The sequence below is a fragment of the Notolepis coatsorum genome (genome assembly GCF_963971535.1).
Source record: "Notolepis coatsorum genome assembly, chromosome: 9".
NCBI classification, from domain to species: domain Eukaryota; kingdom Metazoa; phylum Chordata; class Actinopteri; order Aulopiformes; family Paralepididae; genus Notolepis; species Notolepis coatsorum.
In genome coordinates, this window is record NC_140173.1 from 85521344 (window position 1) to 85593432 (window position 72089).

The following is a 72089-nucleotide window of genomic DNA, read 5'->3' on the forward strand; positions in this document are numbered from 1 at the left end:
AATTAACAAAAGAAAGCACAGTCTCGACGGAGCGATCAGAAAGGCAGCCATCAGAGCAGCGCCAGTTAATCATAACATTGTTACGGGGATGCAGTATATGTTATTATGCACGCCTGGTGATACTATATCCAAATTGAACTCGGCCATTTGAAAGATACTATATGTATATATATATATATAAATGTGCGAATTGGCTATAATAAGGTAATGTATAAGCATATATTCTATATTCTATAATAATATTTCAAATTGCATTGGTCCGGATGGGAGAATTCAGTACTGTATATACAAAACCTTCAATTTGATCATCTTCCCTTTATTAATTTCCTTAGATCTTTTGTACACATGATCTCAAGAGGGTACTGAATGAGCTCAGTGGCAGTTTTTTTTAAGTTTGGTCATTATTATCATGGTTTTATTCACTGTCAAAGATGAAAAGAAAAATCATAATTCATATTTTCCTTTGTTTCATCAGAATTTAAGCAAGCCTAGTAATAGACACAATATTTCTGACACTGAGAATACATTCATTGAGGTCCATAGATGTTCCTAGATACCAAGAATATGCAAATAGCCCTTGTAGAAGTGGAGCAATATTCCATTTAGAGGCCCCAAATTATTATTATTTCTTTTTTTACTTTTATTTAAAAGAAATTGGAGGCCCCTCGTCACTAGAGGCCCCACATTTTATTTTAATTTTTTTTCTTATTTTGGAGATCTATATCATACTGTGACACTGAAATGAAAACATATTTCATCAACTAAAATATTTAGTCAACAAAAATATTTCATCAACTAAAATATACAGTACGTCACACCCTGCCATCTGCAAGTGGCTAATCTTGAGTATTTTTTCTCCTCTTCATAAGAGTTTGAGGTTTTCCGTTTGAGGTAAAAACAGCAATAGGCCATCAGGCTGCTAAACGAACAATAATCGCTAAACGAACAATAATCACTATGCAACAACCATCAAATGCACACAGCACACACACCCACACGCACACACTCACTCAAACAAACAACACACTGCAGCACCCACTCTCCACACTTTAGATCACACAAACACACTTACACTTTATATTTATTGATAAAGGATTTGCACTACAACTCGTACACCTACTGTGAATTGTACCTAAATTGCACCTCGTCCCATTTCTCCATTTCTGCCTTGCACTATATAGTATTGTATATTAGTACACTGCACAGTATTGTATATTGTATGGTAACTACGTCTATTCTGCATCGAACATTGTACATATGTCTAAACTGAACACTGTGACCTCTTTTTTTACTTCTAATTTTACTATGTTTTTATTTCATACTTATCTTGTCTTGCACAGTCTCTGGAGCGCAACAGTAAGAAGCATTTTGTACAAAAGTATTCTGTACTTCTGTATGACAACTATTAAAGAAACTTGATACTGATATTTAATGTAATCGACTGTACTTTTTTATTTCCCCCACAGTGTAACCATTTTGTAACTCATTTCAGATCTAATTCTTCCTACATGATTACAATAGTGTGAAGAAACTGACTGCGTTTCAATATTTGTCAAAAACCTTACCTTTTGTAGCTTATTATCGCGAATCATAACAATTATTGATATGATTCATTCAGAACGCTGAACTTTGAAACACCATAATGGACCACAGGAAGTGTATAACGGAGAAATTCCACCACTGAACGATAGCCAGCGATCTCCTCTTCAAAATGGCAGCAAAAAGATCCCAATTCCAAATACACTTTTAACCTATTGCTAATCTATTGCCAACCTAACGTTTTACATTCTACATGTATTTGTGACATAGTAGTGATAATAATACTTGAAAACGTTTGATTTTAAAAACGCTAATTTATTGCATCACTCTATAATAAGTGGAATTTCGAAGTTATGTAAGCAGAATACAAGTCATATCACCCACACAATATATGCTACCTGTATATCCAGAGCATACATGCGTTTCATTCATTTAAGACACATTTATTGCAAGGTTTTTGTAATACACATAAACTCAACAAATAACCTCTGTTCTCGTTGCAATGCGTTTTTAATTCTTTCTTATACAGTAAGAAGGGGGAAGAACACTATATTGTGCGTGTTCATATGACTTGTATTCTGCTTACAGCTTTGAAATTCCACTTATTTCGTTTAACAATGGCAAAGCCTTTTAAATATAATCAAAACGTTCCCGTATTTCTGCAATCCATGCGCAAAATAATAACGAGTTACGCGGAGCGCAGTCAGTACACCCCGTATATTCCGATAACGCTATATATAAACCATGCTGCATTCATTCAGAAGGAAAGACCTATTATTCCAAATGCTATTTATAGGGTTTTGACCATAATTACACTACTGTTGCTATTTTACAATTAACTATAATGAATTACGGGGGTCATACCGAACACGTCAGTCAAACTAATGAACAAAAGCTTATTTCCGCGTTGAAACTAATGCATGAAACTGATGAAAGCATATGCCGTCCGTCTGCAGTATCCATATTCTACCGCCGGGCGCCAGCTAGGTACGCACGGTCAGAGCTGAGCGTAGATATACGCACAAAGTCAAGCACACGTTCAAATTGATAAGTCCCACACTTTGCTTAGAAATGATTGTACGCACGGGTTACGCACATATCTGTGCGTACGCAACGTTGATAAATGAGGGCCCTGGCTAATAAATTACCTTATTATGGCCAAGTCACACATCTATGCCAAATCTCCCCTTTCCAATGTCAGAGTTAAATCTGGATTTAGTATCACCAGGTGTGATTCACAAACTTTCAATGAAATGTACTGTAAGTACAGTTACTTTTTTATAATTTTTTTGCTAGACGTTCACAGAAAGGTAGAGAAACTAACTGTGTTCTGTTTTATGGCAATAACGTTCAGGTTTGTGGGATATGATCCCGAAAAATAAGATAAATAAAAAAGTCACGCTAGAAGTCAGATGATTGATAGGGACTGGCGTGAGCTGGGAAGTGTAGTTTTTTTTTTTATTCGAAAGCCCTGGGTCTCTTCTCTCAAAAGACTACACTCAAGTTAGGTTGTGCCAAATCCTCATGTCTATAAGCGCTTTTTTCCAACTCGATGCCCTGAGATTTCTATAAACTCATATTTCACTAATAACATTTAAAATCATTGGTAAACAAACTGAAAATATACACTTTGAATATTGTTTTGACTGGGTTAGGGTCTTTACTCTTGGCTACATTTGAAAAAAATGCAACATTAATTGTTACATTCTGTAGAGAAGCATTTAAGGCGTGATATCAATCTCGTACCGGTCCCGGACCACTCAGGTTTAAGAGGTTAAGAACACACACACACCAGTCTGTCCGACTTACGACTGCTCTTCAGTGCTCCTAAATCCTGCTCTTAGCTACAAGCAAATCCCTGAAAAGGGACTGTTTGTGAATCCCCGAATCGGACCCGAAAAGGTCTTAAGTGGAGCTACAATGAAATTTGGTCTTAACTTTTGTCTTAAAGGAACACGCCAACTTTTTGGGAAATTTGCTTATTTGCCATTGTGGTAGATTTCCACCAAACTGTATTATTGTACTGCACACCATGGATCGCAGAATGGCGAAAATAGGACAGGTAATTTACACCCACTCCTCTTCCCTTTTCCCCCTCTCCTCACACTACAAGATTAGAAAATGCAGACAAAGCAACTAGAGAATGCAGCTGGCTGTCTCAAATCTCCTGGTGAGGGGAATGAGATAAGCAGTAAGCTAATTCAACCAGAAGACAGTCGCTGTTTTATCTCCTAAGAAGGTGATAAAATCAGCGACTGTGTGGTTTCACAGTTTTAAGATCAAACAACATCTAAGGGGACATCTGGTCTGTGAGGTTGAATATACAGGATATAATCAAACGGCCTTAGGAGCCAGACACAAGCTCACAGGAAGCCTTTTGTGGAAGGGTAGAGAATAAACACCAGGTGTGGTGCCTGCTATCTCGTTAAACAAAAGGCAGCAGAAATAGAGTAAGATCAAAGAGTTCCCCTTTTGGCCTTCGGCCCCCCCTCTTTTGCCCAGTAAGGGTATCTTGAAACTGTTGGAAGAACGCCCACTACTAAATTCACTGTAGTGGATTAGCCTATGGACAGCCAGAGATATTGTTTCTCCAATCAGGGAGCTCGGTATGAGTTTGGAAAAACGCCCGCTTTCTGTAGAATTAGAGGCGGAGCCTAAATTGGATATTAGCAAAAACTCTGTGCTCGGAGGGACAGAAGAACATACACAATCCCACGAACGAGACAAGGACACAGCTCATTCTACACACACCCTTTTTCTCCACTAGAAACCCAGCCAGGAGAAGAACCGACGCAGCAGATCGAAGACGAGACGAGACATGTTTTTAGACAGATCTTTTTATTGAGAATTTAGACTGAATTCTACTGACCTTCGGCATAGCGACTGCTCCCAGTAGAATTCATTGCACACCTTTCTTTCAAATATTTGATTTGTAAACTGATTGAAATCCTTTTTCATTAAAAACGGGTTCTTTTCAAACTGCTCAGATCTCGCTTCATTTCAACGGCCGCGCCGTATTTTCTCTCTGGGTAAGCAATAACCAGGTTAAAACAGTGGTTATCTGCATTTGGCAAGAGTGGCAATTCCAAGAGCTTGTAAAAAGGTTTAAATCACAACGCAGAGTAGTAGGGAAATTAAGCTAGGAATCCACTTCACCATCTACCCTGTAGTTAGACAAGGAGATAAATAGTCATATTTACCACATTCTCCATGTGGTAAATACCAGTGGAGGTTTCTCTATGACAACACGTGAAACACAAATTCACTCATAATTCATAATTATTATTAATTTACATATATATATACATTTATTTTATTTATATATATATAAAAAAATTATTTTTTTAATTATTATTATTTTATATTTTTTTATTAGAAAAGTTTTCCTCTGTAAAAAAAATTTCAGTGAATTTTTTCTTTTTAAAAAATTGCCAAAATTGCCAGCTCTGAGCAGGCCTGCACTGCAGTAATGACTGCAGTAATTATTCGTGAAGAAAACTTCACAGGTGTGACCCAATGTTATATAAATAATAAATAACAGCCAATCGAAATAGGCTATTAACTTCGTCTAAGCACGGTCTGTGCAGTTAAACTCTCACCATTGAATGGAGGATTGAATGATTGACAGCCCTTGCCATCCAATACATGGAGGTTGAATATGATTGGCAGCCTTGCAAATCCAATCAGAGATTGCTGCATTGCAAAGTCAAAACGGGTCCATCTGCAGGGTAGGTTTAGCTCTGGCCAATCTCAAGTTTCTCAAGTTTCTTTATTAGTTGTCATACAGAAGTACAGAATACTTTTATACAAAATGTAACTGAAATAAGCATTTTGTATAAAAGTATTCTGTACTTCTGTATGACAACTAATAAAGAAACTTGAGAAACTTGAGATTGGCCAGAGCTAAACCTAACCTCCGACCCTGCAGATGGACCCATTTTGACTGTTTGAAAGAGCAAGGAAGTAGTTTAGTTGTTGTTTAGTAGAAGTAAGCTGTACAGCTATAACAAGTAAAGTCAGGCTAAATTAAACTTTGCGCCAACATTAGGACCGAAGTATAAACCAGCAACTGAGCAACATGAAGAAGTGGATCAGAAAAAACATTGTGGATGAAAAAGTAAGTAGGCTAGTGTTTGTAAAAGCTTGTATGCTAACAGTAGCTAGCCATCTTAGCCTACATCACAATGATAATCACCAAGCTAACTTACTGTACACACTGTAGGGCTGGGCAATTAATCAAAACAGAATCGCGATATCGATTCATAGACCTATGCAATCTCATTTCTAAGTTATGACTATTTTTTTTTATTAATTTTTTTTTATTTTTTTTTACTTTTTAAATTATTTTATCTGGGTTGAACATGATTTGTGGAACTCCCTCTGGTGTTGTGGTCGTGGTATTCACTGACCTTTGGGAAGTATTCCGACATGCACATGGGTATCTTAGTGGTGTAGTGCAGGGGTTCCCAAACTTTTCAGGCCAGGGCCCAGAAAATAAGGCGTCAGAGAGCCGCGGCCCAATGCACATCGTCGGGCTTTTTTAGTTTTTTTTTTTTTTTTTGCCAGGCGACCGATTTTTTAAGCCAAATATCACTTCAATCCTATTAAGTTAGTTCAAGTTAGTTATTCATTTATATGTGCTATTTATGAGAGGGCTAACTTGTTGCAAAATAATAATGATAATAATCATAGCCTCATTAAAATACTATTGTTGCTTCGGTTGTTTTCAGCGTTTTATGTGCATAATCTGTTATTTAGTTTGAAATGTTCGTTGAAATAAGTAGATTTTTCGTTTTTGTTTATTTAAGTTAATATAAAACCATATAGTCACATTTTAGAATACAATAGAATAGAATTTTAGAATACAACTAGAAACACTGTCCTGGCCTGCTTCTAAGTTCAGTGGCCTGACAAAAAAAATAAAAAATAAAAAAATAAAAAATAAAAAAAATATTTTTATTTTATTTTTTTTTAATCATCTCGCGGCCCACCCGTGGCTGCTCGCGGCCCACCTTTGGGTCGCGACCCCGACTTTGGGAACCACTGGTGTAGTGTATCTTGTAGACCAGGCCCATTGCAAGTTGCTGTACTCTGTCGTCTACTCTCTAAGCCATCCTAGGTTGTCAAAGTGGGCAGGGGTGAGGTGGGTTTTAGGAGTAAGGTCAAGCAGTAGTCTGACCAGTTTGTTTTGTGATGTTTGTAATCTTGTTTTTAGTGCCTTTGAGGTGCTTTGGTACCATGAGGTGCAAGCATAGTCGTAGTACCCTTGAATGAGTGCTCCTGTTAGAGTCTTCAAGGTATTCTTGTTTACCAGAGAGGAGATCCGGTACAGGAATCTAGTTTGTTGGTTGACTTAGTTTTATTACATTGGATCCCATTTTGTCACAGGAATGATTTGCCTCTATAGGATGGAACCCAGGTAGGGAATTTCATCTTTCCTTTTAAGATAAGATAAGATATTCCTTTATTGATCCCCTTGGGGAAATTCAGGCATCATAGCAGCATGGGGGAAGGGGGGGGGGGGGGTACAGGTAGTGCAAACAACACAAGCAGTGTAAACAAATAGGTCAATATAATTTACTATCTAACTAACTGAAATATATTTTCACAGTGTCACATAAGGTGCAGTATGCATAAGGTAGTGTTATAATTTACTATCTAACTAACTGAAATATATTTTCACAGTGTCACATAAGGTGCAGTATGCCTAAGGTAGTGTAAGTTGTCCTCCTTGGGTTCCTATAAGTCCCAGGTCGATGTCTGGCAGCAGTTGCTGCCCACTGTTGTGGAGCCTGATGGCCACTGGTATGAAGGACTGTCCGAGGCGGTTAGTTGAGTGTCGGGGGGGTATGAGTCTGTGGCTTCCTTGTCACCTTCACCTAATATGTTTTGATCTGGTCAGGTGCGCTGTCACCTAAAATGTTTTGATCTGATCAGGTGCGCTGTCACCTAAAATGTTTTGATCTGATCAGGTGCGCTGTCACTTAATATGTTTTGATCTGGTCAGGTGGGCTGTCACCTAATATGATTTCATCTGGTCAGGTGCGCTGTCGCCTGATATGATTTCATCTGGTCAGGTGCGCTGTCACCTAATGTTAATATGTTTTCATCTGTGTCCACTGACCACTGACACACAGTGGGGGATGTTTTAAAAATATAATTTAATATATAATATAATATAATAATTTGTGCTTCACCTCAAACATGTTTACAGGAACGTTTTGGAGTTGTATTTGGAGTGTATTTCGTGACTGTTGGGAACTAGGCTACACTGGCACACCTACTCCCAGTGAATGACGCTAAGCTAGGCTAACGGTGCGGCTGTTCCCTAAGCCTAATGCATGCACAGAGAAGAAAAGGGTATGTATCCGCCAGGGTAGATTGCAAATAAGCTCATTTCCCAAAATGTTGGTGTGTTCCTTTAAGTCCGTTGATGAATGAGACCCACTGTGTTTTACACAGGTTAAGGTACTAAGCCTGGTGAGAAGTTCCTCAATACTTAAGGCCATCAGTGAAATGTCATGGTCTCTGCTAGCATAGCAGCAACACGTGGACACACCATGTACACACATGCATACTAGTACATGCACACACACATGCACGCACCCACACATACAAACACACTCATACAAGCTCATACAATGAAAGATATACATGTATAAGAATCAAATGTTTTTAATTAAAGGTTCCATATTATGGAAAATGGGCTTCACCACATCCTTGACAGGGATGTTACCTTTTTAATAAAACAATTTTAGATTTTACCTTTATTTTAACCGGATATTCTCTTAAACTCTTCCAACCGTGATGACATCACGTCATAAATCAAGACTGTATGACATAATGTTGCGTTTTTTTCCCCCAAATGTATCCAAGAGTAAACATCCTAACCATGTCACAACACCAGTCATAGTGTATATTTTCAGAAATATGTTTACCAATAGGTTAAAGTGTTATTAGTGAGATTTTAGTTTTTGAAATGTAATAATATTTTTGCGGAGATCCACCATTTTGAATTAGTGGCCGTCGCCGAATGATGATGATTTGTAGTCATATGAGCACAGGGCATCCAGAGCTCTCAATGAGTGTTGACATTTAGAAAAACTACAGTACCCAGGGAATTCTAGCCTCCTTCAAGCAAATTACTTGTGTATGAATTTCTTTTATTTCTCTTATTTCTCGGTATACAATATCACAAAACTGAACGTTATTGGCATAAATTGGAGCTCAGTTAGTGTGTCTACCTTCTGTGAACATTTAGCAAGAATAAAAAGCTGACTGTACATACAGTAGATTTCATTCTTCATTCTCGATGCACGCCTGGTGATACTAAATCCAAATTGAACTCTGCCATTTGAAAGAGGAGATTTGGCCCGATCCATAGATGTGAGAGTTCGGCTATAATAAGGTAATTTATAGGCTTCATATTCTAGATTCTATAATACTATTTCAAATTGCATGTGTCCGGATGGCAGAATTCAGTACTGTATCTACAAAACATTCTGTTTAATCATCTTGCCTTTATTCATTTCCTTTTTTTTTCTTTTTACTTTTTCTCCTCCTATTTTTCTGTATTTTCCTCCCATCCCAATTTAGTCGTTATGCCAATTCCCCCCTCCCCTTCCTGGTTGTTGCTTGCACGTGTCCCCCACTGGTCGGTCTAGGGAGCCCTGAAGTCTATCAGATGCTTCCTCCGATACATAGGAGACAGCCAGCAGCCTCTTTTCACCTGACAGCGAGGACTCTCACCGGGGAAGTGTAACGCGTGGGAAGATCACACTACCTTACCCAGTTCCTTCCCTCGCTGTGCAGGCGCCCTGACCGACCTGTAGGAGTAGCTGTTTACAACGACCAGAATACCACCCACCGGCTTCCCACCCGCTGCCAATTGTGTCAGTATGACGACCGCCCAAGCCGGAGGGACCGCTGACAGCCGGTTTCTCTGCGGTGGTAGACAGCCGCTTAGTCCACTGCGCTACCCCGCCTTTATTCATTTCCTTAGATTTTTTGTACACGTGATGTCTGGTAATTTTTTGCATGGTGTTATTCACTGTCAAAGATGCAAAGAAAAATCATAATTCATATTCTCCTTTGTTTAATCACAATTTAAGCAAGCCTAGTAATAGACACAATATTTCTGACAGTGGGAATACATTCACTGAGGTCCATAGATGTCCCTAGATACCAAGAACATGCAAATGAACCTTGTGGAGCAATCTTGCATTTATTATGATTATTTACTAGGTATGTATTTTTAGGCGTATTTCAGAGAATTATGGCTAGGGCTTAAGAGGTTAAGGGCTTTATTTGGGAGGAATCTTGGTGATTGCGTTCACGTTGATTCTACAGACATCCTTGGAATTAAATACTCATAATAATAATAATAAATATGACAATATTTGTATGATACAAAACATTTACATTTACAGTTATGCCTCAACGACGCATCGTGATGTCCGAAAATAAATAAAAGCACCACACCAACACTGCAAATGACAGTGGATAAATAAATAAGAACTAAACCCAATCGCGTGGATATAGCTGTAGTGGAATAGACTGTATTAATATTCCATATTTATACCATCTTGTTGCACACTCCTGGCCACCTGCCTCAGTGCACACACACATGCACACATGTGTACTGTATAGCCTATGTGCATAATGAATGAACAGTAGGCTTATATTATTCTAATGACTTGTTTTATTAGGCGATCACAGATACTGTATGTGCTGCCCTTTAGTAGTAAAGGCTGCATTGATAAATGAGGGCCCAGGAATATATCCATGATATCTATAATCCACATGGGGTCAAAGGGTGCACATTAAAATAATTGTTAAATATTTTTAAATGGTTAGTAGGGTTAGATGACGGTAACATCATGTTTCATCTGATGCTCCATTTGTTCCAAATAACAACATTGTAATAATGTGTTGGTGACATGCTGCATGGGAAAAGTGTCACCTTGATTAAATTCTATACACATCAAACATGCAAATGGGACTTGTAGAAGTGGAGCAATCTTCCATTTACATGTAGGTATTTTAGGCGGATTTTCTGAAAATAGGGCTCCAGGCTTAAGAGGTTAAGATCTAAATCAATTTACCATTTTATGGTGGTGTTTTGTAAATTATATATTTTGTTAATAACTCACGATAGAGACAATATAAAAATGAAAACTTAGTGGTGATGTAGCCTAGATCCGTATACAACAGACACACCTGTCCCAACAGTGTGTGTTCACACAGGGGTTCAACACATTCACATTCCACACCTGAAACGTGACTTTATTTTTTTGGTGGGAATTGGCAGCATGTTCTCAAGGCAGTGCTGTTGTTATCAGTGATGTTTGACATAACGGTAAAAGGACAGACTGTACATTGAGAGTATAAAAGGGTCTCCGTTCCGCATACAGTTACACAGTTCTTCGAACCTGTCCGCTATACACTTTGTTGACATGGCCGCCTTGAAGTTCGCCGTGGGTCTGCTGGCCCTGCTCATCATCTCTGCCTGGGCCGAGGAGGACCAGGTGAGTCGTGTCATTTGGGGTTTGATTATGCGGTGACTATTCTACATGTGTTTTTAGACCTTATAGCAGAGGCCTAACTCTGTCCATGTCTCTTCTCTTGTCCCCTCCTTCCATTTTGGCTGCGTGACTTCCGACACATTGCGTGAGTATAAACACATTTTGTTGGCATCACACATGAATCAAAATGAACAGTAGGCGAACATGCTCGCCTCCTGCTCCTGCAGTACTTTTTCAAACCCATATTACTGTCTGAATGAAGCAGTATTATTATTATTATTATTATTATTGTGATTCTAGACTAATATTTGGCTGCCTGCTAGGTTGGTGCTATACTGTTAAGACTACTGTTGCTCTGGATAAATAACAGCATTTACTAAATGCCTTGAAATGGAAATGAATGATCTGATTTCCTCCCCACAGGCCACCTGACCAGGACCTGTCCGTCTCTGAACTGCTGTGGAAGGCCAACAAGGACGTCGGTAAGAGACGGTGCTTTCTCCTTGATTAGTGGGGAAAAGCTCAAATCGTGGGGGTCGGTGTGTGAATGTGTGAGTGAACGGCTGACCGTGAGGCACAAGTTGTAAAGCGCCTTGGATGCAGAGTCCATTTACCATTTTCTGATCCATTTCTGAGAGGATGTTACCGGATATTCACATTCTCATCCTACTCCTCCCCCCCGACACAGTGCACACCGCAGACGAGCCCTACATCGAGGACGACATCGCTTACGACAGCGAGAGCGAGAGGAACGCCGACCCCTGCACATCCCGCGGCTGCATGTGGGGCAAATCCAGTGACGGAAAGGTCTACGTGCCCTACACCATCTCCAACCAGTACTGTAAGTGTCTTCTACATCTACACCATCTCCAACCAGTACTGTAAGTGTCTTCTACATCTACACCATCTATAACCAGTACTGTAAGTGTCTTCTACACCATCTCCAACCAGTACTGTAAGTGTCTTCTACACCATCTCCAACCAGTACTGTAAGTGTCTTCTACACCATCTCCAACCAGTACTGTAAGTGTCTTCTACACCATCTATAACCAGTACTGTAAGTGTCTTCTACATCTACACCATCTATAACCAGTACTGTAAGTGTCTTCTACATCTACACCATCTATAACCAGTACTGTAAGTGTCTTCTACACCATCTATAACCAGTACTGTAAGTGTCTTATACACCATCTATAACCAGTACAATCAAGTATTACACGGTTGCAAGTTCCAGTTGTAATATGTTGTTTATCATTTACAGCTGCTTAATTAAATATGTATCTTTACTTAAAAGGGCAGTTCAGCCAAAACACACAAAGAAAACATAGTTTGTCCCCTTATATGGGTTGCTATCTATTCATCCAGATAGTTTGGGTGTGAATTGCCCAGGTTTGGAGATATCAGCCGTGCGGATGTCAGTCCGTCAGTCCCACTATAATGGAGCTCCATGGGTCTTTCTTTTGTGGCCCAGATAATTATCATGACACAGTTACAATATATCAAAATATCTAAATAAACCAGGGACCTCGTTGTAAACAGTCGCATTGACAATTACGCACCTCGATAGAAAGCACGGGGTCTGTGGATTACAGTCCGTCATGACTTCTGGAAATGGGATTATTTTGGGGTGCTTTGAGCGCCACAAAATAAGGCCCACTGAGCCCCATCACATCGTGAATCTTTTACGGGCGAGATTCTCCTCTTGCGGTTTCTGAGCTGTGGACACTTTAGCAAAGGTGGGAGACAAGAATCAAACAAAACAAAAAAAGAAAAGTACAAATACAATACGGTTTAAGCAGCTTCTTTTTATGGTTAAGCCAATTTTTTTTGTTTTTGCTTCATGAATCGGAAACACTGCATTCATACAATACAATACAATAAAATACCTTTGCCTTGGTGATATCAGTGTAGAGACATGACAATAACTTTGAGTTTGACAGTGCGTGATGTTTTGTTTTCCCCCTAGAGCTGTGTGCTTAACAGGACGGCACACTGATTATTTTAATGATAATAATGATTATAACAGGCTACTCCATATACTAGCAATTTATTATATCATTTCCACATAGCTGCAACACAGTATACACTCAGATGGGCACATGTACAGTAGCCTACAGTATATTATTATTATTATAGCTTTTTCAGTTTTTTTCTGTCTATTCTATTATCTCTGAGCTCAGCACACAGTAAATTCCAATGGTATGTATTTTAGGCGGTTAGGAGGTTAAGAGGTTAACCAAATGTTCTCTGTCTGCTTCCAGCTTCCAGAGAGCGCAGCATCATCGAGCGCGGTCTGGAGTCCTTCTCCTCCTTCTCCTGCATCCGTCTGGTGAGACGCTCCAACCAGAGAGACTACATTAATATCCAGAACCTCGGGGGGTAAGAACTGGAGTGTGTGTGTGTGTGTGTGTGTGTGTGTGTGTGTGTGTGTGTGTGTGTGTGTGTGTGTGTGTGTGTGTGTGTGTGTGTGTGTGTGTGTGTGTGTGTGTGTGTGTGTGTGTGTGTGTGTGTGTGTGTGTGTGTGTGTGTGTGTGTGTGTGTGTGTGTGTGTGTGTGTGTGTGTGTGTGTGTGTGTGTGTGTGTGTGTGTGTGTGTTTGAAGTCTATAAAGTCAGTAGTCCTAGTTACACATACAGTACACAGAGGGCTAGATCCACAAAGAATGGATTGCACGGTGCTTATTGCACCCTTACTTACAATTCATTATGAATTGAAAATGGGGGACCCTGATGTAAACAAGATGAAAGTCTTTCTCTGGTCTGCATCCCCTTAACAATTGTGTGTATTGAGCCGTACTGTATTGTACGCATTCTGCAATCTGTTAATACAATTTTCATTCAATCAATCACCTGCACAGTGATTGGTGACCAAATATTTTCACCCATAAAACATCACCAGGGCGGCTGGGTGGCGCAGCGGACAAGGCGCTCGTCACCTACGCAAGAGACACTGGTATCGAATCCAGCTGTCAGCGTTGCTTCCGGCTTGGCCGGCCGTCATACTGGCTCGATTGGCAGAGTCAGCGTGAGGGAAGCCGGTGGGTGGGTCTGGGTCTTTGGACAGCGACTCCTACAGTTCGGTCGGGGCGCCTGCACAGTGAGGGAAGGATCTAAGAGAGGTAGTGTGACCTTCCACACGTTACACTCTCTCAGTGAGAGTCTGCGCTGCCAGGTGAAAAGAAGCGGTGGGCTGGGTACACATGTGTCGGAGGAATCATGTGATAGTCTCCACCCTCCCGGACCGATGGTAGGGGGTAGAGTGCACAACGACCAGGAAGGGGATTGGGAATTGGCATAACGACTAACATTGGGGGGGAGAAAAACGAAAAAAAAGGAGAAAAAAAAGATACCACAACAACAATAATAATAATAATAATAATAATAATAATAATAATAATAATAATAATAATAATAATAATAATAATAATAATAATAATAATAATAATAATAATAATAATAATAATAATAACTTTAACTTTAATACATAGATTCCAACACGTTATATCTCTAGTTTTGGAACAAAGGTCAGGGGGAAAAAACATTACATTTCAAACATCACCGCAATCACCTTTTTCCCGTCATCATCGCCAGATGCTACTCCTACATTGGTCGCCTTGGCAACGCCCAGACCGTGTCCCTGAGTCGCCAGGGCTGCCTGTACCACAACACCGTTCAGCACGAGCTGCTCCACGCCCTGGGCTTCAACCACGAGCAGACCCGCTCCGACCGGGACCAGCACATCCGGGTCCTGCTGCAGAACGTCGAGACCAGTCAGTCCCCCTCGTCTTCTTCACACTTCGTGCACAAGACGACCTCGTCTTCACGCTTCATGCTAAACAGTGGGGTGGCTTAGCTGAAGAATTGTGCACTTTGTGATAAAAGTGTCAAACTTGGTACACATGTAGCTTCATATGTTTAGAATAAATCTGGATATTTGGCCACTGCAAATCCACCCCCCTACTGGCCATGGTAGGCATCAACGTTAATAGATCACTTTTAGGGCCCCCCCCCCCCCCCCTAAATTTCATACCAGCCATTACGGACAGAGGATAATGTTACCTTTCCAGATATACCAATATTATTATTCTAGTCCAAATAGAACCAGAGATATGCCATTTTACATATTGAATGTCACCAATGCATGTTGAAAAAACTAAAAACTAAGAGATTCAATATGTAAAATGGCATATCTCATACAATAACAATAACATTGGTATCACTGGAAAGGTAACATTCTCCTCTGTCTTCGTTCATAATGGCTGATAACGATCCATAATCAATTAGCGATCATATCGGCCCTGCACATAAGCATTTTACATATCTGTAGATACTATATCTATATATGGTCATATCCCTTACCTACTCTACTAGTTCTGCTGCTGACCAGTGTGATTACTACCATACTGTCTTTATACCTGTATCTGTATCACTGTACATATTATACTACAACTCTGTACATATCTCTGATCAGCACTATTTAATCACCTGTACTTTGTATATTTCTATTGCACTTTACTGCTACATTTGCACTCTCTTTTAGTTGTACTGTACTGTGCTGTATAATAATAACAATACATTTTAATCAACTATAATCTAAACCCTAGGTGTGATATGAAACAGCACACCTTTCAGTTGACATGCTCAAACATTTCAGTAATAATTATGTGGAATTTACTTAATATTAGCTTTTTCCACTTACTGTATGTTTTTGTCTAATAATGTTTCCTCATGCAGGCATGCAGCACAACTTCCATAAGGTCAACACCCTGAACCAGGGAACCCCCTACGACTACAACTCAGTCATGCAGTACCACAGGTAACCACACGTCTGTAACCCACTACACTACAACTCAGTCATGCAGTACCACAGGTAACCACACGTCTGTAAGCCCCTCCTCACCTCTCTCTCCACTGAGCAGCAAATGAACCTGCATCATAATGTAACTAATGGACACCTAACTCAATTCATAATAAAGTCGACTATAAATGAATGGTGAATAAATTGATATTACATCCCCCCAAATGAATGGCATCCGGTGAATAAAGAGTTTTTGATTCTGACGGACACAACGTCGAATCAACAACGTAAATAATTATATAATAGAATATACCCGTAATATTATGATACGTAAGGGATAATGTATGGCTACGAGGTCATTGTCGCAAAATAATTGACCTACACTGAGTTTAAAATACCGAGGCGCCGCGCCGAGGTGTTTTAAACGTAGTGAAGGTCAATTATTTTGCGACAATGACCGAGTAGGCTATACATTATCCCGCTTATTACATGGCTAACTTACTAACAATATACCTAATTCATTTGACAAATCGCAGTTGTTCTGTGGCTCTGTCAGCCCAAATAAAGTGATTATTATTATCGCGGGCAGCAGTGTTCGAATTATGAGGGGGCCAATGGGGGCTCAGCCCCCATAGCTAGAGTCTGAGCCCCCATAGTCAAGACCCCCTGTGGGGGTCTCTCAAAAAAATTATATAATCTTTTTTTTTTTTTTTTTTTTTTATGTACAAATGAGTATTATTTATGTTACCTAAATAAATTGTTAATAGATCATATTTTTCTTTTCAGTTTTTAAAATAACCGAGTAATTAATGTTGTGGAATAGGCTGCATTTCACCTCCAAGCCGCTATGCGTCGCCCATGAGTGTCGCCCATAAGTTTAACGCTACTCCAACCTAGTGAAGAAGAAGCAGCAAGCAGCTGCTGTAAACAGAAAGCTGCCGGTCCGTGTCCTGCAACTGAAAACATAAACACTAAACAGTACGCCACATACCGCCAAAAAAAAGGCTCAACCCGCCGCAAGGCTGTACAGCTTTGGTTTTATAAAAAGGCCAAAGACTGACGCTGTTAGTGCAGCAGCTAGCAGCGCTATACTGTCACTGAAGTTGACACTGCTAGTGCTAGTACTAGTGTTAGCTCTGCTGCTCCTGTGCGCAGTGCACCTGTTATTGTTACCGCGCCGGTTGCCACTGCCAGACCCGAGTCTCCACCACTAGACCTGGACTGCGCTGCTACTCAACCACCACAATGCTGGGGTCCGAGTCAGTGGAACTTTTGGAAAAATAAATATAGCTGGTTATTTGCCAAGGAGGGATGCATTGGCTGCCTTCCATGTAAAAACGCCAAGACATTGTTAAATAAATCATTTGGAGCCCATTTGGCAGAGCAGTGGATGAATGGGACTGTGACTAGCTCTCAGAGCAAGAAGTTGAGGAAGAAAATATACTTGCAGTGATAGCATTGCTCATAAGCAAGCTATAGAAATAGAAAGTCAAAACCAGAAGGAAGTGCTTCCAAAGAAAGTTAGCAAAATCACATCTGCTTTGCTCAAGGAGACAGCCAGTTCATTCAGGGCAGCATATACTGTCGCTAAATAAAGGTTGCCGTTCACCAAACTGAACCCCCTTATGACACTTAATGAGTTGAACGGTGCGACAGTCGGGCCAGCTCACCGATCCCATCATTCTTGTGCACAGATCATAGAGCACATTGCCACAGAGATGAAAAAAAAACATTATTTATTTAGATTTATACAAGTATTTATTTTATGTTAATTTTATTATCAGATGATAATGTTACACTGTATCCTGATAAATGCTGCTGTTGTGCCATACAACTATTTATTTTCCATTCGATTATTTTGTTAGTTTTTGATTTATAAGTGCAGAGACAAATAAATGTTAATTCAAGTTCATAAATGTTGTCTAATTTTTCAAATTAAATTGTTGTATTTTATCAGATGCAAAATGCAAATAAGTAAATATGGCATTATATATCAGAGGTGAGTAAGAAAATGAACAAATATTGATGGTTAAGAATGAGACTGAATAATGACATCACACAATAGTCTAATGATTAGACTGTTGTGTGATGTCATTATTACTTAGTAGACTAATCCTAATGAGATATTCCTCTAAATATGACTTCAAAAACAGCCACAATTTCAGGAAAAAAATAGTAAAAAAAAAAATTCAGGGGGCCCCCATAGCTCTCAGGTGATAATTCAAACCCTGGCGGGCAGCCTCTGTTCTGGGCTGGCTCCGCTGTCAGTGCAGCCGCGGCAGGTGTTCTCTGATTTGCTGCACTGATGTGGGACATTATCCCGCTTATTACATGGCTAACTTACTAACAATATACCTAATTCATTTTACATCGACTCGCAACACTGGTTCAATCTGGCTGCGTTCTGGCTCCGCTCGTCGCTCCGCCCCCTGTCATCGCCGGCAGCAGAACACCAGCAGTGTCTAATTGCACTGAAACAGTGTGTGTCAGTGGGCTTGATTGCGAACAGCTGCGCACTGCGGTCATTATTGAAAAAACAGCGGTCATTATTGAAAAATAATGACCGCTGTCGGGGGGCTATTGAACAATCACAAGCAAGCATTTCGGCGAATGTGAAAACGCCATGTAATAAAATAGTATAATACTCCATGATTGTTTACTGTTACTTCAACGTCACAAACAGAAACACTTCATTCACAAATTAAATGAATGTAATGTAATTGGTCCTGCTGACCGTGAGCCCAGAGACATCCTGTATAGACAGAGTGACAGGGTTCTACGGTCGGCTACGACAGACACACTCGGTGCACGACACAACAGGACGTCCCATAGAGTCCCCCGGGACATTAACACAGACCAGAGACAGGAATGCGTTTAGTTCCATGTGCGTCACTATTAGCCGCGTGGCATAATCCCCCTGGCCGCTTCTCCTGCTGATGACAAAGCGTTCCACAGCGCCCCTAATAGCTCGTCTGAATAAACACACATATCTTGCCTCCATTCATTCCAATTCAATCAGGAGAGACTGGGTTACTCATTTGAAATTCAAGAAGTAAATTCAAACAGTCCAGAAGAGAGTTAATTAATAAACCGCACTAATTGGAGCAGAGATTCTTTTTTTTTATGAAAAAATAAATCTAAGTTATCCTTCCCAGTTGAACTCCTGGTATCAATGGCTTGCAATGCTTCTAATACAACACAGGGGGGGGGGGGGGGGGTGATTAAAGGGACATTTGGGGGCATGATACACTGAACAAATACTATTATCGTTCTAATCTTAGAACAAAAACAAGACAATTTAACCTTTGCACTGAAGAACCATATAAGTCCCTTTTGAATTATTTGGACAGCCTTTGTATCTGCAGTTGTGAAGTTAATCGACATCACTTGGAATGTGAATGTGTTATATCACAAGGTACTATTCAACCTCTACTGTCTTTAACTATAAATTAACACAACATTCTAACTTACCATCTTTAGATAATAAAGTACTCAAGCTCTACTGTCCTTAACTATGAATGAACACAACACTCTCACTCTTACACTTACCGTCTTTGGATAATATAGTTTGAAAACATTGTTCCTCTGAAAACTTCAAATGGACGTATACGGTTTTTAGTCTGAGGTGCTCAATTCATATCGGCACAAAGAAACATAAAGACAGCAGCTATCTGCGATGAGTGAGTGACATTGTGTCAACGCTTCGGCTAAACTGAACCTCCCCGAAGTTTAAACTGACTCGATGATTGTTGTGAGCAAAGGTATAGTCTTCCAGATTGAACTGATTGTTGGTCCGTGTGATAATATCCAGGTACGCCTTCTCCAAGAACAACCAGCCCACCATGGTGCCCATCCCCAACCAGAACGTGGAGATCGGCAAGGCCACACAGATGAGTCAGAATGACATCAGCAGACTCAACAGACTGTACAAGTGCTAAACGCTCAAGTAAGTTCAGCGGCTAGTGGTCCTTCAATTTAAACACTACAATCTGGAACTTTTCATCTCTAATGGTCTTACCCCTCATTTGCAATGCCGACGAGATTATGAAGTAAGTTCAAACAGTTCAGAATAACATACAAGGGAAAAGATATTTGCATAAATAGGACAAAACAAAGTGAAATATGAATGTATTAATTTCTAATTGAGTTAGTTGTCAATTGCTGATTGACTTGATTGTTAAACACTACAATCTGGAACTGTTCACCCTCTAAAACATGAATCTGGAAGCAATAACCGAGCACACTGGTATTTTCGCTACTTCACTTTTTATGAAGGAATACTTTTAACCAACGTTTGGGTCGACAGACCAGCAGTGGTGTTTGGCATCCTATGTATAGCTCTCAGTCCCAGGACTTCATACAGTTGTGCACCGTTGTGCTAATGGGGAGGCTACTCCCTTTCACTTGTCAACGTCCATCACAGTAAATAACAGTAACATCTCAAATGTGGACATTCACATGTGTATCTCGAATGGTTTGAACAGGATATAGGCTTTTTATAACTTCCTTAGCCAGTTATAACTGAAAACAGGTGTTTTACTACCATGTTAACTAAATGTGCTCATTGGCCTCTACTATCCTGTACATTGGGATGGGAGAAAATATAGAAAATGGGAGAAAAAGTGGATAAAGAAAAAAAAAAAATATTGTTTCCAGTCTAGTTCCAGATTAGGGTGTTCCACGGTCACCTGTAAATAATAACATACAGTAAAAAGTGAAAATAGTAATTTTTTCCCCACAATAAAGTCATTATCGCTTTGTCTCCCAGTTTCAAACCACTCCTATAACACTGAGCCAGTCTGAGCTGCATTGGATGGTTTGATAAAGAATAAACAAGTTACACCAGAGTTGTCCTTTCAAAAAACATTGAAAGAGTTTCACTCAAGTTTAAAAACAACACTGCCTTGGTTTCCTTACCTTGAAAGTGCTCTAAAGGAAACCATTTGAGCACAGCAAGCCAAATATGTAATTTATAATATGTTCTTTAGCCTGAGAGGTTTAGCTGTAACCATTTCTATCTCTGTCTCCAAACAGGTGGCCGACACAGCAGCTTGGAATACGGAGCTCATTCAGAATGAATAACAACCCTATTGGTGAAGATTCCCACTACCTCACTTTTCATCTAGTTTAAGAACTTGTCATCAATAAACTCATCTATATGCATTCAAGTCGTGTTCCTTGCTTGTTCACACTCACACATTTACATTGGGTTTACCTGTTTAGGTCCATCAGCTCATACATTGAAAACGGATATACCTGTATAAGGATGTGATTATATATATTTGTATTATTAATTATTATTATAATTATTGTTATTATAATTTTTATAATGATTTGTTTTAATATTATGGACAATGGGCTTCATGAGCTAAACCGGTATGATACAACAGTCCGAGTTGGCTCTGGCCAGGTTGTAAAGACAATGGAGACGTTCGCTATGTGCCAGACAGGCCACAGCACGGCTAAACGCTGGCCAGTGGAGGCAGGGCATTCTTAGTCAGGTGCATTCTTAGTCAGGTGCATTATCAACAGTGTTGGGTAAGTTACTTTTAAAAAGTAACTAGTTAAAGTTACTAGTTACTTCTTCCAAAAAGTAACTAAATTACTTACTCAGTTACTATTTATAAAAGTAACTAGTTACTTCAGAAAGTAACTATTGCGTTACTTTAAAGTATTTTTTTTTACCTAAACAACATACACAAATCTAAACTATTTTAATGTTGCTGTCGGACAAAGTGAGACTAGCCTCCAATAAAATGCCATGTATGTAGATATTATTATAATTGTAAAGTCAACTCTTGCTTTCCACTCCAAAAGGACATAAGGAAACAACTCCAAGTTCCAACTCCAAGTACATTTTATTTTCAACTTTTCAACAGTTTCAGTTGCAGTTGATTCTTGACTGGTTGGTTCTTCATATTAGGTTGAAAACCTTCGAAAACAAAGAAAAAGGTTTTAACAATGCAATAAACATAAACAATAAACAACAATAACCATCTTTTCAAACCAATAAGTTCTTTTTAAACATGGTTGATTTTAAACATTAAATATATATTTTAAATAATCAAACGTCTTTTAACGATAGTGTTTACACAATGAATGCCAAAATGTAAAGTATTAAATTACCTTATAAAGTCGACATTTTAACACAGTCTTAAATTAACTCATAAAGTCGACATTTTAACCCAATTATTAAAGTCATTTTCAATTAATCATTTCTGAATTGTAACCTTTAATAAATGATTCAAGTTAGTAAACATTTGATTCAAGTCAAGTAAACATTTGGTATTTTAAATTGAATAAGTGAAGAAATATAGCTAAACTTTAAGCTTGTAGATCAGCTCTGATTGAACAAGGCATTTTAAACCTTTAAACATGAGTTGTCGACCTTTTTAGTAGTCTTTCAAATTCTTAAATCATTTTAACATTTCTAACTTGGTCTTAATTTGTAAATAGATACTTTTAAACATAAATGAAAACCAACTCTCAAGCAAGTGAATGTGTAGACTGAAACAGTTGGAGCTACTAAACACACAATTGAATTAGCCTGATTTTAACCACATTTAAGCAGAAGTATAAATAAACAGTAGAATAAGTAGAACATAACCGACCATTGGCGTCTTTGGGGGTAGAGCTCCTTGGGTCGACCTTCAGCTTGCTTTGTTTGTTTGTTCTGTGAGTGTCTCCACCACCAGACAGCTGTTCAATCAGCCAACGGCAGCCATCTTGCAGCTGATGCACTCTGGGAGATGTAGTTGGTAGTTGTCTGAGGTGTCTTGACATGCTCCACTCATGAGTTTTACCTCAACAATAATTACTATGTTTATATAGTGGATCATACAAATACAATAGATGTTTTGGAACTTTTGATATCATGTATTGCCCCTCACCAGGCCACAACTGGGCAACATTCAATTATGCTTGTTAAGCACTATACCAAAAATAAATAACAAATATATACTGATTGATTGAACATTTTAATGAACAGATTGCAGAATGGGTACAGCAGTACGGCTCAATACACACAATTGTTAAGGGGATGCAGACCAGAGAAAGACTTTCGTCTTGTTTACATCAGGGTCCCCGATTTTCAATTCATGACATTTATGACATAGACAACATACAGATATAAGAATCTAATCTAATCATCTAAACAAATCATGACATTTAAGACATGCATGACAGATATATATATAGATTAATATATAGATTAATCTAGATTAAAAAAATTAATCTATGCCCACCTCTAATATATATATATATATATTAGAGGTGGGCATAGATACATTTTTTTAATCTAGATTAATCTATCTGTAATCCTGGATTTAATTTAGATTAATCTAGATTAAAATAGCTAAAAAAAAAAAAAAAAAAAACCTGCCGAAGGCATTCAAAATATGTGTGTTCTACCCAAATAATGACCAGAAGTAAGTCCTTACTTTTTCTTTCCTCCTTATGTTTCTCAGGCCAGGTGGCCCATTACACCATGAGCCCATCTCCCGTTTCCAAAATGCATTACAGACTGTTTGAAAAATCTATTTTGCTATGATAATTGGTAATGAAATATCAAAATAATGTTCAATAAGATGTACTTGTGTTTAATAAGTTGTTTTATTCAGAAGTTATCACAAATAAATAATATTACCAGTACAGTACAGTATCTAGCACTCTCAGGAGCAAAACAGAATCATTTCAAACTTGAACTATGTGACATGGCTTGAATCAACTGCTCCAGTGGAGTTGCTCAGTGGCCAATGGTGTCAACTGTGGTTGTACTGGGCAGCTCCCAGGAGTGAATGGAACTGTGTGAATGTGAAGCAGGGCGTTCCTGAAAAAGAGCATCTGTGCTCAGCGAACCTACCCTGGGTAAATAAAGGTAAAAAAAAATGCAAACAAAAAAACAATTTTTTTTTTTTTTTTTTTTTTTATTAATGCGTTAATTATATTATCGCGCGATACTAGTATAGCGTTAACGCAGCACGTTAACGCCGTTAACGGCCCAGCTCTAATATATATATATATCTCTGACTCTGAGCACCTGAAGACTGTGCTATTAAACCAGGAAGTGCAACACTATGTCAGCAGAGTAGAGCCTCCACTACTGCAGTGCAACAGACAACTAACACAAGAGTGAACAAAAAAACATAGATACCCAATGCCATTTGGCCAGGGATGTTACCTGAAAACCATCTTCAGATAAAACAAGCCAATCAGAAGTATTACCCTTTGTGATGTCATACCAAGAAAATGTATTATAAAAATACTAACCACCTCTTTACTAGTACCCTACAACTAGTGCTACTATTATTATACTACTGCCTATCTTGCTAATATGTCTATACTACTATGCACTGAATTTTATTTGACAAGCAATGCCCACTGACCCTTAGCTGCCGGAGATGTACCCCTCCTGGTGACATGTTCACAATCCTCAGATAAATAACAAAATTGTAATTGTAATACCAACGACACACACAGAGGCCTGTGTGAATACGCAATAGTGATTGGTGTGCATTATTTCTACACATACCGGCAATTCAATGTTCTCCTAAATCAGGGGTCGGAAACCTGCGGCTCCGGAGCCGCATGTGGCTCTTTAGCCAATCAGATGCGGCTCCCTGAAAAAAATAATAATAAAATGTTTTAACTTTTCTTTTTTATCTCTTATTTTGGAGATCAATGTCATACTGTGACACTGAAATGAACAAATATTTCATCAACTAAAATATTTCATCAACTAAAATATATACGTCACACCCCGCGCCTCTCCCTGCCGTCTGCAAGTGGCTAATCTTGAGTTTCCGACCCCCCAGTAAGCTAACCATGGATACATCCAAAAAAAGGAAAGTCTGAGGAAAATAGAGGGTTTAATTCAGCGTGGACAGATTAATTTGCTTTCACGACTAACGATGCAGGCTTACCTGTAGGCATATGCCTGATATGTGGTGAGAAATTTGCGAACAACAAAACATTTTCTTTTTATTTGATAGATTTTCCACAAATAAGGGAAGCACTCAAATAGAGCTGCATAGTTCAGGGTTTTATTTCAAAGTAGGTCTACACATGGTAGTCTTTTTTCAAAGTGGACTACTTTTTATTTTATAAATGTTCCACAAATAAGGGAAGGACTCAAATATACCTGAATAGTTCAGGGTTTTATTTCAAAGTCGGTCTACAGACACCCGTGTTTTGTCTCCTCTTCTGGGTTTTATAAAGAAATAGGTCTACAGAGCCAGTCTTTTTTCTCCTCTTCATAAGAGGTAAAAACAGCAAAAAAAAGTCAAAATTTTTATTTGTGTTGCTTTATAATACCATTAATTGTGCATCCCTTGCGCTGGTGGAGCTCATTAGGCTTAGATGATGAAAGTATGGATCAAGTTCAAAATCATATAATTTTTTATTTGTAATATTTTTAAAACATTTCTTTCCCCACGATTAACATTAAGAGCCTAACCTCAATATATTAATGACAGATTACAAATAGTTCCGAATTTTAACAACTTATATTCGTGTTTGTTTGATAGTAAGTCAGTTTTTATGGAAAAGAAAAGCAGAAAAGGGCATATTTATCATATCTCTATATGTTTTAGACCCCATATTGCAGTGCGTGAAAACTGCACAAAGTCCCTGTGAATAAGAAACTGCCCTTATAAAAAAATAAGTTGACCAATTCGGTCATAAATAGCTGAGACGCTAACGTTAGTAAGCACTGATTATTGATTATTATCTCCGCGGGCGAGCACTACTCGATCTCCCGGTAGATTCTGAAGACAGCGCGCTGTCAGCTGGACCACCAGCGCACTTCCGCATACAGGGAGCTCAGCGTAGAGCCGGGACCGGGCTGCACCACCTATCAGGGGCTCGTTATTCAGCGTGTGACACACGATAGAGGGGATAGGAGCGGAGGAGGAGTGTAGTTGGTGTTGTTGCAGGCTGATCTCTCACTCGCAAACCCCCCCCCCCCCTCACGGCAGCAGTCTGCGGAACTCTGCAGCCAGCATAGCAGCATAGTCTCCGCCTCCTGCTGGCTTAGTAGCCGGCAAAGTGGGCCATAGAACAATTGCGCCACCGTGTGTTGTAATTTGTTAACAGCATCAGAGCACAAAAGCTTGATCCATCACAATGTGAAAAAAGAATGCATTTGATAATTCTATCTAGAATTGAATGAATGAGTGCAGATTAAAAAATGCATTTTAAGATGGAAGTGGATGGGATGAAACTGGACACCAGGACCTCTAGAGGTACCCTACACTAATAACTTTTTTTTAGAGCGTTTCAAATCATAATCTTTTGACATAATGAAAATATATGTAAAATGAATATATGGTCCCAATTTCATGAAATAATAATCAACACAGACACCGCTGTGCTCACACACACACACACACACATAAATTCAAGAAAGACAGAATCGGGACCAGGGATGCACAAGGGTTAAGGTACTCAGAAAGACTCAGAAGAAGCTTCTATCCCCAGGCCATCAGGCTGCTAAACGAACAATAATCACTATGCAACAACCATCAAATGCACACAGCACACACACCCACACGCGCACACTCACTCAAACAAACAACACACTGCAGCACCCACTCTCCACACTTTAGATCACACAAACACACTTACACTTTATATTTATTGATAAAGGATTTGCACTACAACTCGTACACCTACTGTGAATTGTACCTAAATTGCACCTCGTCCCATTTCTCCATTTCTGCCTTGCACTATATAGTATTGTATATTAGTACACTGCACAGTATTGTATATTGTATGGTAACTACGTCTATTCTGCATCGAACATTGTACATATGTCTAAACTGAACACTGTGACCTCATTTTTTTTACTTCTAATTTTACTATGTTATTTTATTTCATACTTATCTTGTCTTGCACAGTCTCTGGAGCGCAACAGTAAGAAGCATTTTGTATAAAAGTATTCTGTACTTCTGTATGACAACTATTAAAGAAACTTGAAACTTGAAACTAAGCCTGGTGAGAAGTTCCTCAATACTTAAGGCCATCAGTGAAATGTCATGGTCTCTGCTAGCATAGCAGCAACATGTGGACCAGTACATCATGTGCACACATGCATACTAGTACATGCACACACACATACAAACACACTCATAAAAGCTCATACAGCTCATACAATGAAAGATATACATGTATAAGAATCAAATGTTTTTAATTAAAGGTTCCATATTATGGAAAATGGGCTTCACCACATCCTTGACAGGGATGTTACCTTTTTAATAAAACAATTTTAGATTTTACCTTTATTTTAACAGGATATTCTCTTAACCTCTTCCACCCTCTTCCAAATCAAGACTGTATGACATAATGTTGTGTTTTCTTTTTTCAAATGTATCCAAGAGTAAACATCCTAACCATGTCACAACAGCAGTCATAGTGTATATTTTCAGAAATATGTTTAAATAGGTTAAAGTGTTATTAGTGAGATTTTAGTTTTTGAAATGTAATAATATTTTCGCGGAGATCCACCATTTTGAATTAATGGCCGTCGCCGAATGATGATGATTTGTAGTCATATGAGCACAGGACATCCAGAGCTCTTAATGAGCGTTGACATTTAGAAAAACTACAGTACCCAGGGACTCTTTCAAGCAAATTACTTGTGTATGAATTTCTTTTATTTCTCTTATTTCTCGGGATACAATATCACAAAACTGAACCTTATTGGCATAAATTGGAGCGCAGTTAGTGTGTCTACCTTCTGTGAACATTTAGCAAGAATAAAAAGCTGACTGTACATACAGTAGATTTCATCCTTCATTCTCGATGCACGCCTGGTGATACTAAATCCAAATTGAACTCTGCCATTTGAAAGAGGAGATTTGGCCCGATCCATAGATGTGAGAGTTCGGCTATAATAAGGTCATTTATAGGCTTCATATTCTATATTCTATAATACTATTTCAAATTGCATGGGTCCGTATGGCAGAATTCTGTACTGTATCTACAAAACCTTCTGTTTAATCATCTTGCCTTTATTAATTTCCTTTTTTTTTTTTTTTTTACTTTTTCTCCTCCTATGTTTCTGTATTTTCCTCCCATACCAATTTAGTCGTTATGCCAATTCCCCCATCCCCTTCCTGGTCGTTGCTTGCACATGCCCCCCACTGGTCGGTCTAGGGAGCCCTGAAATCTATCAGATGCTTCCTCCGATACATAGGAGACAGCCAGCAGCCTCTTTTCACCTGACATCGAGGACTCTCACCGGGGAAGTGTAACGCGTGGGAGGATCACACTACCTTACCCAGTTCCTTCCCTCGCAGTGCAGGCGCCCTGACCGACCTGTAGGAGTAGCTGTTTACAACGACCAGAATACCACCCACCGGCTTCCCACCCGCTGACACTGCCAATTGTGTCAGTATGACGACCGCCCAAGCCGGAGGGGCCGCTGACAGCCGGTGTCTCTGCGCTGGTAGACAGACGCTTAGTCCACTGGGCTACCCCGCCTTTATTAATTTCCTTAGATTTTTTGTACACGTGATGTGTGGTTAATTTTTTGCATGGTGTTATTCACTGTCAAAGATGCAAAGAAAAATCATAGTTCATGTTCACCTTTGTGTCATCACAATTTAAGCAAGCCTAGTAATAGACACAATATTTCTGACGGTGGGAATACATTCACTGATGTCCATAGATGTCCCTAGATACCAAGAACATGCAAATGGACCTTGTAGAAGTGGAGCAATCTTCCATTTACTTAGGTATGTATTTTAGGCGGATTTTCTGAAAATAGGGCTCCGGGCTTAAGAGTTTAAGATCTAAATCAATTTACCATTTTATGGTGGTGTTTTGTAAATTATATATTTTGTTAATAACTCATGATAGAGACAATATAAAAAATGAAAACTTAGGGGTGAAGTAGCCTAGATCCGTATACAACACACAAACCTGTCCAAACAGTGTGTGTTCACAAAGGGGTTCAACACATTCACATTCCACACCTGAAACGTGACTTTATTTTTTTGGTGGGAATTGGCAGCATGTTCTCAAGGCAGTGCTGTTGTTATCAGTGATGTTTGTCATCACGGTAAAAGGACAGACTGTACATTGAGAGAATATAAAAGGGTCTCCGTTCCACATACAGTTACACAGTTCTTCGAACCTGTCCGCCTACACTTTGTTGACATGGCCGCCTTGAAGTTCGCCGTGGGTCTGCTGGCCCTGCTCATCGTCTCTGCCTGGGCCGAGGAGGACCAGGTGAGTCGTGTCATTTGGGGTTTGATTATGCGGTGACTATTCTACATGTATTTTTAGACCTTATAGCAGAGGCCTAACTCTGTCCATGTCTCTTCTCTTGTCCCCTCCTTCCATTTTGGCTGCGTGACTTCCGACACATTGCGTGAGTACAAACACATTTTGTTGGCATCACACATTAATCAAAATGAACAGTAGGCGAACATGCTCGCCTCCTGCTCCTGCAGTACTTTGTCAAACCCATATTACTGTCTGAATGAAGCAGTATTATTATTATTATTATTGTGATTCTAGACTAATATTTGGCTGCCTGCTAGGTTGGTGCTATACTGTTAAGACTACTGTTGCTCTGGATAAATAACAGCATTTACTAAATGCCTTGAAATGGAAATGAATGATCTGATTTCCTCCCCACAGGCCACCTGACCAGGACCTGTCCGTCTCTGAACTGCTGTGGAAGGCCAACAAGGACGTCGGTAAGAGATGGCACTTTCTCCTTGATTAGTGGGGAAAAGCTCAAATCGTCGGGGTCGGTGTGTGAATGTGTGAGTGAACGGCTGACCGTGAGGCACAAGTTGTAAAGCGCCTTGGATGCAGAGTCCATTTACCATTTTCTGATGCATTTCTGAGAGGATGTTACCGGATATTCACATTCTCATCCTACTCCTCCCCCCCGACACAGTGCACACCGCAGACGAGCCCTACATCGAGGACGACATCGCTTACGACAGCGAGAGCGAGAGGAACGCCGACCCCTGCACATCCCGCGGCTGCATGTGGGGCAAGTCCAGTGACGGAAAGGTCTACGTGCCCTACACCATCTCCAACCAGTACTGTAAGTGTCTTCTACACCATCTATAACCAGTACTGTAAGTGTCCTCTACACCATCTATAACCAGTACTGTAAGTGTCTTCTACACCATCTATAACCAGTACTGTAAGTGTCCTCTACACCATCTATAACCAGTACTGTACGTGTCCTCTACTACACCATCTATAACCAGTACTGTAAGTGTCCTCTACACCATCTATAACCAGTACTGTACGTGTCCTCTACTACACCATCTATAACCAGTACTGTAAGTGTCTTCTACACCATCTCCAACCAGTACTGTAAGTGTCTTCTACATCTACACCATCTATAACCAGTACTGTAAGTGTCTTCTACACCATCTATAACCAGTACTGTAAGTGTCTTCTACACCATCTATAACCAGTACTGTAAGTGTCTTCTACACTATCTATAACCAGTACTGTAAGTGTCTACTACACCATCTATAACCAGTACTGTAAGTGTCTTCTACACCATCTATAACCAGTACTGTAAGTGTCTTCTACACCATCTATAACCAGTACTGTAAGTGTCCTCTACTACACCATCTATAACCAGTACTGTAAGTGTCTTCTACGCCATCTATAACCAGTACTGTAAGTGTCTTCTACACCATCTATAACCAGTACTGTAAGTGTCTTCTACATTATCTCCAACCAGTACAATCAAGTATTACACGGTTGCAAGTTCCAGTTGTAATATGTTGTTTATCATTTACAGCTGCTTAATTAAATATGTATCTTTACTTAAAAGGGCAGTTCAGCCAAAACACACAAAGAAAACATAGTTTTCCCCCTTATATGGGTTGCTATCTATTCATCCAGATAGTTTGGGTGTGATTTGCCCAGGTTTGGAGATATCAGCCGTGCGGATGTCTGTCCGTCAGTCCCACTATAATGGAGCTCCATGGGTCTTTCTTTTGTGGCCCAGATAATTATCATGACACAGTTACAATATATCAAAATATCTAAATAAACCAGGGACCTCGTTGTAAACAGTCGCGTTGACAATTACGCACCTCGATAGAAAGCACAGGGTCTATCTATCGGGATTTAGGATAAATTGGCCAAAGTCGGCTTTCCTTCCACTTAATGCCCCTGCAAAAAATATACTCCTTCCTGAAGAAATACCAATGGTTAAACACTTTAGATGTTCGGGAGTTGAAGTATTCCCTACTATAAGCCAAACGGTGAAGTACAATTACATAAAAATTCAAAATAAGATCAAATACGACTTTGACAGGTGGTCAAAACTTAAAAACTCAGTACAGGCACGGGTGTAGACTCCTTTACATAAGCCTACTGCGAGGGGCAAGTGGACTGGCTTGGGTTAGACGCGTGCTTGAAGAATTCAAATGTCCAGAGAGCTCTTATCATTTTGGATATGCCAATCCTTTTATTGACTTATCAACCAAAAATATATATACAAAAACTATTTTTTTTTTACTTTTTTACTAATAACACTGACCGCCGACCTATACGGCACATCTACCTGAACACGACAAGACACGGTCAAAAACTGTATGGCTATTCCACTTGCGCACCTGGGGCTCATCACCCTCTCATCAGTATATATGGGTAACCACCCCCTGTGGTGGTTGCCATGGTGACTAATAATGCCACACCTCTGCACCGTGAGTTGAAATAAAACTAAATAAACAGAAGGGCATTTTGGCTCCAACACATCGGCCCCTAATTGAGAATGGCAGGAGGCCAGGAACAATTCAAAATAATATTTACATAATGGAGCCAATAAATGTATACAAAAGAACTCAAAAACCAATTATTTGAATTAGAAGCTTTAAATTGCAGCTTCTTGAAGCAAGCAAAGTTTAGTTACTGGTCTATCCAGTGTGCTCGTTTTTGTCTTCACTCGTGCAGAACGCACCAGTCCTTTCCTGTCAGGATAGGTCTCCAGGACTCTTCCAAGTAACCAGGAACCACGTGGAGCTGTAGCGTCTGCGATCAATACAATGTCTCCAGGGACAAGACTTCGTCTCTCCTTACTCCACCTCTGCCGCTCCTGTAGCAAAGGTAAGTATTCTCTCAGCCAGCGTTTCCAAAAAAGGTCTGAGATGTATTGGACTTGTCTCCATCTCCTTTTGAGGTAGAGGTCAGACTTCTCAAACAATCCAGGTGGCAAGATTGGAATTCTTTTCATTGTGAGAATGTGATTGGGAGTGAGAGCTTCCAGATCGTTGGGATCTCCAGACAACTTAGTTATGGGGCGATCATTAAGAATGGCTTCGACTTCACACAGCACTGTATGAAATCCTTCGTCATTCAAGGTTTGCTGGTGTAGAACTGATGTTAGTATTCGTCGAATCATCCGTATGATGCGCTCCCATGCACCTCCATGATGAGAAGCTGTTGGTGGGTTGAAGCTCCACTGAATTCCTTCTTCCAGAAAAGCTGATTGTATTTTGCTGTGGTTTAAAGCAGCGAGAGCTTCCCTCAACTCTCTTTTAGCACCAACAAAATTGGTTCCATTGTCCGATCTTAAATGAGAGATGGGTCCTCTTCTACAAACAAACCTGCGTAGAGCATTTATACAGGAGTCCGTATCCAATGAATAAGCGACTTCCAAATGGACTGCTCTACTTGCCATACAGGTGAAAATGACTCCATAGCGCTTTTCAAAGGAACGTCCCCTTTTGACCTCAATCGGGCCGAAATAATCAACTCCAACATTGGTAAATGGAGGAAGATCAGCAACGATTCGCTCTAGAGGCAAGTCTGACATCTTCTGCTCACCCAACTTTCCTCTATGGCGTTTGCAGAAGACACAGTCAGACAGGACCTTTCTTGTTGCTGCATTGGCACTAGTGATCCAATATTTTCGGAGCAATCTGGAGAGAACATGGTTTCTTTTACGACTCATCTCCAATAGAGTCTTTCGTAATTTCAGGATCCAAGCAACTGACCTTTTCAACCTTTTCCAGTCAGAAAGGTAGGTGATCAGTTGGTGTGTGGCACTTGGTGCATCGACAATTACTGCGTTGATGGTGAGATCCTTTTTGACCTCAGGGTCATCAGCAGCAATGTTGTACTCCAAGATACTATCTGGCCACTCTTCCTCTGGTTTCCAAAGAAACTCAGGGCCTTCAATCCAACTTCTGTTGGTCAGCAAATCATCCACCGTAACTCCCCTTGAGGCTTTGTCAGCAGGGTTCTGAGTGGTATGAATGTACCTCCACTGCGTGACTTCAGATGTTCTTCGGATGGTAGAAATCCTATTTGCCACAAAGGTGTGAAATCTCTTGTCTTCATTTCTGATGTACTTTAAAACTGAAGTACTGTCAGTCCAGAAACAAGATTTCTCAAGGCAAAGCTGAATTTCGCCTCTGAGCATGGTGTCCACACGAACAGCAAGAACAGCTGCAGTGAGTTCCAAGCGTGGAATGGTGACTTGCTTTAGTGGGCAAACTCTGGCTTTACCTAACAGAAAAGAGACATGACACCTGTTGCCGTTGTTCCATATCTTCAGATAGGTCACAGTGCCATATCCACTTTCGCTGGCATCAGAGAAGTGATGTAGTTGACCACGAATGGTTTCTCCAAAATCTGCCGGCTTGAGGCATCTTTCAACTTTGAATGCCATCACTCTTTCCAGGTCTCTCAACCATTTCGTCCACTGCTGTTGGAGAATTGGGTGAATTTGATCATCCCATCCATAGTTCCTCCTACACATATCTTGCAGTATGAGCTTGGCTGGAAGTGTGAGTGGGGCAAGAAATCCTAAAGGATCATAGATTGAACTGACCATCGATAGAATCCCACGTCGAGTATGAGGCTGTTCTTTGAGTGCCAACTTGAACTTAAAAGTGTCTGTATCAACACACCAATGAAGTCCAAGGGCCCTCTCCACTGGCAGTTGGTCTCTGTCGAGATCCAAGTCAAGCAAATTCTTGGATCGGTCTTCCTCTGGGATGGATAGCAGCACTCCACGGTTATTGCTAATCCATTTTGTCAAATGGAAGCCTCCTTTTTGACAAACATCTGTCAAATCCTTGACCATTTTAACAGCCTCCTCTTCTGATGGCAAGCTCTTAAGACAGTCATCCATGTAGAAGTTGCTGTTGACCGTGTCAAGTACCTCAGCAGGGAAACTGTTGTGGTTATCTTCTGCTGTCTTTCGGAGGGCATGACAAGCACAGCTAGGAGAAGACACTGCCCCAAAGAGATGCACAGTCATCCTATATTCTACCAGTTCTTGGGATACGTCGCCGTCAGGCCACCACAAGAACCGAAGAAAATCTCTGTCTTTCTGTGCCACATTGACCTGATGGAACATCGCTTTAACATCAGTCATTAAGGCTACAGGTTCTTGCCGGAAACGTGTGAGGACTCCTAACAAGGTGCTGGTGAGGTAAGGGCCTTGTAGAAGCTCCTTATTGAGAGATTTTCCTCTATACTCTGCTCCACAGTCAAATACGACATGCAGATTGCCCTTCCTGGGATGGTACACTCCATGGTGTGGAATGTACCATACTTTTCCATCACACCGTTCCACTTGATGTTCAGGAACACGTTCAGCATATCCTTTACTGATTACGTCGTCGAGAAAGTTGGTGTATTCTCGGTGGAACTTCTCATCTCTCCCAAACTTCCTTTTCAGTCCAAGGATGCGTTGCCTAGCAACAAACTGATTGTTTGGCAGAGACACTTCTTTCCTTTTAAAGGGAAGCTCCAAGGTGTAATGTCCATCTTGCAGTTTGCATGAATCAGGCATGATTTCCATGAACTTCATATCATCCCTCGACATTTCCTCTTTGTCTTCTGATGACCTTTCATTAAAATCATGGTTGTACTGATTGTTCAGCAACTCCTCCAGATTTGTTATAGAGATCCTATTAACAATAGCAGCGGGGTTGACATTCTCACTCCGCTGCTCACTGTAGCCTGATAGGGGACCATTAACGACCCACCCCAATAGGGTCTTAATGGCATATGGCCCATTGCCATGACTATTCACAATTTCCCAAGGTTCAAGCAATTTGGAGGCATTGGTACCTATCAATAACTCCACATCAGCTTGAATCCGAGGAAGGGCAACCCCATCTAAGTATGGCCACTTAGCCAACTCCTCTTGGCTAATGATGTTACTCGTGGTTACAGGCATCCTCTTCTGGGTGTAGACCTTGGGCAGGTCATAGAACTGTTTCCCAGTGAGGCTGGAGATCTCCAAGTCTGTCAGTATGTAGCTGGACACAGATGCCTTTGGGCCCATGGTATGTAAGCTGATTTGTGTTTTCCTTCCTGTAAGGTTCAGCCTTCTCATTAGGGATTCTGAACAAAATGTGTCAGTGCTGCCTGGATCTAAAAATGCATATGTTGTGATGATTTTGTCTCCCTTGCTGGACTTCACCTGTACAGGCAAGATTGACAGAGTCCCTTTGCTGCTTCCGGCCCCTGTTTGTCCACATGTTTGCAAAGAGATCTGTGCGTTACTCACCGAAGGTTTCTTTGGCTGGTTTGTGTTGCTTGCTCTCTCCTTCTGATTAATATGAAGAACACTGGGATGGTTTTGGCTGCACACCTTGCAAGTCAAGCGCTTCTCGCAATTCCTGCTAAGATGTCCAATGCAAAGGCAGCCAAAACAGATTCCTTTTTGCCTTATAAAAGTAATCTTGTCCCTGTGTGTCTTCTCCTCCATCTGAGGACATTGATCCAGAGTGTGATTTTTAGAGCAACATACACAAGTGTTGGTGTTGTGAGCAGATGCATTTCTTTGCTTTGCAGGGGTTTCGATGGTAGTAACTGTGGTTGCAAAACTGTCTCCTTTGAATTTGGGTTTAATTTGTGATTTCATTCTGTTCATGTTCATAGGTCTACTTCCTGTATTTGGTGGTGTATTTTGAATGTCTCCGAAGACTGGGTCTGAGACAATCTTTACCTGGCGCTCAATGAATGTGACAATATCCATGAATTGTGGTCTGCGATGGTGTTTTTCCATTATCGAACATACAGAGACTCTCCAATTCTCTCGGAGCTTGTATGGAAGCTTTGAAATCAATACTTTCATGTTCGCTGGCATATCGAGTTCCCTCATGTACTGGACATTCTCCATAGCATTACAGCACTCCCGAAGGAAAAGAGCATAGGCTTGAAGAGATTTTATGTCTTCAGCCTTCACTAGCGGCCAGTTGAGCATCTTCTCCATGTAAGCTGCTGTGATTTTATATTCATCTCCAAAGTGTTGTTCAAGTAGGTACTTAGCCATATCATAGCCTCTGTCTGGAGCCATGTGTTGACAGCTACGCACAAGCTCTTTAGGCTGACCCCTGGTGTACTTCTCCAAGAAGTACAAACAATCACCTCCGTTTCTCGTGTTCTTCTCCACACAATGAACAAAGGCTCTGACAAAGGTTCTGTACTGCAGAGGATCCCCATCAAAATATGGAATCTCTCTTGGTGGCAGTAAGTGAGTTGTTTGCTGCTCCACTAGCATTGCAGTTATCTCATTTTGCCTTTTTAATAGGTTACATACAACTGAGGTTTCATTGCTTTGGGGTGAAATTACAGTTGGGGTCGTTAGCTGCACAGGAGCTTCCATGTAAGTTGTATTGTCCTGTGCTCCATCCCAAGACACATGTTGTCTTTGTAAAGATGGCGGTTGTGTTTGAATGGGAGTTGGCTGTAACAACATCGATTGTTGTCTTTGCCAAAATGGGGGCTGTTGAATGGGTGTTGGCTGCATCAAGTGCATAGGTTGTTGTATTTGCCAGGGTGGTGGTTGTTGAATGGGTGCTTGTTGCTGTTGCATAGCTTGTGGTATTTGCCAGGGTGGTGGTTGTTGCACATATGATTGCTGTGCAGATGGTTGCTGCAGTTCTGGTGGTTGCATAGACGGTTGCTGTGGTAGTGATGTATATTCTTTTGCATGAGGATTGAGAGTGACTGAGGGTTCCTTTAACCTTGTTCCTTTCCTGTAGTAGGAGTCCATTCCATCGGACTGTGTGAGTGAAAGAGCTTGGTGACTGGGGGATTGAAATACTGCTATTCTTGCGTTGGTAGCTGCCAGTTGTGCATCAAGCTCCATCGTTTCCTTTTTCTTTTTCAGGATCTGTTCCTGCTCTTCCAGAGCGTGTTTATCCTTTTTTAGAATTTGTTCCTGCTCCTCCAGAGCGTGTTTATCCTTTAACGCTGCAGCGCGAATCACAAGTGAAGCTCTATCTGCCTCGGCCTGTAAGCGAGCTGCTGAGGTAGAAGATCCGCTGGACCTGCTGGACCTGCTGGTACCAGACCTTGTGTGACCTTTGTGAGCAGATTTTTTACTTCCCACATTAGAAATGCTGTCATTTGGATTAATTAGATGTTGCACGTCCTCCTCATCCTTATTAACACTTTCCACATTAGAAATGCCGTCATTTGGATTAATTAGATTTTGCACATCCTCCTCATCCTCATTAACACTTTCCACAGGTTGTGTCATTTTTGTCCATGCATTCATGTGATCAATAAAGTCATTGACATTGATCATTTTGGCTTTGAACCAAATGTCATGTTTTCCCCTTTCCTCAGGAGGTACTATTGGCAACAGAGCCTCCTGGTTTGCTTCTGCTTCCTTGCATATGTGGAGATATTGCATAAATGCGCATTGCACCTCCTGTTTGCATCCACTTTGCATTAACCCCAAAATCGTTTTTTGCAAGTTAGAAGCCTTGTTAAATTTAGATTTATGTAATTTATGTAATGTGTCAATTTTATCCAATAGGGCTTTTGGTGTTAATTTACTCTTGCGTTTTGTGACCTGCTGATCGGTATCAACATTGTGTGTGATTTGACCTGTGTCCACCTCGGACTGTGTTTTAGCCACTGTGGGTGTGGGCTGTGACTTTTCAACCAATGAAGGTTCTTTACAATGAGTTTCAGCCGTGGCGGGCTGTTCAACCATAACGCTGGTCTCTGTTGGATTCTGAACACCTTTATCAGAATTCATTTCAGCAATATAAGACCAACAGATTCAATATGAAACGGTACCTTTGGTTAAATCACAATAAACAAAACCCACAGTTAATCATCACATGACGTTCAACTTCTAACCAAACCTTGACACACACACGAACGGGTTGCACAATCATATACCACCAATGCATTGGAATTTTCCCTTTTTATATTTTTCTCAATTGACCCAGTGTGCACACATTTGTTTTTTATATGGCCATATAAGATATACCGGTAGCGCGCTACATACCTGTTCGTTGCGCAGCGCTGTCGGGGCCGTTTGACTTTATTCTTTGAACTTCGAAAAGTCTTCAAACAGCGCTCCTTGTCCGAGCGCTATTCAACATCAAACAGCGCTCTTTGTCCGAGCGCTATTCAATAAACTGCTTGCGCGCAGGACAGCTCCCTGGTCCGTTCCCTCGCCCAAATGGTGCTGGGGCAGGTGATGCCGTCCGCTCCTTGACGGTGGTACCGTGGACAGCTCCCTGGTCCGTTCCCTCGCCCAAATGGTGCTGGGGCAGGTAATGCCGTCCGCTCCTTGACGGTGGTGGGCAGCTCCTCCTGGTCCGTACGCTCCCCGACGGTGCTGGGTGGTTCCTCCCGGTCCGTCCGCTCCCCGACGGTGCTGGGCAGCTTGGTCCAGATTGTCCACGTTCCGCGCAATTCCAAGCGAAACGGTGAACCAAACAGTTGTCACTAACGTCTTTCAGCGGCCTCAAAATCAAAACACTGTCCCGCTGATCAGCTGTTGAATCTTGAGCGCAGAGCGCGCTGTCTCGCTGATCAGCTGTTTGAATGAATCTTGAGCGCCGAGCGCGATTATCCTCGTCTTCCAATAAGTAACAAAGGCAATTGTCCTTTTCAAACGAAGAGCCTTAGTTTTTGACTAATGTAGACTCCTTTACATAAGCCTACTGCGAGGGGCAAGTGGACTGGCTTGGGTTAGACGCGTGCTTGAAGAATTCAAATGTCCAGAGAGCTCTTATCATTTTGGATATGCCAATCCTTTTATTGACTTATCAACCAAAAATATATATACAAAAACTCTTTTTACTAATAACACTGACCGCCGACCTATACGGCACATCTACCTGAACACGACAAGACACGGTCAAAAACTGTATGGCTATTCCACTTGCGCACCTGGGGCTCATCACCCTCTCATCAGTATATATGGGTAACCACCCCCTGTGGTGGTTGCCATGGTGACTAATAATGCCACACCTCTGCACCGTGAGTTGAAATAAAACTAAATAAACAGAAGGGCATTTTGGCTCCAACAACGGGTATCAATAGTTAAGATGGATGTCCTACCTAGAATCAACTTCATTAGCTCAATGCTACCGTTACCCCCTCCAGATGGTTACTGGAAAAAATTACACTCTACCGCATACACATTTATTTGGAATAACAAACCACCACGTATAAAAAGATCCACCGCACAGAGAAACAAAGCCGACGGAGGTATGGCATTTACAGATTTTTACCACTATTTTAAGGCATACACTTTAAGACCACTGACAACCTGGTTTGATTCCCAAGCATCAGCATCCTGGAGAAATTTAGAAGTAAATATAGTAGCACCACATAGACTGCAGGACATAGTATACACCAAATTATCAATTAAGCAATGCGAATTGAAATTTGGCCCCATTATTACTCATGCAATCCGGATATGGCGTGAAACACAAAATAAATATTCTAACCCACATAAATGGCATAGTCATACTCCCTATTCAATAACAATGCACTCCTGATTGGAAAACGACCTATAAGATACCCTAAATGGGAAAAGCAGGGCATACACACATTAGGAGATGTTTTCAACAAACAGGGTTTTTGTAGATATTAAGAAATACATAAAAAATTGAATCTCACCAGTTCCACATATTATTTTTACGCACAGTTATTGGTATGTTTGAAGGCTCATGGAGTCCCATTAAGGATACCAATAGAACACCACAGATACCACAAATTATTCTATGAAAGAGAGACATCGAGAGGTTTTGTATCAGATTTTTATCATCAATTACTAACGTCCTCGTATGGAATCCTCCCCCTAGACTCAGTCTGGAGGAGGGATATACCAGACCTGGAAATACATTTTGATTGGCAAGAAGCCTGGGCAAACGTTCGACTTGCGTCACGTAACCCGGACCATCAACAAATCAATCTTAACTATATTCATAGGACATACCTGACTCCTATAAGATTGAACAGAATGGGACTCAAACAAGACTCCAGATGCTCCTTATGTACAAATGGGGATGAGGGTACATTTAGTTTGGATTCTTACATATCTCGATGTGATTTATCTAGAAATATCTACAGCAAGAATTTTAGGTGTCAGTGAATCCAAAATTGCGATGTGGTTAGAAGTGGTGGAGAGAATAAAAGCTAGCATATGAATTGTAGTGCCTGGTTAGGAGTGAATGATAATGGATGGATTATCCAAGTGGGGGTCCGGGGGGGGGGGGAGCGAACGAGAGCATATGTGTGTAGGGTATTAGATAGCAAGTAATAGGTGTATATCTCGTATAATACATTTATTTAAATTGTGATTTCATTGGATGTGTACTGTTAATTAATGCTTGTATATCTAATTTTATGTTGTTATGTTTATGTTTATGTGTATGTTTAAAAAATTAAAAAAAAAATTTAAAAAAAATTTAAAAACACGGGGTCTGTGGATTACAGTCTGTCGTGACTTCTGGAAATACGATTATTTTGGGGTGCTTTGAGCGCCACAAAATAAGGCCCACTGAGCCCCATCACATTGTGAATCTTTTACGGGTGATACTCCTCTCGCGGTTTCTGAGCTGTGGACACTTTAGCAAAGGTGGGAGAGAAGAATCAAACAAAACAAAAAAAGAAAAGTACAAATACAATACGGTTTAAGCTGCTTCTTTTTATGGTTAAGCCAGTTTTTTTTGTTTTTGCTTCATGAATCAGAAACACTGCATTCATCAAGTACAATAAAATACCTTTGCCTTGGTGATATCAGTGTAGAGACATGACAATAACTTTGAGTTTGACAGTGCGTGATGTTTTGTTTTCCCCCTAGAGCTGTGTGCTTAACAGGACGGCACACTGATTATTATAATAATAATGATTATAACAGGCTACTCCATGTACTAGCAATTTATTATATCCTTTCCACATAGCTGCAACACAGTATACACTCAGGTGGGCACATGTACAGTAGCCTATATTATCATTATTATAGCTTTTTCTGTTTTTTTCTGTCTATTCTATTATCTCTGAGCTCAGCACACAGTAAATTCCAATGGTATGTATTTTAGGCGGTTAGGAGGTTAAGAGGTTAACCAAATGTTCTCTGTCTGCTTCCAGCTTCCAGAGAGCGCAGCATCATCGAGCGCGGTCTGGAGTCCTTCTCCTCCTTCTCCTGCATCCGTCTGGTGAGACGCTCCAACCAGAGAGACTACATTAATATCCAGAACCTCGGGGGGTAAGAACTGGAGTGTGTGTGTGTGTGTGTGTGTGTGTGTGTGTGTGTGTGTGTGTGTGTGTGTGTGTGTGTGTGTGTGTGTGTGTGTGTGTGTGTGTGTGTGTGTGTGTTTGAAGTCGACACGTCTATAAAGTCACTAGTCCTAGTTACACATACAGTACACAGAGGGCTAGATCCACAAAGAATGGATTGCACGGTGCTTATTGCACCCTTACTTACAATTCATTATGAATTGAAAATGGGGGACCCTGATGTAAACAAGATGAAAGTCTTTCTCTGGTCTGCATCCCCTTAACAATTGTGTGTATTGAGCCGTTCTGTATTGTACGCATTCTGCAATCTGTTAATACAATTTTCATTCAATCAATCACCTGCACAGTGATTGGTGACCAAATATTTTCACCCATAAAACATCACCAGGGCGGCTGGGTGGCGCAGCGGACAAGGCGCTCGTCACCTACGCAAGAGACACTGGTATCGAATCCAGCTGTCAGCGTTGCTTCCGGCTTGGCCGGCCGTCATACTGGCTCGACTGGCAGAGTCAGCGTGAGGGAAGCCGGTGGGTGGGTCTGGGTCGTTGTGGACAGCGACTCCTACAGTTCGGTCGGGGCGCCTGCACAGCAAGGGAAGGAGAGTCCGCGCTGCCAGGTGAAAAGAAGCGACGGTAGGGGGTAGAGTGCACAACGACCAGGAAGGGGATTGGGAATTGGCATAACGACTAACATTGGGGGGGAGAAAAACGGAAAAAAAGAAGGAGAAAAAAAAGATAAAAAAAAAAATAATAATAAAACATCACCACAACTATAATAATAACTTTAATACTATGTATATATGATATACTATGATCGCTGCGGACGAGTTTTCACGTCATTCCGAGCCATGCTCATTCTGCCGAAGACGCCGTAACTCGTCTTTGATGTCAATATTTCAAAGATCTGTCATCGAAATCATATTTCCTTTCCGGAGCCCTGAGACACAGTGCAAAGTTCCACTCAACTCTCTAGCGGTTCAAGAGCGCCATCTGGTGGCCGATCGGCAGATCGCCAGGCGGAAATTAACCTTTGAACCGGTAGTGCTCATCCATATGTGGTCCGGGTACTCGCTATCGTTAGAGAGACTCCGTATTGACACAGTGAACATCGATCGGTGCAAATAACTTGAAAAAACAACATGATTTGGAAGTATATACTATTATACAACCTGGAAATGGATCGGGCATTTCTCCATCCCATAATAGAAAAAATTCGGTTCCACGCTCATCTGCCAGCGGCGCGAGGAAGCCACGGTAAGATTCAGCGTTATTTTCTAACGTCTTTTATACTAACTGATCTGATGAACATATGACCCACTCTGGATGAATCATCTAACGCTGCCCACGGAATTATAAACGATCCCCCGCCCATCCGGTCATCATCAGATGATGCGTAGAAACTTCTAGAACCACGTCCAGTTGAAACTTTTTATCTCGCACAGATTCCTACCAAACTGTATTTGATCATCAATATAATGCATTTAGGGCTATAAATCACGTTCTGAAGAAAGCTGCAGAAAACGATAAAAACATACTTATACTTTAGACCATATTTTAGTATGAATATGTGAATGAAAAAGTTTAACATTGCTACACCCTGAACAATACATATAGGACATTGAATGGGCCATAATAATGGCAATTTAGCAATAGAATTTAAAAAGTTATAGCCCTGCAAAGAAGGGGAACTTCTCCATAGACAAATAGGGCTGGCGAGGGATGGTAAATTATGAATTTAACCCATGGCGATTAAAGTGTTAATATATATATATATATATATATATATATATATATCATATAAATATTATAATATAATAATAATAATAATAATAATAATAATAATAATAATAATAATAATAATAATAATAATAATAATAATAATAATAATAATAATAATAATAATAATTAATAATAATAATAATAACTTTAACTTTAATACATAGATTCCAACACGTTATATCTCTCGTTTTGGAACAAAAACATTACATTTCAAACATCACCGCAATCACCTTCTTCCCTTCATCATCGCCAGATGCTACTCCTACATTGGTCGCCTTGGCAACGCCCAGACCTTGTCCCTGAGTCGCCAGGGCTGCCTGTACCACAACACCGTTCAGCACGAGCTGCTCCACGCCCTGGGCTTCAAACACGAGCAGGCTCGCTCCGACCGGGACCAGCACATCCGGGTCCTGCTGCAGAACGTCCAGGACGGTCAGTCCCCCTCGTCTTCTTCACACTTTGTGCACAAGACGACCTCGTCTTCACGCTTTATGCTAAACAGTGGGGCGACTTAGCTGAATTGTGCACTTTGTGATAAAAGTGTCAGGTAGCACTTTATAATAACACCCTGTTATAATACATTTATAAGGTATTTGTAGATAATGAACTAATCATGAACAAACCATTTATATACATTCATAAATGATTATTAAATCATTTATAACTATATTTGTATAACATTTACAGATTAGTTCTACATTATTTATAACTCATTATCAACATTGTTTGTACTTGATTTGTTCATCATTAAATAATGTTGTTTAATGTGTAGTAACACATTTGTAGATGCTTTGAAAAATTGATATGAAAAAACGACTATACTGTATCTCCATTTATTTTTCATGTTCAACAAATGATTTGTTAAAACATTCATAAAACATCTATAACTCATTTGCAGATGCTATTGTGTGCCCTAATCTAAAGTGAAGCCTATTCATCATTAACAAATGTATAATACAGTTAATTATTTGTTTACTTTTTCATCACATGTTACAAATGTTGTAGACAGCTTTCGGATACACCCTTCTTTGTGACATAAAACAGTGACAGAATTAGGACTAAAGATAAATGCAATTTTATTAACAGATAAAATACATGTGCATGACATAGTGTAACGTGGGGGGCACTAGGACCCATGAGTACCCTTGCCAGGTATTGAAGAGTATCTAGAGAGGAAGTCTCACGCGAGTGAGACTTGACGTCACGTGTGTTGCCGTCTGTTTGAATGGAAGCACGATACATATTAGCTTTTTCCACTCACTGTATGTTTTTGTCTAATAATGTTTCCTCATGCAGGCATGGAGCGCAACTTCGATAAGGTCAACACCCTGAACCAGGGAACCCCCTACGACTACAACTCAGTCATGCAGTACCACAGGTAACCACACGTCTGTAACCCACTACACTACAACTCAGTCATGCAGTACCACAGGTAACCACACGTCTGTAAGCCCCTCCTCACCTCTCTCTCCACTGAGCAGCTAATGAACCTGCATCATAATGTAACTAATGGACACCTAACTCAATTCATAATAAAGTCGACTATAAATGAATGGTGAATAAATTGATATTACATCCCCCCAAATGAATGGCATCCGGTGAATAAAGAGTTTTTGATTCTGACAGACACAACGTCGAATCAACAACGTAAATAATTATATAATAGAATATACCCGTAATATTATGATACGTAAGGGATAATGTATGGCTACGAGGTCATTGTCGCAAAATAATTGACCGACACGGAGTTTAAAATACCGAGGCGCCGCGCCGAGGTGTTTTAAACGTAGTGAAGGTCAATTATTTTGCGACAATGACCGAGTAGGCTATACATTATCCCGCTTATTACATGGCTAACTTACTAACAATATACCTAATTCATTTGACAAATCGCAGTTGTTCTGTGGCTCTGTCAGCCCAAATAAAGTGATTATTATTATCACGGGCAGCCTCTGTTCTGGGCTGGCTCCGCTGTCAGTGCAGCCGCGGCAGGTGTTCTCTGATTTGCTGCACTGATGTGGGACATTATCCCGCTTATTACATGGCTAACTTACTAACAATATACCTAATTCATTTTACATCGACTCGCAACACTGGTTCAATCTGGCTGCGTTCTGGCTCCGCTTGTCGCTTCGCCCCCTGTCATCGCCGGCAGCAGAACACCAGCAGTGTCTAATTGCACTGAAACAGTGTGTGTCAGTGGGCTTGATTGCGAACAGCTGCGCACTGCGGTCATTATTGAAAAAACAGCGGTCATTATTGAAAAATAATGACCGCTGTCGGGGGGCTATTGACCAATCACAAGCAAGCATTTCGGCGAATGTGAAAACTCCATGTAATAAAATAGTATAATACTCCATGATTGTTTACTGTTACTTCAACGTCACAAACAGAAACACTTCATTCACAAATTAAATGAATGTAATGTAATTGGTCCTGCTGACCGTGAGCCCAGAGACATCCTGTATAGACAGAGTGACAGGGTTCTACGGTCGGCTACGACAGACACACTCGGTGCACGACACAACAGGACGTCCCATAGAGTCCCCCGGGACATTAACACAGACCAGAGACAGGAATGCGTTTAGTTCCATGTGCGTCACTATTAGCCGCGTGGCATAATCCCCCTGGCCGCTTCTCCTGCTGATGACAAAGCGTTCCACAGCGCCCCTAATAGCTCGTCTGAATAAACACACATATCTTGCCTCCATTCATTCCAATTCAATCAGGAGAGACAGGGTTACTCATTTGAAATTGATTGAACTCTTTATTTAATTTAGTCTCGAATGGTTCTACCGCTCATTCGCAATGCCGTCGAGATTATGAAGTAAATTCAAACAGTTCAGAAGAGAGTTAATTAATAAACCGCACTAATTGGAGCAGAGATTCTTTTTCTTATGAAAAAAGAAATCTAAGTTATCCTTCCCAGTTGAACTCCTGGTATCAATGGCTTGCAATGCTTCTAATACAACACAGGGGGGGGGGGTGATTAAAGGGACATTTGGGGGCATGATACACTGAACAAATACTATTATCGTTCTAATCTTAGAACAAAAACAAGACAATTTAACCTTTGCACTGAAGAACCATATAAGTCCCTTTTGAATTATTTGGACAGCCTTTGTATCTGCAGTTGTGAAGTTAATCGACATCACTTGGAATGTGAATGTGTTATATCACAAGGTACTATTCAACCTCTACTGTCTTTAACTATAAATTAACACAACATTCTAACTTACCATCTTTAGATAATAAAGTACTCAAGCTGTACTGTCCTTAACTATGAATGAACACAACACTCTCACTCTTACACTTACCGTCTTTGGATAATATAGTTTGAAAACATTGTTCCTCTGAAAACTTAAAATGGACGTATAAGGTTTTTAGTCTGAGGTGCTCAATTCATATCGGCACAAATAAATATAAAGACAGCAGCTATCTGCGATGAGTGAGTGTCATTGTGTCAACGCTTCGGCTAAACTGAACCTCCCCGAAGTTTAAACTGACTGGATGATTGTTGTGAGCAAAGGTATAGTCTTCCAGATTGAACTGATTGTTGGTCCGTGTGATAATATCCAGGTACGCCTTCTCCAAGAACAACCAGCCCACCATGGTGCCCATCCCCAACCAGAACGTGGAGATCGGCAAGGCCACACAGATGAGTCAGAATGACATCAGCAGACTCAACAGACTGTACAAGTGCTAAACGGTCAAGTAAGTTCAGCGGCTAGTGGTCCTTCAACTTAAACACCACAATCTGGAACTTTTCATCTCTAATGGTCTTACCCCTCATTTGCAATGCCGTCAAGATTATGAAGTAAGTTCAAACAGTTCAGAATAACATACAAGGGAAAAGACATTTGCATAAATAGGACAAAACAAAGTGAAATATGAATGTATTAATTTCTAATTGAGTTAGTTGTCAATTGCTGATTGACTTGATTGTTAAACACTACAATCTGGAACTGTTCACCGTCTAAAACTTGAATTTGGAAGCAATAACCGAGCGCACTGGTATTTTCGCTACTTCACTTTTTATGAAGGAATACTTTTAACCAACGTTTGGGTCGACAGACCAGCAGTGGTGTTTGGCATCCTATGTATAGCTCTCAGTCCCAGGACTTCATACAGTTGTGAACCGTTGTGCTAATGGGGAGGCTACTACCTTTCACTTGTCAACGTCCATCACAGTAAATAACAGTAACATCTCAAATGTGGACATTCACATGTGTATCTCGAATGGTTTGAACAGGATATAGGCTTTTTAGAACTTCCTTAGCCAGTTATAACTGAAAACAGGTGTTTTACTACCATGTTAACTAAATGTGCTCATTGGCCTCTACTATCCTGTACATCCAGTTTTCAGAAGACCGTTTAAAATGCGTCACAGAGACACACGTATATCTTGATCAGTATAAACTGTCAATCCATCATGAACAATATGTGTATTTATTTTGGGGGAAATGTATTTAGAAAAGATTGTTTCCAGTCTAGTTCCAGATTAGGGTGTCCCACGGTCACCTGTAAATAATAACATACAGTAAAAAGTTAAAATAGTCCTTAATAAACACAATATTTTTTCTCCACAATAAAGTCATTATCGCTTTGTCTCCCAGTTTCAAAACACTCCTATAACACTGAGCCAGTCTGAGCTGCATTGGATGGTTTGATAAAGAATAAACAAGTTACACCAGAGTTGTCCTTTCAAACAACTTTGAAAGAGTTTTACTCAAGTTTAAAAACAACACTGCGTTGGTTTCCTTAACTTGAAAGTGCTCTAAAGGAAACCATTTGAGCACAGCAAGCCAAATATGTAATTTATAATGTTCTTTAGTGTGAGAGGGTTAGCTGTAACCATTTCTATCTCTGTCTCCAAACAGGTGGCCAACACAGCAGCTTGGAATACGGAGCTCATTCAGAATGAATAACAATATATTGGTGAAGATTCCCACTACCTCACTTTTCATCTAGTTTAAGAACTTGTCATCAATAAACTCATCTCTATGCATTCAAGTCGTGTTCATTGCTTGTTCACACTCACGCGCACACATTTACATTGGGTTTACCTGTTTAGGTCCACCAGCTTATACAATGAAAACGGATATACCTGTATAAGAATGTGATTATATATTTGTATTATTAATTATTATTATAATTATTGTTATTATTATTTTTATAATTATTTGTTTTAATATTATGGACACTGGGCTTCATGAGCTAAACCGGTATGATACAACAGTCCGAGTTGGCTCTGGCCAGGTTGTAAAGACAATGGAGACGTTCACTATGTGCCAGACAGGCCACAGCACGGCTAAACGCTGGCCAGTGGAGGCAGGGCATTCTTAGTCAGGTGCATTCTTAGTCAGGTGCATTATTAATCAGGTGCATTCTTAGTCAGGTGCATTATCAGTAATGTGCTTGGTGGGGGTGTGTGGGGGGGGGGGCATAGATACCCCAAGCCATTTGGCCAGGGATGTTACCTGAAAACCATCTTCAGATTAAACAAGCCAATCAGAAGTATTACCCTTTGTGATGTCATACCAAGAAAATTAATTATAAAAATACTAACCCTCTAACCTTTTTACTAGTACCCTACAACTAGTGCTACTATTATTATATACCTATCTTGCTAATATGTCTATACTACTATGCACTCAATATTATTTGACAAGCAATGCCACTGACCCTTAGCTGCCGGAGATGTACCCCTCCTGGTGACATGTTGATCACAATCTGTAAGTCACTTTGGATAAAAGCCTCAGATAAATAACTAAATTGTAATTGTAATACCAACGACACACACAAAGGCCTGTGTGAATACGCAATTGTGATTGGTGTGCATTATTTCTACACACACTGGCAATTCAATGTTCTCCTAAATCAGGGGTCAGCAACTTTGAGACTCCGGAGCCGCATGCGGCTCTTTAGCCAATCAGCTGCGGCTCCCTGGTAAAAAAAATTAAAATAAAGTCTTTTTAAACTTTTTTTTTTATCTCTTATTTAGGAGATCGATGTCATACTGTGACACTGAAATTAACAAATATTTCATCAAGTAAAATATTTCATCAACTAAAATATATATACGTCACACCCCGCGCCTCTCCCTGCCGTCTGCAAGTGGCTAATCTTGAGTTTCCGACCCCCCAGTAAGCTAACCATGGATACATCCAAAAAAAGGAAAGTCTGAGGAAAATAGAGGGTTTAATTCAGTGTCGACAGATTAATTTGCTTTCACGACTAACGATGCAGGCTTACCTGTAGGCATATGCCTGATATGTGGTGATAAATTTGCGAACAACAAAAATTTTTCTTTTTATTTGATAGATTTTCCACAAATAAGGGAAGGACTCAAATAGAGCTGCATAGTTCAGGGTTTTATTTCAAAGTAGGTCTACACATGGTAGTCTTTTTTCAAAGTGGACTACTTTTTATTTTATAAATGTTCCACAAATAAGGGGAGTACCTCATCTGTAGTTACCATTTCCAGTTTGAAGTCGTCTTTGTGAACGCCTAGGTTCTTGTAGTATGCTACTATGTGTTCTACCCCATACTGCCCTGAGTGGGAGGGTAGTTTGTTTACCAGTGTTGTGGCTATGTTTGTGAAGAAAGTGTTTAAGTAATTGGCTACATCCAGCTTGTCTGTGATGAGTGTGTTGTCCGTCTTTATGTTTATGTTTGAGAACCTGGTTTTAAGTTTTTTACTGTAGCCTAGTTGATTATTGAGTAATTTCCAAAGTTCACATGGTTTATTTTTTGTTTTCCTCAGTTTTGTCATTGATGAAATAATTTTTTGCAGTTTTGATCATGGAGTTTACGTCATTTCTTAGTCTGTTTCTTTCTAGTTTGAGTTCAGTCACGTGGGCTTGGAGTTCACTGCTCGTGCTTTTGGTAAGCTTTGACTGACTTTTACGAAACTCACAGCATTTTTTGTCTCTGGCTTTCATAGCGGTCAGTATTTCAGTGTGCATCCACGGCTCAGCGCGATTTCTTACCCTGGTGGTTCTTAGGGGGGCCATCTTGTTTAGTCTTGTTGAAAATTTGGTTTTGAAGCCAAGCCAGGTTTCTTCAGCCAGTGTACCATTGAGCTCATCTGACCAGTCCAGGCTCTTCAGTTCAAGGTTAAAGGCCTTGCTAGAGTAGGTTTTGAGGTCTCTAGATGTGACTGTTTTGTGACAGCCAGCTTTTTGCTTTAGTTTTTTGCGGGTACAGAATATCATATAATGATCACTTAACCCGCATGCTATAATCCCTTTATTGGTGATCTTGGACTTGTCAGAGGTCAGGATGAGGTCAAAGGTAGTCTGAGTTGATTCACATACCCTTGTGGGTTGGGTGATTAGCTGGCTGAGGCCGTGCAGATCACAAAACCTACTGAAAGCCTTGAAGACGGGTGCTGCTTTACGTTGCATGTCCGTGTTCCAGTCCCCAATAAGGATTTTTTCTACGCCCTCCACCCCAGCTAAACACCCATCGAGTGTGTCATAGAAGCCACTGTGTTCTGGCGGTCTATAGATTGTGGCTACTAGTACTGATTTCGCCCTTTCAAATAAGATTTCAATCCATACAGTTTCAATCTCGTCATGGTTAAGGTCAGTACGGTTGAAGAATTTGGTATCTTTGTGAATATACACACAGACACCACCTCCATACTGGTTTCTATCCCTCCTGACTATTGAATAGTTCTCGATTTCAATCTCTGGATCCTGTACAGATGAGTCTAGTTTTGTTTCTGTGAAACACAATATGTTAGCCTTACCATTTATGAATAATTGTTTGATTTCATCCAATTTGTTTTTTAGGCTGTTTATGTTGAGGTGGAAAATATTCAGTTAATTAGAGTTGGTTATGTCATTGATGTTGTCCGGTTCGAAGTATCTTCATTTTAAGGGTAAATTGTTTTTGCGGCTCCAGAGGAATTTTATTTTGTGGGAGGGGGGGGGGGGGGGGGGGGAATGGCTCTTTTGATAGTAAAGGTTGCTGACCCCTGTCCTAAATCAATGAGCAAATCAAGACTGGATTGCGATTTCATCTGCTGCTCGTCATTTCTGTCACTGATAATTTCATCTGATTGTCGTCGGATATGGTCAGATATAAATTGTATGCTTTACCCCTAGGTATGGCTTTCCATTGTCAAATCAAAACATTAGTGAATTCAATAGTAGTAGTAGTAAGGCTAGGATATTAGTTTGGTCAATACAAGTGACGTTAGATTTTAGTGCAGGCACTATAAAATGTAGTGGTTGCTAGGTCGTTACTAGGGACTTGACTACTTGCTGGAGTAGACTCCAGACCATTTGCATTCCCTTTGAATCTTTGTTTTCCCGGGTATTATTCTCACCACATGTTGTAGTGTAAACATTGCAACTCTTACTATAAATAAATACATGTGTTTTCTCTTGAGATTTATATTTTCTGTTGAAAAGCCACTCATCGGTCATTTAAACTGTGCGACGCCCTCCCTCGTGCATTATCCCTTACCTTAATAAATGAGCTGTCCTTTCTGATGCCAGGAATACTGCATGTACTTAATCCACTGCCCAGTTTGTAAAAGTCTTTTTTTCTTACTTTTGGCTTTGGGGTACAGTAGCCAGACAGGGAAGGAAGAGACGTGCTACACCCACCGATGGCCTGCTAGATACAAGGGAAGAACGATGAATAATTCAAATTAGAATTAGACTTGTTTATAAATTACTAGACATTTTGAAATTACCCAGTGATTACTCACATATTATTACATGGCATTTAAAAATTTGCCAAAATGCTTGATTGTGATTGGTCAATAGCGCTCTGTTGCCCCTAGCAGCGGTCAATTATTTTTCGATAATTCACAGCTGCTGGGGGCAACGCGCAATAATGGCCGCTGTTAGGGGCAACAGGGAAAGATAGCCTCGCAGCCGGACTCTCGCAGCGTTATACCATGCACAGCTGCACTGCATCAGGTGCAATCAAGCCCACACACACACGCCAGAGGAGCAACAGAACCGTGTCTGCATTTGATCTCGTCTTGTCGATGGTGTCAAATTAATTATGTATATTGTTAGTAAGTTAGCCCTGTAATAAGCGGGATAATGTATAGCTTATACTCGGTCATTGTCGCAAAATAATTGACCTTCACTGCGTTTAGAACACCTCAGCGCGGCGCCTCGGTGTTCCAGAACGCATTGTCGGTCAATTATTTTGCGACAAGGACCGAGTATAGCTATACATTATCCCTTACTTATTTGATGTGTATATTGAATTGAATCAAGGTGTCCCTTTTACCACTAGGCAGCATGTCACCAAAACATTATTACAATGTTGTTATTTGGAACAAATGGAGCATCAGATGAAACATGATGTTACCATCATCTAACCCTACTAACCATTTTAAAATATAGAACAATTATTTTAACGTGCACCTTTTGACCCCATGTGGATTATAGATATCATAGATATATTCCTGGGCCCTCATTTATCAATGCAGCCTTTACTACTAAAGGGCAGTGCATACAGTATTTGCGATCTTCTAATAAAACAAGTCATTCAAATAATATAATTCTACTGTTCATTCATTATGCACATATGCTATACAGTGCACAGGCAGGTGGCCAGGAGTGCGCAAAAATATGGAATATTAATACAGTCTATTCCACTATAGCTATATCCACGCGATTGGGTTAAGTTCTTATTTATTTATCCACTGTCATTTGCAGTGTTGGTGTGGTGCTTTTATTTATTTCCGGACATCACAATGCGTCGTTGAGGCATAACTGTAAATGTAAAATGTTTTGTATCATACAAATATTGTCATATTTATTATTATTATTATGAGTATGAGTATTTAATTCCAAGGATGTCTGTAGAATCAACGTGAACGCAATCACCATGATTCCTCCCAAATAAAGCCCTTAACCTCTTAATCCCTAGCCATAATTCTCTGAAATCCGCCTAAAAATACATACCTAAGTAAATAAGTAAATGGAAGATTGCTCCACTTCTACAAGGTCCATTAACTCATGTAGCAATGCCACGCTTTAAAAGATAGGAGTGTGTCACCTTGTTTGTAGAGCTATAACTATATTCTATATTATAGCTATGGATACAATACTATGGCCCATGTGACATCACCTATCTATCATTCAATATGTTAAAAATAAGATTTTTTTCATCCATACGTTCCCGTGTTATACCATGGTGAATATGAGTATGGTTTTAGAGTGGTCTTGGGTAATTCCCGAAAGGCTGTGTTATAGCCTCATACGTGAATCCTGCTATAAGTGTTGCCATTTCTTGCCTGGACACGCTATTATTCCCAAATCAAATCTATACAATAGGTATTATGTTTCATCATGAATGGAGGTAGAGAAACTAACTGTGTTCTGTTTTATGGCAACAACGTTCAGGTTTGTGGGATATGATCCCGAAAAACAAGATAAATAAAAAAGTCACGCTAGCACTAGCACAGCCATGGAGAAAATTCCACTAATTCCCGCCAGGAACTATATAATTACCTCTGAATATAAAAATATGAGGTTTACCACAATGAAATGTAGGTTTGAGTGACATACATTTAAAAAAAAAATTAATAATAATAATAAATACATATTATAATTATTTTTTTTGGATGGAAGAGCCACACATTGATGGCCACCCCTGCGCTAGACGCTCGCAAAGTGCTGTGACTTTCGTCTGTTCCAACGGCCTATATGTGGAATAACGTTCTAATTACATTTTCCTGAAGTCATTTAGAAATTTCAGAAACCGTGCCAGATAAAACGGGTACTTTTAGGAAGAGTCATTGAGTGACAGAGCTGGAGCTCGACCGAGTGATGAGGATACATTTATTGAAAATGCCTAGGGGTCATGTGACCCCTTGTCGGCTGTGCTAGTGCTAGAAGTCAGATGATTGACAGGGACTGGTGTGAGCTGGGAAGTGTTTTTTTATTTCTTTTTAAGCCCTGGGTCTCTTCTCTCAAAAGACTACACTCAAGTTAGGTTGCACCAAATCCTCATGTCTGTCTATAAGCACCTTTTTCCAACTCGATGCCCTGAGATTTCTATAAACTCATATTTCACTAATAACATTTAAAATCATTGGTAAACAAACGTAGTGCTGAAAATATACACTTTGACTGCTGTTTTGACTGGGTTCGGGTCTTTACTCTTGGCTACATTTGAAAAGAAACAGCAAAATGTATTCATGGATTTATGGCATGATATCAATATTGTACCGGTCCCGGACCGCTCTGGTTTAAGAGATTAAGAACATGGCGCACACCAGTCTGTCCGACTTACGACTGCTCTTCAGTGCTCCTAAATCCTGCTCTTAGCTACAAGCGAATCCCCGAGAAGGGACTGTTCGTGAATCCCCAAATTGAGATTAAGTGGAGCTACAATGAAATTATCTCTTCACTTTTGTCTTAAGGAAAAGATAAGAGTAGTGGTATTTCCGTCCGTGTGTGTGTGTATCTGTGGCTGTTTGCCTAAGTTTTTGACACAACAAGTCAATGGTGAATATGTTCGGGTGATGCTGTAGCACACACGCTGTGAGGCCTGAGTTGATCCGTGAAGAGTTTCTAATTTAATTGAATTTAGGCAGGCAACTCAGTGTTAGGGTTGTCCATTTCAGCACCACGGACAGAGACAGATAAATATGTCCCCACAGAATGAGTGCCTCTTCCTGGGGTGAGTTTAGGGGGGTCGTGGGGGGTGTCCGTGAGCCCAGTAAGGCCCACTCTATGTGGGTAGGCAGGCAGGCAACTCAGTGTTAGGGTTAGATCACTGACATGAAGTGCGGGTACACTCCTGGAGTAACAATGCCTCTCTTAAGGTAGTGACTGTCAACCTAACCTGCCCTCCACATGGGTGTGGAGGCCCCCAAGGTTCCCTGACCTCCACTCGGGTGTGCATGTATGCAGCAGAGCGAGGGGCAGCGGCGGGAGTGCCCGAGACACTCTTAATCTGGCCAAACGGGGTCCGCAGGGTTCCTTATCGGCTCCCACGGGGGCACCCTTGGCCGGATCCACGCGGGCCTTCTACCCTGGGTACCTCTCGGCGAGTGGAAGCTTTTCCTAAATCACTTCCATCACCGAAAATGCTTAGAATCGGGACGGAGTGGAATGAACTCGCCGATTTGCACATGGCTCCCACGGGCCGAATATTTCCCCCATCCTCTCGAGATTTGATGCACGGGTACATCTCGGCGTGTGGAAGCTTTTCCTAAATCACTTCCATCACCGAAGATGCTTAGAATCGGGATGGCGTGGAATAAACTCGCAGATTTTCACATGGCTCCCACGGCCTGAATATTGCCCCCATCCTCTCGAGATTTGATGCACGGGTACATCTCGGCGTGTGGAAGCTTTTCCTAAATCACTTCCATCACCGAAGATGCTTAGAATCGGGACAGCGTGGAATAAACTCGCCAACATTGCGACGGCTCCCACGGGAAAAATATTGCCCCAATCCTCGCAAGATTAAATCCACGGGTTGTGTTGTGTTGAGCGCTGCTGCACCAGCCGTAAGCCCGGTGAAGTCTCGGTCACACGTGCGGACAGTGCGACTTGCAGCAGGGTTGTTTGTGCAGTGAAAACAGTGCACGTGTGATATTCGGGGCAAGACTGCCGCAACGAAGGCGCAGCGCCTCGCTTCTCGGGTCACGTCTCACGGCGTCCCCGGGTGCCGTAGGCCGGGTTCCGCGTGGGCCCACCTCGGATGGAGGCTACCTGGTTGATCCTGCCAGTAGCATATGCTTGTCTCAAAGATTAAGCCATGCAAGTCTAAGTACACATGGCCGATACAGTGAAACTACGAATGGCTCATTAAATCAGTTATGGTTCCTTTGGACGTTCACCTGTTACTTGGATAACTGTGGCAATTATAGAGCTAATACATGCAAATGAGCGCTGACCCTTGCAGGGATGCGTGCATTTATCAGACCCAAAACCTATGCAGTGTCGCGCCTCCGGGCCGGCGCCGGTCCCTATTATAGGATCCACGCGAGCTTTCTACCGTGGGTACATCTCGGCGTCCCGCAACTATTACTCATTCACATGTGGCCCCGAAAACGCTTAGAAAAGGAAAGCCTACAAGGGTCAATAAACTCGCCGAAACGGCAAAGTGTGCCACGGGCACCGTGTGATTCCGTTCCACGTGAAAATATTCACGGCCATAGAGGAGACCGTCGGACACCTTTTAGCAACTGAATATGTGTCTCGAATTTGCTCCCACGCGACGCGCGAAATCGTGCAAGGAAAAAGCGGACATGGCCAAACGAAAAAAGGTCGCTCTGGGGGGGAACTCTCCCCCACGGCCCTCGAAAATCGGCCTTCCTCCGCTATGTCGTGCGCAGGGGGGTACTCACAGACAGGTTCCATCCCGAGTATATGGAGACAGCTTCGGAGAGGCTCCAGGAGCCTGGAGAGAGGCTGAAAACCCGCAGTTCGTGCCCGACTGACGGGAGCTTTACCGGATCGGATTTTTCCGACGAATACCCCCAAAACATGGAGGTCCCGAAATTTTTTTAAAACTCGGAAAAGTTTTTTAATCATTTTTTTTTAATATTGTTTATTTTTCATAAAAAAAAATTGTTTTAACAAAAAAGTTTAAAACATTGTTTTTCAGTCCCATTTCGGGGAAAGTGGTCCAGGGTGGTCGGATCGACTTGGGGACAAAAATGACCACCCTAGTCCGTTGGCGCGGAGCCCCGGGCCCCAGTGAACGCATCGGACACCCACACAGACAGAATGGAATACGTGACCTGCCTTGGTAGGGCCCCCGCCGGCCGGCCTAACAGCCGGTGTTCTGGCTGACTGTTCCTACCACCTGCAGGTTCGCCTCTATGGTCGGGGATACATACGGGTGGCGCGCGCCATCCGTCTTCCCCAGCCAGCCCTCGTACAGCGAGACTAAGTCGGCCCGTCTGACCTGGTAGTCCGATAACCTCGGTCGTGGGGGTCTACCCGGGTTGCTTGGTAGGTTTCAATGCAACTCCTGGTTCCGCCCGGCCTCAGGTAAACACATGTTTCACGAATCCTCCCCCAAACTCCGTATTCTACCTCCTATTCCCGTACAAAGAGTCGTGTTGAGCGCTGTGGCCCTAGCCGAAGGCAGTGAACACATCTGTGGACAGTGCGACTTGCAGCAGGGTTGTTTGTGCAGTGATAACAGTGCATGTGTGGTCAGTGAGGCAATACTGCCGGAGCGAAGGTGCATCGCCTCGCTTCTTGGGGCACGGCGTCCCCGGGTGCCGTAGGCAGGGTTCCGCATGGGCCCACCTCGGTTGGAGGTACCTCCTAGTCCTGTACAAAGAGTTGTGTTGAGCGCTGCCGCCCCAGCCATAAGCCCGGTGAAGTCTCGGTCACACGTGCCGACAGTGCGACTTGCAGCAGGGTTGTTTGTGCAGTGATAACAGTGCACGTGTGATATTCGGGGCAAGACTGCCTCACTTCTCGGGTCACGTCTCACGGCGTCCCCGGGTGCCGTAGGCCGGGTTCCACGTGGGCCCACCTCGGATGGAGGCTACCTGGTTGATCCTGCCAGTAGCATATGCTTGTCTCAAAGATTAAGCCATGCAAGTCTAAGTACACATGGCCGATACAGTGAAACTGCGAATGGCTAATTAAATCAGTTATGGTTCCTTTGGACGTTCACCTGTTACTTGGATAACTGTGGCAATTATAGAGCTAATACATGCAAACGAGCGCTGACCCTTGCAGGGATGCGTGCATTTATCAGACCCAAAACCTATGAGGTATCGCGCCTCCGGGCCGGCGCCGGTCCCTATTATAGGATCCACGCGAGCTTTCTACCGTGGGTACATCTCGGTGTCCCGCAACTATTACTCATTCAAATGTGGCCCCGGAAACGCTTAGAAAAGGAAAGCCGACAAGGGTCAATAAACTCGCCGAAACGGCAAAGTGTGCCACGGGCACCGCGTGATTCCGTTCCACGTGAAAATATTCACGGCCATAGAGGAGACCATGGGACACCTTTTAGCAACCGAATATGTGTCTAGAATTTGCTCCCACGCGACACGCAAAATTGCGCAAGGAAAAAGCGGACATGGCCAAACGAAAAAAGGTCGCTCTGGGGGGGAACTCTCCCCCACGGCCCTCGAAAATCGGCCTTCCTCCGCTATGTCGTGCGCAGGGGGGTACTCACAGACAGGTTCCATCCCGAGTATATGGAGACAGCTTCGGAGAGGTTCCAGGAGCCTGGAGAGAGGCTGAAAACCCGCAGTTCGTGCCCGACTGACGAGAGCTTCATACCGGATCGGATTTTTCCGACAAATACCCCCAAAACATGGAGGTCCCAAAACATTTTTAAAACTCAGAAAAGTTTTTTAATATTTTTTTTTTTTATATATTTTTTTTTCATAAAAAAACTTTTTTTTGACACAAAAGTCTAAAACGTTGTTTTTCAGTCCCATTTCGGGGAAAGTGGTCCAGGGTGGTCGGATCGACTCGAGGACAAGAAAAACCACCCTAGCCTGTCGGCGCAGAGCCCCGGGCCCCAGTGAACACATCGGACACCCACACAGACAGAATGGAATACGTGACCTGCCTTGGTAGGGCCCCCGCCGGCTGGCCTAACAGCCGGTGTTCTGGTGGACGGTTCCTACCACCTGCAGGTTCGCCTCTATGGTCGGGGATACATACGGGTGGCGCGCGCCATCCGTCTTCCCCAGCCAGCCCTCGTACAGTGAGACTAAGTCGGCCCGTCTGACCTGGTAGTGCGATAACCTCGGTCGTGGGGGTCTACCCGGGTTGCTTGGTAGGTTTCAATGCAACTCCTGGTTCCGCCCGGCCTCAGGTAAACACATGTTTCACGAATCCTCCCCCAAACTCCGTATTCTACCTCATATTCCCGTACAAAGAGTCGTGTTGAGCGCTGTGGCCCTAGCCGAAGGCAGTGTGTGATGCCCACTAGAAGTGGTATCATGTTAATATCTTTAGATTATGTGTCAAAACAGTGTGAACATATTGGTACAGGATTACCTCCATCAGAAACAAGGTAGAACAAGTCATTTATATGTAATGGGAGACATTAACATAATCTGGTCAATGGCGGTATAGGACTGGTGTTTAGTGACTTCGCCTTCCAGGGACCCGTTACTGTGTGCTTAGGAACGCACGAGGCAATCTCAGCCTCACAACCGGGAGGAGCCAGAGTCAATAACATCGTGTCTGCACCTTTCCTTTGTCAAATGATTAACTACAACCTGTTTCATAGGTGGGTAATATACTACAAAACACACATAAAGGTTAACAAGGATACATGCAATGTCGAGGGTTCAAATGAAGTAACTATTGTCGATGTTTGAGTCAAGTTTAAGAAGTTTAAGACGACAGGTAACGTGGTTGAGAAGCAGACCGTCTATTGATGGCGCCACGTTTCGTTGGTACATTTAAATAGTGTTGGAACACAATTGTCCATTTAAGCACTAACGTGTCGAAGTTAAGTATCTCCAAGGGGATTATAAAGGTTTATGTTTTGAAATACATACTGTGTTGGGTTGAATTGCTGTGTAGTAAATGTGTATATTGTGTACAAGATGGTTAGAGGGAAAGTACTTTAGCTTACCCTACCAAGAAGGTAGCTAAACACCGGAGCTGTACCACATGCTCTCTCTCTCTCTCTCTCTCTCTCTCTCTCTCTCTCTCTCTCTCTCTCTCTCTCTCTCTCTCTCTCTCTCTCTCTCTCTCTCTCTCTCTCTCTCTCTCTCTATTGCGCCCTCAGTTAAATGTAAATATAAATCTATTCCCTTGAGTTATACCATGGTCACGGTTTAGCAAATTCCTAGTAGGGTTGAGAACGGCCCGATACAAATATATATATAAATGTACTTTCAGTGCACATTTGAGTTTCAATAGAACTTGAGACAGGAACACAACTATGGATAACACTGAGGTGTGGAGGTATTTCGGTATACTAGAGAATAGTGGATATGACTGATGATAAGTGACTGATGATAAAGGTAACACTTATTGGTGATTTAAGGAATTGTTTGACAGACAATGAGAATGACAGTGTTGGTTAAAAGACATACTATGGTCCCTTCCAACATGCCTAGACATGTCTAGACAGAGGTTAACAGGATAATGTTTCTCTTCTCACGTGCTTATATTTAAGACGCCAAATATGTATAAAGACATAAGTAATCACAATGTACAGTATATAATACTGGATAACTACATTTAAAAGGAAAATGCTATTGAAGTGAACCAGGGTATCCTAAAAGGGTAGAATGTGTGTTGCAATGATGAATATGCTTTTGAATTAATAACAAGTATGGGATTATAATTGAATGTATTGAAGTAATGTAACTAAATGATACAATGATGATACAATGATGATACAATGATGATACAATGATTATACAATGATGATACAATGATGATGATGATTGATTGATTATTCTATTGAATGAATAAATGTTGTTGAAATATACAACCGGGAGGAGCCAGAGTCAATAACATCGTGTCTGCACCTTTCCTTTGTCAAATGATTAACTACAACCTGTTTCATAGGTTAAACATATCTCTGCTATCAGGTGCCATATCCTGGTACCTGTAACAGTTTATTGGGGGCTCGTCCGGGATCAGCGCCACCTGCTGGATGGGAGCTGATCCAGAGATCTTGACACCTGGACCAACCGCGACCCGATGAACCAGGAACCAACGCCCGGTGTAAAGGTCGTCGAATGAGGGATTGATCTGCGCAGTACCGACAGCAGTGAAGTGCCTCATCTGATGCCAGATGACAACGAGACTACGTCCACTACTCTACCTGACGAGAAGGAAGACCGGTGTCGTGTAGAGGAGATCCACCCACCACGGAAAGTCGTCACAGTGATCCTGAACTGAGAGCCAAGTGCGAGGAATCGGGAAGCAGCCATGGGAGACAGCGAGAGGAAAAGCTCGGTGGTGTAGTGGTTAACACTGTCGCCTCACAGCAAGAAGGTCCAGGGTTCGAATCCCGCTTGGGGACCAGGTTTCCATGATGCCAGTTACCCAGGTGGGGTATCTCCCAGGCCTTTCTGTGTGGAGTTTGCATGTTCTCCCCGTGCTCGCAAGGGTTTCCCCCCCGATAAGATAAACCCAATGGAAAAACATGCACAACAACAAGATCGCTAACGCTGTGGCGTCCTTGACGAAGACGGACAGGAGCACTTGGATTGGTCCCCTGGCGCGGCTCACGTGGCGCCTGTCTGCTCCCGGCTGCCCTTGGGGGGGAAGGACGACGGGATGGGTTAATCGCAGATACGCATTGTATGCATGGTTCGCATGTGTGCCAAATGATGACCTCGGAGCAGGTCCTAAATTATTATTATTATTATTAGCTTGGTGTGGGACATCAAGAAGAGCCTGCTCACTCTACCTGCGGATGAACTGTTTCGCATTGCCGAGGCATTGGAACTGATACCAGGACTGGAGACGTCTGACCGAACCCACCTTACCGTAGACGACGTGGAGGGGTGCTTCAACTTTATCAACGACTATCTGTACAGTAAGGTTTTACTGGAGTTAGAGGATACAGGGTTGTCTTATTTATTACAGATAAAAGATGTAACTGATGGACTTATGCAGAGTGAGGTGGTGGGTCTAGAAGAGGGTAAAACCGAGGGCCTACGGTCCACCAGTCAAAGTGATGCAGTACCAGTCGACCCCGTTAGCGTCTTTTATGATGTAAGTGAAACCATTGAGGGTGTGCCCACTCCAAAAGTAAGCAACCAGGTTTTACAGTGCCTGCCCAGTGTACCACCACCCACAGCTCAGGCTGTGCCATTGAATAAGAGTGTAACAGACACCGAAAGTAAACAGGAAACCCCTGGTGTGTCGCCAGATAAACTAATATCTTTACGAGAACTGTCGTACCTTCACCGCAGGGAGTTTAAGCTCCAGGGAGGTCAGATAGGAGACCAGGGATCAGACATTAGTTACAACAGTGTCTGCAAACAGATCGACGAAGGTCTGAAGGAGCAATTCAGCGATGCAGAGGTTGTTAGAGCAGTCTTGAGAGTGATCAAAGCTGGCAGCTTTAAGGATATGTTAATGGTAAAAGACGATTTGACTATCGATGAGCTGAAGGGTTTTCTCCATTCTCACCTCGGTGAACAAAGTAATACCGAGTTGTTTCAAGAACTCATGTGTACAAAGCAAAAGGATAGTGAAACACCACAGCAGTTTTTGTATAGAGTCATAGGACTCAAGCAGAAGATTTTACTAGCATCAAAATATGCTGCTACTGACGTTAAGTACAACGAACGAACCGTTCAGGATGTCTTTCTCCACACTGTATATCAAGGTTTAGGACACAAACATGATGACATTCGTAGGGAACTCAAACCCTTACTTGAAGACAGAGTACCTGATGAGGCCATTCTCAGACAGATGAAAAGGGTCATGAGCGATGAGAGTGAAAGACAGCGACGGTTAGGGCCTACCAATCGCAATAGACCCCCCCATGTACATAGTGCAGGTGCTGAGGTGAAGGGAGCACAGTGTCCCCCCCCCACTAGGGAAGAAAATACAGGAAAGAAACTTAAACTATAGACCCGATCCAGCAGTTAACAGAGAAAGTAGAGAAACTTACCAATCTAGTGGATCTCCTGCAACAACCACCCCAGGTCAGAACAGGGAGGATAAATAGGCAGAGGGACAGGCCATATGGCTGTAGCAAATGTGTAGCACAGAATTTACCTAATTGCCCTCACTGTTTCCATTGTGGCGAAGAAGGCCATAGAGCGTTAGGCTGTCAAAAGAGACCACCGCGTCAGGGAAACTGAGGCCGGTCACTGCAAGAGGACAACCATTGACCGGTTCCCCTTTACTGTCCCAACCTGACAACCGTCGTACTAGTGAGCCTGAGAAGGAAAGAGTAAGAGAGGAGAAAACTGCACCTAGAACAGGAACCAAGACGGTAAACCAGATACAGAAGCACACAGACCCCCCTAATTTACCAAACACTAAGAGTGAATGCCTCGCCAAGCTCGTAGGGAGAAGAGCTCTCACCCATTGCAACCTAAACGGTTTAGCAGTCCAAGCCCTGCTTGATACAGGGGCCCAAGTAAGCATGATTGACAGAACTTGGAAGAATAGATACTTACCTGACATGCCAGTCAGACCCCTTAGCGAAATCATCGAAGAAGAAGAGGAGTTGAAAGTCTACGCGGTAAACGGTGAGGTCCTCCCATTTGATGGTTGGGTGGCCCTTACGGTGAACTTAAAGGGGAATGAAGATCCTAACCTGTCAATCAATGTGCCTTTCCTTGTAAGCAGCCTTGTCCTTGAGAGACCCCTACTGGGTTTTAATGTGCTGGAAGTGATGATACAAGAACAACCTGGAAGACTGATCCCAACTCTCACCAGCCTGCTCTGTAACGCCATGGTGATACCAGCCGAGAAGGCAGAACTCCTGGTGAGTTATATCCAGACTGACAGACCCCCTGTCCAGGTTGGTCGCCTACGAACAGGTAAACAAGCCACTGTCATCCCCGCCGGTCAAGTGGCCTGGGTCAAGTGCCAAATCCCCCCCCACGTGGACCTGTCTGACCCCACCTTCCTGTTCGAACCAGATGACAGCAGTTTAGCGCTGGCAGAACTGGATGTTGGAGAAGGCCTGCTGCAAGCGCAAAACCCCAGGAAGCCGTATGTCACCATGCCTGTGGGAAACAACACAAGGCATAACGTCACTCTCTCCAGGAAGACAGCTCTGGGCAGCATCCATTGTGTTGGGAAAGTCATCACGACAGACTCCCCACTGCAAACCCCCATCCCAACCTACTCACCTGAAATCTCCCAGCCCACGGTACCCCCCAACCGTGCTGCTACAACGTCGGCTGTGCCCAGCTCCATCCTGTTCAAACCCCCCGTCGATCTCAGTCACCTCGACGACGAACAACAGACAATAGTCAACCGGATGCTTTGTGAAGAGGCTGGGTCCTTTGCACAAGACAGTGGTGACATCGGGTGCATCCCGAGCCTGCAGATGACAATCGCTCTCCATGATACTGTCCCGGTCCAGAAGACGTACTCATCAGTACCAAAGCCACTGTTTAAAGAAGTAAAAGAGTACATACAGGAACTGTTAATGAAAGGTTGGATAGTCAAGTCAAAGTCTCCATATTCTGCCCCAGTAGTCTGCGTCAGAAAGAAGGACGGCAGCCTACGGCTATGCATCGACTACCGCCTCCTGAACAAAAAGACTGTGCCCGATCGTCATCCACTACCTAGAATACAAGACCTGACTGACACGCTTGGAGGCTATACCTGGTTTAGTATCCTAGACCAAGGGAAAGCCTACCACCAGGGCTTCGTCGCCGAGGGTTCACGACCCTTCACCGCCTTCATCACTCCTTGGGGTCTTTACGAGTGGGTGCGCATCCCATTTGGACTTTCGAATGCCCCTGCAACGTTCCAACGGAGCATGGAGGAGATGCTAGGTCCCCTCAGGGACGAATGCTGTATCCCGTATCTTGACGACGTACTCTGTTACGCAAAGACATTTGAAGAACATGTAGAGACCATCCGCAAGGTTCTCCAAGCCCTTCAACGTCACGGAGTGAAATTGAGACCTGAGAAGTGTGACCTCTTCAAGCAAGAAGTCAGATACGTGGGTCACCTTGTGTCAGCAGAAGGGGTCAAGATAGACCCACGAGACATTGAAGCCGTGAAAGCCCTGTCAAGTAAGACACCCAGAACTGTCTGCGAAGTGAGGAAAATAACAGGATTCCTGGGATATTTCCGTTCATACATTCAGGATTTTTCCCGAATTGCCAGACCCATCTACGAGCTACTCCAAATCAAGCCAGGAAAGACCCCAGCCCCAGCGCGGAGTAAGAACATCAAACGCCCCCAGTTGCCCTCCAGAGAGCCCATAGAGTGGACCACGGAACAGCAGAGAGCACTTGAACAACTGATTGACCTTCTCACAAACCCCCCTGTCTTGGCATATCCTGATTTCAACCTACCCTTCAGGTTGCACACGGATGCCTCCGACCAAGGCCTGGGAGCTGTTCTGTATCAACATCAAGATGGAAAACTGAGAGTCATCGGGTACGGGTCAAGAACATTGTCACCAGCCGAACGAAATTACCATATGCACAGTGGGAAACTGGAGTTCCTTGCATTGAAATGGGCTGTGTGTGTGAAATTCCGTGACTACCTGTATTATGCCCCACACTTTACTATCTACACCGACAACAACCCGTTGACCTATGTAATGAGTACTGCCAAGCTCAATGCAGTCGGTCATCGGTGGGTTGGAGAACTGGCAGACTTCCGGTTTGACATCAAATACAGACCCGGAAAGTCCAACATAGATGCAGACACACTTTCCCGCCTTCCCCTGGATATGGAGAGATATGAAAGGACCTGCACAGAAGAGCTCTCTAATGAAGCAGTACGAGCAACGTGGGAAGGAAGCCAAGCAGCTGAAAGGAAAGACGTGGCATGGGTTGCGGCGCTCAACATCGCGTCCCCAGACTCAAACCAGCAGTCTCACCCACACCTACAAACAATCAGTCACGATGAACTGGTGAAGGCCCAAAAAGAGGACCAAGCCATCAACACGATCAGGGAGTTGAAAGAGTCGAACACGAAATTGTCAGACGACGTACGAAGAACCGTAAGCGCAGCAACCCGAAAGCTACTTCATGAATGGAGCAGATTACATATTGAAAATGATCTCCTTTACAGAAAGACCAATCAATACCAACAGTTGGTCCTCCCTGTAAAATATAGAACACTTGCCCTGAAACATCTACATAATGAGATGGGTCATGTTGGAACAGAAAGAGTGATCCACCTCGCAAGAGAAAGATTCTACTGGCCTTTCATGTCCAGAGAGATTGAAGAATATGTGACCCGAAGATGTCCTTGTATCAAGTCTAAGAAGCCGGTCACCCATGTCCGAGCTCCCATGGGCAGCATTACCTCCAACTTCCCATTAGAACTTGTGTGTATCGACTATCTACATCTGGAAACCAGTCGTGGAGGGTATGAATATATCCTAGTGGTGATCGACCATTTCACAAGGTTTGCCCAGGCATACCCCACCAAGAACAAGAGTGGGAAAACAGCTGCAGAGCGTATCTTTAATGACTTTATACCCAAATTCGGTTATCCCTCGAAATTACATCACGACCAGGGTCGAGAATTTGAGAATAAACTGTTCCAAGCACTGCAACGGCTGTCTGGGGTCGGCCACTCTAGAACATCACCCTACCATCCACAGAGCAACCCAGCGGAGCGGCTCAATCGGACCATACTACAGATGTTGAGGACATTGACTGAAAATGAGAAATTGCGGTGGAAGGACCACCTCCCGCATGTGTTACACGCGTACAACTGTACCAAACATGAATCAACGGGTTACTCACCTTTTTTCCTCCTCTACGGTCGTCATCCACACCTCCCCGTTGACCTGTTGTTTGGGTTAACGAAGAAAGAGGAACCGTACTCACCCAGAGGATACGCGGAGCAATGGGCTGAGAAGATGTCTGAAGCCTATCGGATTGCTTGCGAACATAGCAAAAAGTCCAGTGCAAGAGGAAAAGTAACTTATGACAAGAAAACAAAAGGAGTAGTACTGCAGTCAGGAGACAGAGTTCTGGTGAGAAACCTCAATCAGCGTGGAGGACCAGGCAAGTTGAGATCATACTGGGAGAAGGCAATCTACGTGGTCAAAAGCCAGCTCGCTGAGAGTCCAGTATACATTGTCTGCCCTGAACATGGAGACCAGAAAAAGACCAGAACACTACACCGAAATCTCTTACTGCTGGTAAATGATTTGCCCGTGGAAATGACTCCACCACCAGCCAGAACTGTCCCTGCGAAGAAAACGAATGACAGACCAAGACAAGGAAGAATGTCAGACACACAAAGACAAGTAGAGACAAGGGACAGCAATGACAGTGATTCGGATGATGACAGTGACAGAGGATACTGGCTAAGGATACCTGTTGAAAGGACAGAGGAAAGATCACTTGGACACCGTGAACGACGACCTGAAGTCATGCCAGGCCTGCGCCCTGAGAGTGAAGACGACAGGGGAGGAAACATGGATGGGAATTTGCCTGTCTTGGCCAGACCGGAGGGAGATGTTAGTGAATCAGGGGAAGAAGAAGAAAGGGAGACCCCCCGAGCTCACTCTCCAATACCCCAAGCTCACTCTCCAATACCCCTACCCCACTCCCAAGCTCACTCTCCAATACCCCAACCCCACTCCCAAGCTCACTCTCCAATACCCCAACCCCACTTCCAAGCTCACTCTCCAATAGCCCAACCCCAACCCCAAGCTCACTCCCCCGTAGCCCAGCTCAATCTCCGAACCCCTCCACTCTCGCCGGTAGAACAGGTCCAGTCAGAGGTTAGGAGGTCTGCCCGTGACAGAAGGCCTAAACAATGTCTCACGTATGATATGCTAGGTGAACCGTCAGTGCAGAACAAGGTGACCGTGAATTCAGTAGTACAGTGGCCACCGATGGTGCCCGCACCACACCACAGTCCACTACCACGTCAATTGATACCCTTCGTAATGCCATGGTTGCATTCAATTTTTTACAGCCTTCCACAACATGGCCAGTATGCTTACCGTCCAGCCGTCACCCACGGTCCGCCCATGGGAAGTTTGTTAGGGGTTCACGCCTGAGGGTGATATTGGATGGGTGTATTTAGTGATTTTCGGAAATGTCAGGAGCCATTTTTTTAAGGTCAGGGAGTGTGTGATGCCCACTAGAGGTGGTATCATGTTAATATCTTTAGATTATGTGTCAAAACAGTGTGAACATATTGGTACAGGATTACCTCCATCAGAAACAAGGTAGAACAAGTCATTTATATGTAATGGGAGACATTAACATAATCTGGTCAATAGGTGGCGGTATAGGACTGGTGTTTAGTGACTTCGCCTTCCAGGGACCCGTTACTGTGTGCTTAGGAACGCACGAGGCAATCTCAGCCTCACAACCGGGAGGAGCCAGAGTCAATAACATCGTGTCTGCACCTTTCCTTTGTCAAATGATTAACTACAACCTGTTTCATAGGTGGGTAATATACTACAAAACACACATAAAGGTTAACAAGGATACATGCAATGTCGAGGGTTCAAATGAAGTAACTATTGTCGATGTTTGAGTCAAGTTTAAGAAGTTTAAGACGACAGGTAACGTGGTTGAGAAGCAGACCGTCTATTGATGGCGCCACGTTTCGTTGGTACATTTAAATAGTGTTGGAACACAATTGTCCATTTAAGCACTAACGTGTCGAAGTTAAGTATCTCCAAGGGGATTATAAAGGTTTATGTTTTGAAATACATACTGTGTTGGGTTGAATTGCTGTGTAGTAAATGTGTATATTGTGTACAAGATGGTTAGAGGGAAAGTACTTTAGCTTACCCTACCAAGAAGGTAGCTAAACACCGGGGCTGTACCACATGCTCTCTCTCTCTCTCTCTCTCTCTCTCTCTCTCTCTCTCTCTCTCTCTCTCTCTCTCTCTCTCTCTCTCTCTCTCTCTCTCTCTCTCTCTCTCTCTCTCTCTCTCTCTCTCTCTCTCTCTCTCTCTCTCTCTCTCTCTCTCTCTCTCTCTCTCTCTCTATTGCGCCCTCAGTTAAATGTAAATATAAATCTATTCCCTTGAGTTATACCATGGTCACGGTTTAGCAAATTCCTAGTAGGGTTGAGAACGGCCCGATACAAATATATATATAAATGTACTTTCAGTGCACATTTGAGTTTCAATAGAACTTGAGACAGGAACACAACTATGGATAACACTGAGGTGTGGAGGTATTTCGGTATACTAGAGAATAGTGGATATGACTGATGATAAGTGACTAATGATAAAGGTAACACTTATTGGTGATTTAAGGAATTGTTTGACAGACAATGAGAATGACAGTGTTGGTTAAAAGACATACTATGGTCCCTTCCAACATGCCTAGACATGTCTAGACAGAGGTTAACAGGATAATGTTTCTCTTCTCACGTGCTTATATTTAAGACGCCAAATATGTATAAAGACATAAGTAATCACAATGTACAGTATATAATACTGGATAACTACATTTAAAAGGAAAATGCTATTGAAGTGAACCAGGGTATCCTAAAAGGGTAGAATGTGTGTTGCAATGATGAATATGCTTTTGAATTAATAACAAGTATGGGATTATAATTGAATGTATTGAAGTAATGTAACTAAATGATACAATGATGATACGATGATGATACAATGATGATACAATGATTATACAATGATGATACAATGATGATGATGATTGATTGATTATTCTATTGAATGAATAAATGTTGTTGAAATATACAACCGGGAGGAGCCAGAGTCAATAACATCGTGTCTGCACCTTTCCTTTGTCAAATGATTAACTACAACCTGTTTCATAGGTTAAACATATCTCTGCTATCAGGTGCCATATCCTGGTACCTGTAACAAGTGCAGTCTCTTGATCACAGCTGTGGACAGTGCGACTTGCAGCAGGGTTGTTTGTGCAGTGATAACAGTGCATGTGTGGTCAGCGAGGCAAGACTGCCGGAGCGAAGGTGCATCGCCTCGCTTCTTGGGGCACGGCGTCCCCGGGTGCTGTAGGCAGGGTTCCGCGCGGGCTCACCTCGGTTGGAGGTACCTCCTAGTCCTGTACAAAGAGTTGTGTTGAGCGCTGCCGCACCAGCCATAAGCCTGGTGAAGTCTCGGTCACACGTGCGGACAGTACGACTTGCAGCAGGGTTGTTTGTGCAGTGATAACAGTGCACGTGTGATATTCGGGGCAAGACTGCCTCACTTCTCGGGTCACGTCTCACGGCGTCCCCGGGTGCCGTAGGCCGGGTTCCGCGTGGGCCCACCTCGGATGGAGGCTACCTGGTTGATCCTGCCAGTAGCATATGCTTGTCTCAAAGATTAAGCCATGCAAGTCTAAGTACACATGGCCGATACAGTGAAACTGCGAATGGCTCATTAAATCAGTTATGGTTCCTTTGGATGTTCACCTGTTACTTGGATAACTGTGGCAATTATAGAGCTAATACATGCAAATGAGCACTGACCCTTGCGGGGATGCGTGCATTTATCAGACCGCAAACCTATGCAGTGTCGCGCCTCCGGGCCGGCGCCGGTCCCTATTATAGGATCCACGCGAGCTTTCTACCGTGGGTACATCACGCTTAGAAAAGGAAAGCCGACAAGGGTCAATAAACTCGCCGAAACGGCAAAGTGTGCCACGGGCACCGCGTGGTTCCGTTCCACGTGAAAATATTCACGGCCATAGAGGAGACCATGGGACACCTTTTAGCAACCGAATATGTGTCTCGAATTTGCTCCCACGCGATGCGCAAAATCGTGCAAGGAAAAAGCGGACATGGCCAAACGAAAAAAGGTCGCTCTGGGGGGGAACTCTCCCCCACGGCCCTCGAAAATCAGCCTTCCTCTGCTATGTTGTGCGCAGGGGGGTACTCACAGACAGGTTCCATCCCGAGTATATGGCGACAGCTTCGGCTGTTTGTATGGGAATAGGAGGTAGAATACGGAGTTTGGGGGAGGATTCGTGAAACATGTGTTTACCTGAGGCCGGGCGGAACCAGGAGTTGCATTGAAACCTACCAAGCAACCCGGGTAGACCCCCACGACCGAGGTTATCGGACTACCAGGTCAGACGGGCCGACTTAGTCTCGCTGTACGAGGGCTGGCTGGGGAAGACGGATGGCGCGCGCCACCCGTATGTATCCCCAACCATAGAGGTGAACCTGCAGGTGGTAGGAACCGTCCGCCAGAACACCGGCTGTTAGGCCAGCCGGCGGGGGCCCTACCAAGGCAGGTCACGTATTCCATTCGGTCTGTGTGGGTGTCCGATGCGTTCACTGGGGCCCGGGACTCTGCGCCGACGGGCTAGGGTGGTCATTTTTGTCCCCGAGTCGATCCGACCACCCTGGACCACTTTCCCCGAAATGGGACTGAAAAACAACGTTTTAGACTTTTTTGTCAAAAAAACTTTTTTTATGAAAAAAAAAAAAAATAATATATATATATATATATATATATATATATATATATATATATATATATATATATATATATATATATATATATATATATATATAAAAACGTATTAAAAAACGTTTCTGAGTTTTACAAATGTTTTGGGACCTCCATGTTTTGGGGGTATTTGTCGGAAAAATCCGATCCGGTATGAAGCTCCCGTCAGTCGGGCACGAACTGCGGGTTTTCAGCCTCTCTCCAGTCTCTTGATCACATATGTGGACAGTGCGACTTGCAGCAGGGTTGTTTGTGCAGTGATAACAGTGCATGTGTGGTCAGCGAGGCAAGACTGCCGGAGCGAAGGTGCATCGCCTCGCTTCTTGGGGCATGACGTCCCCGGGTGCCGTAGGCATGGTTCCGCGCGGGCCCATCTCGGTTGGAGGTACCTCCTAGTCCTGTACAAAGAGTTGTGTTGAGCGCTGCCGCACCAGCCGTAAGCCCGGTGAAGTCTCGGTCACACGTGCGGACAGTGCGACTTGCAGCAGGGTTGTTTGTGCAGTGATAACAGTGCACGTGTGATATTCAGGGCAAAATGGCACTGCTCCGACCGGCTGCCTTTCTGTTCGCTCCGTCGAGACTGTGCTTACTTTTGTTAATATTTATAGTTTTAAGAGTTTTGTCTGTACCAACAGTAGGTGCATTTAATGTGTATGACCGTCAGTCACTTATAGACATCGGATTACGGGAAATTTACCGATTGGATTACTCACTGGACCAGCTTTCCGAACCGCAACAATGGCCTGAGGAGATTCTCAGGAAAATGGGACCAGATCCCAGGAACAAAGGAACCAGACGGCGTGGGAAGAGAGCTGGGATCCGTAACAGGCTGAGATCCAGACGCCACCGAACGCCATTACCCAGTATATTGCTAGCCAATGTACAATCAATTGACAATAAACTGGACGATATCCAAGCAAGGA

General features: G+C 42.3%; 2 protein-coding genes across 2 annotated transcripts; both read left to right on the forward strand.

Annotated features, from left to right (window-relative positions):
* Positions 1–10994: 10994 nt before the first annotated feature.
* Positions 10995–19797, forward strand: LOC311234224 (high choriolytic enzyme 1-like; the record flags this gene model as incomplete). Its single annotated transcript, XM_084321349.1, has 7 exons — positions 10995–11066; positions 11509–11545; positions 11752–11904; positions 13325–13442; positions 14653–14831; positions 15796–15877; positions 19671–19797. 7 exons carry the CDS (start codon positions 10995–10997, stop codon positions 19795–19797), a joined length of 768 nt encoding a protein of 255 aa, XP_084177475.1.
* Positions 19798–29017: 9220 nt separating this feature from the next.
* On the forward strand, positions 29018–46849 carry LOC311234225 (high choriolytic enzyme 1-like; the record flags this gene model as incomplete). Its single annotated transcript, XM_084321350.1, has 7 exons — positions 29018–29089; positions 29526–29562; positions 29769–29921; positions 41216–41333; positions 43397–43575; positions 44440–44521; positions 46723–46849. The coding sequence occupies 7 exons, from the start codon at positions 29018–29020 to the stop codon at positions 46847–46849; spliced, it is 768 nt and encodes a 255-aa protein (XP_084177476.1).
* Between the last annotated feature and the right edge of the window lie 25240 nt (positions 46850–72089).